The 72,089-nt window shown below is 37.2% G+C and overlaps 4 protein-coding genes across 4 annotated transcripts; all 4 read left to right on the plus strand.

Moving 5' to 3' along the window:
* The first annotated feature begins 14,728 nt into the window (after window positions 1-14,728).
* LOC149051797 (polycystin-1-like protein 2) lies at window positions 14,729-16,378 on the plus strand. Its single transcript, XM_089214801.1, has 3 exons — window positions 14,729-14,839; window positions 15,160-15,393; window positions 15,791-16,378. The coding sequence occupies exons 1-3, from the start codon at window positions 14,729-14,731 to the stop codon at window positions 16,130-16,132; spliced, it is 687 nt and encodes a 228-aa protein (XP_089070927.1). The 3' UTR covers window positions 16,133-16,378.
* Window positions 16,379-21,320: 4,942 nt separating this feature from the next.
* On the plus strand, window positions 21,321-43,256 carry LOC113676095 (sperm receptor for egg jelly). The gene is made up of 9 exons (XM_089214806.1): window positions 21,321-21,456; window positions 29,233-29,268; window positions 29,718-30,089; window positions 40,813-41,168; window positions 41,291-41,446; window positions 42,115-42,240; window positions 42,546-42,731; window positions 42,922-43,170; window positions 43,230-43,256. The coding sequence occupies exons 1-9, from the start codon at window positions 21,423-21,425 to the stop codon at window positions 43,254-43,256; spliced, it is 1,542 nt and encodes a 513-aa protein (XP_089070932.1). The 5' UTR covers window positions 21,321-21,422.
* Window positions 42,578-48,844, plus strand: LOC149051798 (uncharacterized). The gene is made up of 7 exons (XM_089214818.1): window positions 42,578-42,731; window positions 42,922-44,275; window positions 44,598-44,694; window positions 47,202-47,512; window positions 47,635-47,790; window positions 48,459-48,584; window positions 48,821-48,844. Exons 2-7 carry the CDS (start codon window positions 43,541-43,543, stop codon window positions 48,842-48,844), a joined length of 1,449 nt encoding a protein of 482 aa, XP_089070944.1. The 5' UTR covers window positions 42,578-42,731; window positions 42,922-43,540.
* Window positions 48,845-48,900: 56 nt separating this feature from the next.
* LOC149051799 (polycystin-1-like protein 2) lies at window positions 48,901-57,188 on the plus strand. Its single transcript, XM_089187403.1, has 7 exons — window positions 48,901-49,075; window positions 49,266-49,514; window positions 49,857-50,591; window positions 50,907-51,140; window positions 51,670-52,926; window positions 54,391-54,559; window positions 55,016-57,188. Exons 1-7 carry the CDS (start codon window positions 48,917-48,919, stop codon window positions 56,722-56,724), a joined length of 4,512 nt encoding a protein of 1,503 aa, XP_089043529.1. The 5' UTR covers window positions 48,901-48,916; the 3' UTR covers window positions 56,725-57,188.
* The last annotated feature ends 14,901 nt before the right edge of the window (window positions 57,189-72,089 follow it).

Below are 72,089 nucleotides of genomic sequence, written 5' to 3' on the forward strand. Positions count from 1 at the left end.
AAAAGGTGATTTAAAAGGCTTCCAAACAAACTTTGAAAATTTTTTTTTCACAAGTATCTGTCTCAACCTGACACCTGTAAAGTAGAGAGCGTGTAAGAAACAAAAGTGCATGCACGTTTTAAAAAAAGAAAACAACAACAACATCAACGGCACTGGTTTGGCAAACAAACTTAAGTTCAATGTCTGTCACGGGAATTTTTTCTTTAAAAAAAGTCAATGATCTTACAGAAAGTATTACTCACTTCCATCAACTATTGATGAACGAAGTATAGCTCTGTTCAGTCGGTAAATGGAAAGTAATTGTAAGTAAATTTAAATCTGTTTCGAGATTGAGGGAGTTTGCTCGTTTACTTGGTGCAATCGCGTGTGTAAATCTGGTCTTTTGTCAAAAGTGGAATTTTCCTTCATTTTCTGTTGTGAAGTTTACGGTACAAATGTCCATATTGAGCGGACTTGCAAAGACTTACCGAGAGCGTATTTAAAGTATAGAACTGAAGATATCGCTCACTGTTTTTTAATGAACAAATTTTTTGAACGAATTCAGATATAAAATGAATGAAAACCCTATGAATTAATTCAATTTTAAACAAATACGTTACGTTCTAACTTCCTGAGTTACTTCTAGGGAAGGTCTAGGTTAATTACAAACGGTTTTTATGCCGCGTGTCAACCCATTTAATGGTATATTTGCTACCAAAAATCATTTCAAAACCATTATTTTTGCCGGCAGCCACAGTGACTTGAGAAAGAGAAGGAGAGGATTAATAAGTAATTAATTAGCTTGATTTGCTTTAAAGTGATTTACATAAAAATACTTCTCAGCTGGCAAAGCGAAATATGTTTATGAAAAAAGGCAACGAAGCTGAGGTTGTAGCTAGCGACTCGAGCAAGCGTTGCCGTGCCGCTGAGAAGAGATAAGAAAATCCGGACCGCATTAAAAACCACAAAGATTGCAGGACTCGTTACCGTGCCCTCTTAGAAAAACAAATAATAAATACAGCTCTTTTGGGAGAAGTTTTCGGGAAAAAGCGTGTCAGAAGTGCAAGCGATAACCTTGACAGGTATTGTGGGTGGCTTTCAGGTCATGATCAGACGACCTCAGGATTTCAGGGAAATCTGAGAAAATGTCATTTTAAGGACGAGTCATCACGGGGTTTGAACCTGTTTTTAATACGACTGACTTTAAATTCCAAACTGCATGAAAAATGGAAAAAAAGTACAAGCAAACCCTAATTAATTTATCTTTACCTACTTTACATGTCAATGTTGATTACCGCCACCTAGGTAATCTTTTGAGTTTGTCGCATGTACTTTAAATTGTTGTTTTTGTTTTTTCCACAACCTTTCCCATAACAACTGTATGCGGTGAACTGCGTATCTCCAGTTGCACATTTATAAGAACTTACATTCACATTTAATTTTACGTTTTTTAAGTCTGTTCAGATGGGGGAGGAAGAATAGGGGGCGGGTGAGGGTGGTGTCAGCTCAAAAAGGAAATAATTAATTTTCAAAACTCGACTGTCAAAATTACATGAACTCACAGATAATCTTAGCTGATGTGAAGTTAACTAATTCAGAAAAGCAGGTTAGAAATGGCGGACGCCGTAAGGAAGAAAGATGTATAGTATTAATTGACACTTATCAAACATAAACTGGAGGTGTTAAAAAAAACAGGAATCATATAAAAAAATCATAAAACTGTAAAAAAAAAGGAATTATATGAAAAATAAGTCTCGTTTTCTTTCTCATTTATTTTTCTCCTTTATTGTGATTGTGATTTTAATCTTTTTATGTCATCATCATTATTATTATTTATCACTTTGATTATCATTATGATAATAAGTATTTTTTGCTTTTATTTTTATCGTTTTGTAGAATGCCTAAATATAACTTTTAAGAACTCTTGGTACATAATTTCGGTGCAAGAAAGATACTGGCTCCGCTATGGCTGGCTCAGGGCCAGAGAAGCCTGCCAAGACCAAGGAGGGGACCTAGTTTCCATTGAAACCGAAGAAGAATGGAATTTCATCAATGACCAGATTCAAAGGCGAAATACTGCGTACTATAAAAATACGTGGAGTATTGGTTTAACAAAAAAGGCCGGGAATTGGACTTGGGTGAATGGAAGACCGCTGACTATTTGCAAATGGGAACAAGGGGAGCCAAGAGGTGAACACGACGCGGCTTTCATGCACAAGCGGTCCAGTAATGGGGAGCAGGGCGTGTTTGGTGGTTTTAATGACACAATTACAGGATATGGCCACGCTTATATTTGTGAGATTTCCGAGGGTAAGTTGTTATTTTTGTTGTTGTTTTGTTTTGTTTTTTCTGTTTGTTTGCTTTCTTTAATATTATTTTGAGGAAACTAACGGCAACAGAAGCGCTTAGGCATCATAAAAACATTATTTGATATCGTTTGTGGAACTTATGAAAGGATTTACATAAACCATCTGACAGTCAGAATCAAGTTTACACTAACATTTGAATGAATGAAAATATGTTTGAAACGATATCAATTAACGTTTTCACGATACATATGTCTAACTTTTAGCTTTGTGAGCAGAGGAAAATTACATATGGTTCTGTTACCAGTACTAACAGTAAACTTTCAATTATTAGTTATTTTCATGTAGTTAATTTATTGTTTCGATTGAACAAAATGATGGTGAATACCAATTGCGAAGAAATATCAGTCCAATTGCCTTTTTAGTTAACAACGTGTGATGACGTGAAGTGCGTTATCTTTTGCAAAGAACCATGCCAGGGACTCATGTCTGTTGAGATACATGCCAATTATCGTTTTATAAAACGAACACAAAAGACTTGCAAATTTATTTTTTCTTCGCATAGCGGAATCAGTTCTGTGTTTATTCTATTTTATTTTAATATATATGATATATTGCTGTAGTTCGAAAAGAAGGTTTGACATTTGTAATGTATACATCTCATTTTTCGAACTTTTCGAGCTTTAAGTTAATTTTTTCACATAATTTAGCCTGTTTTACCTCTAACCCTCAGAGGTTGGTGCCCAGCATTAGGATAGGGAATACGTTCCCATTTTTCCACTTGGTCTTCTGGGTTTCTTGTCATGCGTCGGCACACAAAATGTTTTTTTGCGCGAGAAGTAATTTAGTTGTAACTAGTTGTTTATCGTACTCTGTACCTTTGTCGGACGGCATGAAGCACTCACGCTCCTAGTTCGATCTGCACACCCCCTCCTTGTGTATGAGTCGTGAATTAAGATAGGAGGTAAGTTGTTAAGCGTGTGCGTTGTGAGAAAAAGAGCGGAAAAGACATATTTAAACTTGAAATGATACAACAAGTTAAATGCGACCCTTTCATATCCCGATAACTCTGGACTCTAATCGACGAGGCTCTTGCAAAAGCCACATACCACTACTCTTATCAGATGAGTCCAAAGTTTCTGGTTAATGTTATTCTTTGTGCACGGCCCCCTGATGCCATAATATCATTTATGAGAAAACAATACCTAAACGCTGTGATATTGTTACAGGTTATCTGAATGTTGTGATTTAATTAGTGCAACATAATACCCTAATGCGGTAATGTGATTATTAGTCTTTTCTTCTCATAGTAGCGTTAACAATGGGGATGTTCGAAGTATTTGTAATGTATTCCAATAGCGTCCGTTCGTTTAGCACACTTCGGGTAAAGTATTTCGTAACAGTGGCGACTTATGGTGTTATAAAACATTTAGTAAAACCTGCGTTGAAAGGAAATCAAAAAAGGCCTCGCTAGCGTCCACTTATTATAAAATATCCGTTTCATTCAAGTTTTGTAAATTGAGTAACGGTGACAAGCTTGAATTACGAACCTTTACGCCCTCTGCGTTTCGTGTCACTCGCTACCCAATATTTTGAAAAATATAAAAAACTTGTGCCAGGAGGAAAACTGTACACAGTAAAAAAAAGCTCGGTTGACATGTCGTTCTAATCGAAGATTAACATTCTCATCCATCTTAAGCAGCAACATCGCCATCGCCGTCGCTGGGGCCATTGCCGTCGCCAGGGCCATGTCCGTCGCCGTCGCTGTCCCCGTCGCTGTCGCCATCGCTGTCGCCATCGCCGTCGCCGTCACCGTCACCGTCAGCAAGGTATGATACTATATACTACACACTATATCCTATGTACTCAGGTATAGCACTCAACTGTCATGGCCTAGCTTGAAGCGCGTGCAGCATTGCCCATACCTAAAAATCATAAATCTGTGAAAAAAAGAAAAAGGAATTATATGAAAAATAAGTCCCGTTTTCTTTCTAATTTATTTTTCTCCTTTATTATGATTGTGATTTTAATCTTTTTATGTCATCATCATTATTATTATAATACTTTTTGCTGCACGCCACCGCTATCAACATCTTTAGTCGTAAACGTTTTTTTTCTGTTTGCTGGTAATGCTCGACTCCACGAAAAACAGAGATTGTTTTGCTTTTTTTTTCTTTTTTTGTCATGCCATGAGCTATTACTCTCTACTCGTCAACCATTACTCTATAGCGAGGTTAGTACGGGTTACCTTAGCTCTCGTATGTCACCAGAGTGCGTACATACATTTTCTTGTTTAAAAAATGGTCAATTCGAATTTTATTGATGTCCCGCTTACCAAAAAGATAAACATAGGAATGCTTAGCATGCAAGACTTATTATTTTGGCTGGGAGGGTTGTGATGGGACTCTGCGTTCTTGACGGTTTCAGTTTTGTAACAGAAAAAGAGCATAACTTTTAAAATAACGAAAATATCGCATTACTTCTCCTTAACAGAAAGGAAAAAAACCCTACTTTATCTGACCTCACACAGGTATTTTGTGGTCCGTTGTCTCTACTGTATAAAAACAAACTTTTGAGCGAAAATAAAATGCACCTTTGGGTCCTTCGCAGCTATTGTTTGGTCTCGTCCCACAACGCCCTCTATTTCCAGTTCGAGAGCGAGCGCGTTGCGGGACGTGACCAAATAACTGTTGTAAAACAGACTACCGGCGTTACTGGCGTTCCTCTGACAGAGAAGAAATTAACATTATTCGTCTACAGTTAGCTGCCTCAAAAATATAATTCCACATAATTTTACTGCGAAAGGCAAAATGAAACTCTTTCGCATCTCCAATAGACCTTAACCAAAGATATATTGGGATCTCGAATAAGTGAAGATATATTGAACAAGAGAAAATGATTATAATATTTCAAAGAGGGCTCCTTGATTGGTTGTTTCCTGTCTGGCCTGATAACACTGGCCCTCGCCCACGCCCTCGCCCTCGCCCCCCTCGCGAGGGAAATTGCATCTAGCTATTACGTACGTAAAAGACAACTGGAGGAGGTTCTGCACATGCGCGGTTGCGTGCCTAACTTGGAGACCCCAATCGGGCGCGCCAAGAAGCTTAGATACAGAGTGATAAAGTTCGCATTTACCAGAGTTCGTGCAGCGTACCGCGGGCGCCTGGTTACTGATTACAGAGGGCTTCACGTGGGCTAGCAGAGTTTAAGCAGCGCAATCAAAGGAATTTGGCGTTTTGAGCGGAAAGTCATACTGATCAGTTCGTAGTTGAAAGCTTCATTGATTCTCGGTAATTACACTGTAAGAGAAACGCCAAAGACGACATGAAAAGACTGATTTGAAGCTGCGACGAAGAGCGACGTGAGAAGGAAAGACAAAGAGCTCCGGAAAAAAAAAAAGACTGAAAAGAGGTCAACAACAAAGAAAAAGCAAACTACAGAGGAGCAGAGAAAGGAGAGACAGGAGGTAAGTTGATGCTTATCTAGTTTTCTTCCTAAGCTAAGTCCCAAAACAGTTTTAACAATCGTTAAACAATTCATTACAGTTTTACAACAGTGACGTATTCAAACAATACTCTACATATTCAAAACTGTTTACATAATGTCTTTCATGATTGTACACATTCAATTTGCCCCTCACACTTCTTGGCATCGGTATTTTAGAGCGATTTTTTTTCAAGGCCGCGTGAAGGGTAGCACATCGACCAAAAAATGACTAACCTCAAAGTTCAGTCAGAGATTCTGTATAGTGAACTTAGAAACGTGGTAAAGTTTCTCGCCCAGATTTGCTTCTTTATTCTAGAAAATTTGCGAAAACTGAAACGAGCGTCGGTAGCCGTAACTTGGCGGAAAGTAATGCCCCGAGTTGAGACAAATGAACTTTGCTCGTGAATAGTGCAAAAGAAAGCAGGCTCTTCTCAATCTGACAGATATTTATTTGAAGGATTGACGAATGTTCTAAGTTTAAAACGAGATCATTTCATTAAATTTGAAGCTCACGGAACGCTATTGGAAATCACCAATATTTCAAAATACAAATATCGCATTTCCTAGCAATTTTCAAATTAATACTTTCCCTTTGTGGTATACCTCAGTATCGGCTCAGATTAAGCCCGTAATAAGTGGAATAAGTATTGTTTTCGAGGATATAAATATTAGTTTAGGGCTTTGCATTTCCGCACGGAAAGACCAGACTAAACTTTTAAAAATCGCAACATCGTCTTTACGTCACGACAGACATTCTCTAACTAAGCACGCCATTGTTAAATCCAAAATTCTTAGCAAATTTTAGCAGTAAGCAACGTGCTCGATCAGTGAAATCAATACAATAAGATTCCCTAACGACAACAGACTGGTTTTTTATAACTTCTTTCGTTTCAAATTGTCATTTATTTCACATGGCGAAATTGTCTGCAATAACACATTTTGTAAAGTAGCAGCAGGCGTCTGTTTTTCTTTCCATGTTCGAACACATTTAAGTTGTAAGAAAGTTTTGAGATAAAATTGAGCTTCCTAGTGGACTTGAAAAAGAACGATTCAATCATTTACAGAAGTAAGTCAACAGTTCTTTTCCAAACTTTGAAGAAGGACAGCAATCTGAAATTAGTGTAGATGTAATACATTCAAACAATCAAGGGTTCTTCACGCAGGGCTGAACGTATTGTAATCTTGCCCACATCTTGCAATCTTACGGCCACAAATAATCGTCAATAACTCAAAGTTTTTTCAAAATTTCGACTGTAAAATTAGGGAAAGTCTAAAGTTAAGTTAAGTTTTCCGAAAGAAAAGAAAATCACAGAATACTGGAGGGAAACTTCAATTGTCACTTATAGATACTAAAAATATATGGTTGCAAGAAAAAGCACACAACACCAAATCAAAGGGCTCTTGGAGCCAGCTCATTCATTTGCATTGATTTCTTGGACTTGCTGAATATAGGTACAGTTAAATTCGGTTTTATATGAACTTTCAAGACTTTTGGAATAAATTTTATTTTATTTTTGCGCAGTTGTGTGTTAAGAAAACTTGTGCATTCGTGGTGATGGGAATTGGAAAAAAGGTTATGTGGGCTGGAGGTGGGATGGGCAGAGGTTATTAGGCAGGCAGTGTCCTTTTTGTTGGTGTGTGTGTTTGTGGGGCGGTTCCTCATGTAAGCCAATAACAATACAAGGCACATATGCGCAAATCAGTGTGTGTATACCCCTGAACGTTAAGGACCACGGAAGCAATATTACATATTTTTGGTAGATTCAATTAGCCAATTTTTCATGAAGGTGGAATGGTCAGAGACAAGCAGGGAGTCTTCCAACCCTAGTTAGGGTTTTTGGAAAGTGTGTCAGTTCAGTTTAGTTGAACTTAGATCTTATGTTTTTCCGTGTTATGTGTTTTTAGGGTTACCGGTATAATATTTTATAGGAAAAAAGTATAAATTCTCATTCTGCATTCTGTACCCAGTCTGCAGTCTGCATTTTGTACCTAGTCTGCATTTCGTACCCGGTCTGCAGTCTGCAGTCTGCATTTTGTACCGACCGGATTTGCATTGCTGTTTTTGTTTGAGGGAGCCTCAAGTCCAAACCGAAATATCGGGGCTCAAATTATATTTTAGTGAGACTATCTTGGCCGTGTGGGCTGTATGTTGAAGAGCTCCCGAGGACAAGCACAATCATGGAGCAATGATTACTTTATACCAACTGAAGACGAACGCTTGCGCGGCTTAACAATATGGCTGCCTCTGATACCCTTCTGCGTGATCACAGCGTGTTGAAATGAGCTCGCTACGGGTCCCCTAGGTGTAGACATTTTGGCTTCTCAATTCAAGTTGCATTTTTAGAAATTCGGAACTTTAATTTGTGCTTATTATCTTTATCAAACACTACAAACATTTTATTTTTTTCCGCGTGAATTTCTGAGCTTCACCGAAATTAATTTAGATTTTTTTAGGATGCGAGACTATTTCCGTTGACAGTCTGCAGTGCAACTTCCGTCCACGGAATACAACTTCCGTCCACGGTCGAGAACTTCCGTCAACATCTGCTTTACCTCAATATCTCATTCATTGCTTTCAGCATGAATGAGCTAAAAAATCAAACAGAAGTGACTATACCTGTACATGAAGATCATAAAATTTTGAAGCATTTGTTTTTATTGGCGATTGACTTGTGATATGTTTGAAGTTTTTCCTACTCATCTGCAGGTTAATTAGATTTTGGATTTTAAATTCAATTAACTATTGGTTCTTACGTCAGCGTGCGTTCATCGATGAAGCACGCGGGAAGTTTGGAGAGCACGAAAGATGCGTAAGAGTTGCTCGACGCGTAGCCGTGAGCAACTCCAGCTTTTTGAGTGTTCACCAAACTTCCTGCGTGCTTCATCGATGAACGCACAGCTGACGTATGAACCAATTGTTTTATAACATTTTCAACCAGATGGAAAATTTTTTTTTTTCTCGAGGGATTTGTTTGCTGACGTCATGAGCGAGCACAATAGGAATACGAAGCACGCTCGCGCAATTGAATTTGATTAGACAAATATACTAGCTATGTTATAAACTTGGTTAGATTTATTCATTGATACTGTTTCATCATGGCTTGTTTGCATGAAATGATAACTGTAATTTAGATTAAGAGATGTTTTTGAGGCAACATCAAGGATGAATTATCTTTTAAAATGGAATACTTCAGTAACTCTCTTCATTTCTCTTCGATGCAACATCATTTAGTATTTCTGGAGGACAATTAAAGGAAGCGGGTTGTAAAAAAGTAATAATTTTTTATTCAGCTCAGTATTTAATCATGAGAGTAACATTTTATGTTTTCACATGTAACAGGATGGTCCAGCTGAAGATGGCCCGGAAAAGTAGTGAAATCTACTCTTCGTAACAAGGATGACTTTTGGGGAAACTTGAGCGCTTATTTGGTAAATACGTCTTGGCTTGTACTTCTGATGATAACAGTTTGCTGACAGAGGAAATTGAAATATCAGTCCCTATACAGGAATGTACCTTTCATCTGACCTGTACAATGAGAACTGAAATGATGTATTTGTGCTTAGCACAACTACTTTATTTATAGTGGAACCCCCCTCACCCCCTGAGAAAAAAAGTTAATGATTTTTTTTGTAAACACGAATGTACGAGAGAAGCTCTGGAGCTATTGACCCTTTTTTTGTTAGAATGCATAAGGTTCAATGATTGTAATGATTATTTGTCAGCTATCAAACTTTTCACTTATATTAATCATAGTTGTAACTGCATGATTGCCATACGCACTTCTTCAAAAGTTGTTGGAGCTGAGTCTGTAGCCTGTCATCCTTTGTTAAGAATTGTGCAATTATTTAATTTTGCAGTATTTACCACGTTGCAACATGTAAATTGGATGGCAATAAATATTCAGGCTCAAGATTTCAAAAGTGGTGTTCTTACAAATGCTGTTACCCATTCTTCAAAGGAAACTTTGATTTAGTCAATTGATGACAAGATATTTGAGTTTAAAAAAAAAAAATCTGGAAAACCAATAATCCTCTTCTAATTAGGACTGAAATTCATGGGCAATCTCCTCTTTGACGTCATGTTTTTATTTTGACCTGCCTCCTTCCCTTTAATGTTTAGTGGTACATAGATTATCCCTCTCACCCCCTGTGGGTGACTAGCATTCTATTTCTCCCTACAGTATCACCCCTGAGTCAAACATTAAGGTCGATAGATGAAACTCTTGATTGCTTAACAAATTCTCTTATTCAGAACATTAGGAAATGCGCAGAGAACAGTGTTGAGAATATACACAATGATCTTAGGGTGTAAAAAGGATGAGTACGTTATTTATATTTTGACACATGGAGATTGAATCAATTCACATCCACATAGTGCAGAAGGCAAGAATATGAGAGCTATAACTTGATAGATTTTAAAAATAATAATTTAGAGAGTTTTGCAAACCATATCCTACTTCTATCTTTCTCTGGATAACAAGTAACAGTCATTAACATTGTCTTATTCACGGTGAATGAGACAGTGATGAGATGATAACCTCGTTATTTGTTTGACAGTTTGCCCTCATATCGCTGACTTTATCCCCCCCCCCTCAAATAATTGATGACTGGTCTGAGGGGAGGGTAGTTCTCATAAATTCTCTTAAATGTAATTGGAACAATGCTCTCACAACTTCAAAAGCATCCGGCTGGACAATTGTCAGCAGATACAATGTAAACCCTTTGCACCTTAACATCTGTATGCATATTTTCCATACTGTTCTCTACACGTTTCCTAAGTTGCTGAATCAAGGAGAACAATCAAAAGCTTCTTAGGGTTGGTGATCATCTCTTTTATTCTCATGGGCTTAATGTGTGACTTAGGGGTGGTACTGTAGGGAGAGATGAAATGTGAGTCATTGTTAGAAGGGTTTTCAGGATTAATGCGTAAACTGTATTTGAAGGTTATCGTTCCAGGTAGGCTAACATTCATAAATTACCGGTAGTTGTACATAAGTCTTGATCGTGTTGTCGCAAGAACGTTTGACTCAATTTGATTTCGATAACCTAAACTGAAAAAGTAGGAATACGAAATTTATTTTTGCATTCTCCTTTAAGTGAGCATCAAAGTTTTGAAGTCATCACATGAGGCTTATACCACAGGTTTATAGGAAATCTGCATAAGTACGAGTTTTGTCAACATTAAAGCTGTTAATGCATGTGTACGAGCACATGTAGATGTTGAAAAAACTGTTAACCCTTTAACTTCCAAGATCTAATTTTTAACTCTCCCTCTAGCTGCCACACATTTCTCAGTTAGTTGGATGTCACAGGGAGATATTACATGTTAATCACTTCTGGGAGTTTAAGGGTTAAATGCGGCGAATATTTTGCTTAGATTTCTCATTAAAGTAACCTGTATGAGTATACTCCTTTTTTTTATAATCTTGCTTTTCCAGCTCACGCTGCATTCTAATTTTTCGACTAAATTCTATTGTCTTTCAATATATCTGGAACTCCTGGTGTTAGATATCACAGGTCTATTTAGAACTTTTCTGTACCGGTAATTGAAAGAAATTTTGCAGCTGTTGGCGCATAATTTTTTCCCCTGACTCTGTTAATGGTCTATTAGGTGTAAGGATTGGGACTGATAGTAATTAACGATTTTTCTACATCAATAACCCCTACAGCAATACCCCCTAGAGGGGGGACTGCTCCATCACTCCGCCAAGCGGCATCTCACTGGAGACTAATTTCAGTCTGAGCTGTAGCAACTGGGAAAATGACAACACCCCTCTGTCCTACCAGTTTCAATACAGGCTAGAGAATGGTTTGTACAATGTGTTATATCGTGGCGTTAACAACAACATAACTACCTCTTGGATACCGCCTGGGATCAGTACAGATAATTTTACTGTCAAAGTTATCGCTACAGTGACCTACAATTGTGGAATTTCTGCCTCCCCAGTCTCTTTGAAAGTTCAGGTAGGTCGCTGACCATTAGTTTAATGTTTAGCGTGAAAGGATGTGAGAATATTTGAATTCTTTTAGTCCCTATTAGTAATAGATTAATTATAGTTATAGATAACTACTTTTGACTTTTGCAGATCAAGCCATCTCCGAATGTAACACCCGAATTTATCGCAAACCTTCGTGAGAAATTCATTAAGATCAAAAACCTGACAGAAGCGGCGCTAATAGCAAACGCTTTACTTCGATCAGTTTCACATGAAACCTCAATGGATTTGCAGGAGAAATACAAGGTACTTTTCAAACTCAATTCGTTAAATAAAAAGTGAAACAAAACTAGTTCATTCTGATAGTATCCGAAAAGCAAAGAGTTTGCCAAGGGCCAAACGTGCAAAAAAATGAGAAGACATTTGTATGAAGAAAATAATAACAATACAAAAAAATCAACTTTCGAAGAACAGACAAGTATAATACATTAAATATATCAACATACTTTTGAGAAAAATGGAGGCTTATGCGTTAAATATCTGATGTTTTTGCAGCACGAGAATTGTTTCGTGCATTTTAAGCGTTGACTTTCCATTATTCTCGCGATTCACCTTCCGTTCTGACGAATGAAGAATGCTGAGGAGAATGCTTTGAATAAATTTCAAAGGAATGCTTACAACGTCTTGAAATTGAGGTTTAAAGATACATTTCATGGGCAGAAATCACCAAATATTCCTTTTTTTTCTGCTTGGACGTTTTCGGTGACTTGATGCATTTAGATCAATCATGCCCTTGCAAATCATTTGATGGGTTTTAACTGGCAATGTCATAGGGAAATCTGATACGTTATGTCTAAATATGTCTTTAGATCAATATCTTTGGAACGAGCCTCACATGGGGGATACAGTCTGGTTGCCTATTTCTTTACTGGTTTCAATAACTTTAAGCTAAAATCTTTATGGTTGTTTAAGGTGATGAACGACATCCTTGATAAAATTTCGCCCTTGGAAACGAAAACTGTTTTCGACCTGCTTCAAAAATCATCAGTTATCGGCTCTGCTCTTCAGGTTGTGGAGAAAGTGCCCCATCAGTTTTTGGTAAGTTAATTACGTAATATTGTTTGGGGCTGGAATAGCGTTGGTGGTTACGTCAAGTTTTCATACCGTGAAACTATTTGACCAGAAAAGCTCAAGAAAAACAGCAATAACAACAACAGCAAAGACGAAGAAAACGGAAATGAACAAGCATAAAAACAAGCAACTATTGCGTTATCAAATGAACCAACCTATAGTTTTGTACATACTTTAACTAATTCGCCACAGATTATCTCTAGGACGGTCATAGGAAAGAAATCTGAAAGCAAGCATTTTTAGCTTCATTTAAATTCATTTGCACTCCACAGAATTTCTCCTTATCTGCTATCAGTTCAATGACGTCACGACTATGGTCTCTTGCCCAGAAACAAGACGTAGCAGACATACCACTGACAAAGCAATCAGCAGAAAACTTGGCTTCATGTCTTAATAGCGTGTTGAAGGCAGCAGCAGTGATTGCATCAGAAAACTTCAAATCAAGTTTTCAACAACTGGTACTGTAATGTACATTAGTCTTTATTCATTGGCGAATGGTCCATTGATGATTGTTGTAAACCTAACCGTTACTCCCTTCTTCATTCATATTTGGGACCTTTTAAGGTTTGTTTGTATGTATGTTTGTTTTAAGCTTGCGAAAATCCGTAGTTTGCTTACATTATATGGTTATTTATGAAATTTCTACAGGGTAAACTACTAGTGAAGATTTCAATGAAGGCCCTCGAGAAAGCTGCAGACTCAGTGTTGGCCTTGACAGTACCTGATGAAAGAATGGTATCATTCACAGCGGGACAACTTTCCATGACACTCGGAAGATACAGCCTTCATAGACTTTCAGGACTGAAAATAAAAGCAGGAAAAGGCCAGTTTATCTTACCGTCTAAAAGCCAAAAGTTACTCTCTGGAGTGAACAAAACAAGTTTTGTAAATGTTCAGGTAAGTATTCCTGCCCTTCAGGCAAATTTAAATCCAAGTTTTTTTTTTTTTTTGCAGATATAGACACCAGTCAAGTTAAAATAGCACTTAAAGGTTGCTTATTACCTCCAGCAATCATATTTCTTGTTTTGCTTTTGACGTGTTCAACTCTGGCACTTGGGCAACAAAAGAGAATCGAGTCATGTGACCGAAGTGGCCACATGAATGTTATTTATTTTTCGTTGTTTTTCAAATATATTTTCAGTTTTATTTTGATCTCAACTTATGATAACTTATGATTAATAGTAAGACGGAGTACCATGTTGATGTGTTCAATTTTAGCAGTCCACAGAACAAACAAGCAAAATTCTTAATTATTTTTCTTTTAGATGCTCTCATTTTCTTTCAACCCTTACACTTGGGACGCCACAAAGGAGAGAGTTGGCACTGATGTTGTAACCCTGCACTTGAAAAACAACGACAGCGAGCTTATTAAAGTATCAAATCTTACGGAAGACATTGTTATCGATACGCCTTTTAAACTTCAGAAAATCTCTGCTTCAGAAAAGTCATGGTATTTCACAAAGGACGATGATCTACGTTTCCACGAGATAAACGTCAAGTATGAAAACACCCTGTTGATGCTGGATATCAAACCTCAAGATCCAACCGTACATCTGTTTGTCTATATGCGTTTTGGTCAGCGACAGACAACTCAAAACTACGACCTCAATGCTACTATCTCTTATGACAAAAAGTGTGTTTGGAGGATAAGCGCACATGACAAAAGTGACGGACAACCGGTCTGCTCCGTGGATCCACGTGCGCCGATACAAGTTCTGGCTGAGCGTCCTGGGAAATACTTTCTCGGCTTAAAAAAATTACAATGCCACAGTGAACTTATCTCACACAAGGGAGAAAAGATCTTGTCTTGGTGGAAGGCGAAGGAAGCGCTCCTGCGTCGAAGTCAAAGATTCACCATCTGCCCCGCCCCAAAGTGAAAATGTCCCTGTGATGCCAGTTTATGATTCCACAACAGACCAGAACTACACTCTGAAGGTGACCTTGGGTAGTTGTGTTTACTGGTCAGAAACGTGTGACAAGTGGATATCATCTGGTTGTCGAGTAAGTAAAAATTAAATAACGCTTTTCAGCGCAATCTTTTTCATCTAATTTGGAATCGTATTCAACACTATTCAGATAATTTGAGCTTTCCCGAGTAATGTTTGCAAAAGTGCTGTGGTATTGTAATAATCTTCACTCATTAAGCTTATCATTTAATCAGGCTAATCTTTGATCAGAGAACATTTTCAGACGACAGTCGAATCGATTTGATAGCCAACTGAGGCATAGAAGCGCCTTAAAACAAAAAAGATACAGTGTGATTTATGATGACAGCCAAAATGATAATTTTTATCAGTAACATCTTGCATTTATAATTTCAGGTTTTAGCAGAATTAGATGGACTTTTAAGCTGTAGCTGTAGCCACTTGACATCATTTGGGGGAAGTCTTTTAGTGGAACCGAATCCCGTTGACTTCGACAAAGTCTTAGTCGAGTTTCAGCAGTTATCAGAAACTGGAAATATCGCAGTAATTGTGGTTATTGCGGCGATTTTATTATGTTATGTGACTGTGCTTGTTATCGTAAGGAAATTCGACGAGGAAGACGCGAAAAATGTGAGTGTCGAGCGTGATTTTGCTTAGGACTGTTGTTTTAACGCAGTATGGTCTCCAGCATGACCATTTCACTCCCATGATTTTGTGCTTAAATCTCCTTCCGGTTGCTATACAATTTGTTTGTAAATAAGTAATGACAATTTGCTAATAGATCAAGATAACAAAATCTACCTGATAATTTTGAGTATTCTCGTTACCTGTTACCTGGATAATGTACGGATATTTTTGGGAGAAGTTGCATGTTGGTCACCCCTGGGAGTTAGAGTGTTGAGAAAATAAAAAGGTTTTAAAAAAAATGAAGTGACAGCCTTTTTTTTTTTGGACTGGAACCAAAACAGCGAATTAAGAATATAAATCAGCTAGCCATGTAATTCATGCTTTGTCATGTTTTTTTTAGAAGGAATTACCGATCCAACTTCCATCATCTTCAAGCAGCACCTATGAATATAATATAATGATTACAACAGGGGTTTGGAAAAACTCAGGCACTACTGCTCATGTTGCTTTGGAAATTTACGGTTCTGATGGAAAGAGTGGCATTCTTCAGCTTAGCCAAGAAGAGCCTGGTGCAGTGAATACTTTATTCTCACGAGGTAATTCAAATGTTTTTGTACTTTATGTTAACAAATCACTTGGTGCGATTCAAGGAGTGCAGATTGGACATGATAATTTTGGAGATAATCCCTCGTGGTACCTAGAATTCGGGACGTACAATCCAAGCAGTCGTGGAAATTCATAGCTAATCAGTGGTTTGCTCTTGAGCGCGGAGATGGGCGCATCGAGCGAGTAATCGACCAGACCTCAAATCATTTGGATTTTGGCAATGAAGTTGCAAGACGTTGGCGAAGAGGACTCGCGGAGTGGCATATTTGGATTTCAGTAGCAGCCAAGCTGAGAAAAAGCCGCTTTACAAGAGTACAGCGGCTTTCTTGCTGCCTCTCAGTGCTTTTGACATCTATGTTTGCTAACGCGATGTTCTACAAGTTAGAGGGGAAATATGAACAGCCTATCCAAGTCGGACCGCTGAAAATGTCGTGGAGACAAGTGGTAACTGGAACTGAAAGCGCGCTTGTTGTGACGCCCATAAACATTGTCATAGTGATTCTGTTTCAGAAAGGAGCTGAAAAGTCTGCGACGAACAATGACTATTGTCTTAAAGGTACCCTGATCTCTGGTATCGCTTGGTGTTTGTTGTTTTTTTTCTTGTAGTGTTTCGGTTGCGTTTTCAATTTTCTACAGTCTAATTTGGGAAAAGAGTGTCAGTGAGCAGTGGCTGTCTTCAATGCATATCTCATTCGCGCAGGATGTAACGATCAAGGAACCAGTAAAGGTGTTCTTCACAGCTTTAACATTTTCGGCCATTTTAAAGGTAAAGGCGAAGAGATCAAAAGTACACGCCTGCGAAAGCCCTCAACAAGTTAAAACTGGGTACTATGAGAAACATTTTTGGACACTGAAATTATCAGATGTGGAAGAGATGAGGAGACGACAAGCTAAGAAACAGAACGTGACACGTTATTTCACAGAGTTGGGTTTATACTTGGTCTTCGTTTTCTTGCTTATGGCAGTGTGTTATGGAAACAGAAATGACCATCGGTACTTGATGACGAAATCAATCCAGGATGGACTACCAAACTTTGGCAAGGTGAGTAAACATTATCTGATTTTGATGAATCCATTGCTGAAATTCGCGTGTTTAATTTATCTTACGACTTTTCGTTCCCACGGAGATCCAAAATCAAATATATGAAGTAAAATTTTACTTTGCCGGCCTCTTCAAGAGCTGACTAAGGCATTTTCTGCTTTTGTAATGGATATTTTGAGTAGGAATATCCCTTTAGAACAGGGTACAAGAGATATGTTAGTGCGCGAGACCCAAATTTAGGACTGGAAAGAAATTCCAAGCAATAGATTTATAATCCCATGAAGACATTGGCATTCAATTCTGCTATAGGAGAAGAGCCAGAAAGCGGCAAACATAATATTTGAGGGGATGGGTGCAATGAAAATAAGCAAGTGAGAATAATAGTCTAAGACACGCCCATAAATAGTAACTCGCTTGTGTGACTCAAACTTCTGCTCGTCTATCTATACAGCTATACTTAAAAAAAATTATATATATATATATAGGAAGTCTATGTTTCGGTTTTTCCGTGTTACAGTGCTTGATACATGGAAGTACAGCGTGATATGAATTGAGCTAGGGAAAAAAAAAACAGAGACCAAGGTTTTTCTCGACAAGCCTGTTTCGTGATTAGATCATTCTTCAGGGGATTTTAATGGAAAGAATATTTGTAACCATCGAAGATATACCATAAAATTTGCATAATAAATGTGGCGGTAAATTTAGGTGCTTTGTAAAGCTGTTGCTTATATATATATATATATATATATATATATATATATATATATAAATATTATGTATGTATTCCAGACAAGCCTGTTTCGTGAATCGCTTCACTCTTCAGGGGTTTAATGAAAGAATATTCATGTGACTATCGTGTATATACTAGGAAAATTTACATAATACGTGGTAAACTTAAAAACTTTAAAGTTCAGTTGTTGCGTAACAACGCTTTGTTTTTGTTTTGGATGGTTCTAGCTTGTAGAAGTTCGTGGTTTTGTCGGCGGCGATAAGCAGCTTCGTTTCGTTTTTAATCTTTATGGCGTCGTCTTTGAGAACACCTAAGAACGAACGTGTTATTTGATTAGATATATTTACGAGGTTTTACTCGATTAGTTCATTTCAGGTGTAGATTCTACTGCGCCAACTTCTACTCGGGATTGGGCCATAGTTTCTCTCCACACTGCTACTCATCTATTCTATCAAGTCAAATTCAGTAGTGGGCAAACCAAATACGTAATCGATTCCTTGTTTTCCAGGCTAAGTTTTCAGGCTTTTTTTTTATCGTTATTCTTTTCAATTAAGTCTTACTTTATCACTTATCAAATGGCCTATATCGTTACTAAATCGGTTAGTTAGTTTTTTTTTGTTTGTTTATTTTGTTTTGTTTGTTTGTTTGTTTTTTTGTATTTTGTATGCTCTGAATCGCGCTTGATTAGGTCCATATCTCCAATATAAGGTTATTTCTCATAAAACTATCATCCGAGTTAATCGCCGTGAAGCTTATTAATCGATCAATAGAAGTGCCGATTTGCCACTTCCATGTTAAGGTCGTTATTGCAATGTTAGCGATAGTTCCTTCATTTGTATTATTTTATCTTCGATACGTTAGTTACGTTAGCTTTTATTGTCGTCTTGTATTTCAGTTCGAGCCGGCATACGGCTGACATCATACGATTCACTACTAAGTTTACATCACACGATTCATTTTAACTGATTTTGCGTGGAACATTGGTCAATTAAAAGCTGTTTATATCGTTGTCAAAAATTCTTGTCGAGTTCGTTTAACACTACTCACTATTCTACGCATGTGATTACTTGGATTTTGTGTACCACATTCTATCCTCTTAATTTACAGGATCCTATATTCATATAAGCTAACTTGACTTTTGCCCCTCCTGATGAGAGCTCAGCACTTGTCTGGCAAATCAATTTCCATTAAGTGAGCAAGCGATATCACCCGAGGGACGAGCGCAGCATCGACCAATGCATTTTCGCTACCTAAAAGCTGTGAAGTTCTTGGCTATAGTTCCCGCCCAAGGTTTGATATCATTAGATATTCTGCTGTCCAACCTGCAGGTGGCAGATGTAGAGACCAGCTCTGTAGTTGCAGAATCTTCTGGTGAAGAAGCAACTGCGGATAAATCCGCGCAAGTAATTACGTTAGTTTCCAGTGCCTTTCCTCATTCCATATAACAGCCTAAACAAAATTGACAACAGCAACATCGAGAATAAAACAAAAGAAAGAGGCAGATTACAATCAGCCATCTTGGCCAAACAGGCTTCAATTGCTTGATGAAATATTCATTTCGTGGGCAATATATTTTTCAGGTAATTTTACCTACACGGGAATAATAATCATTTATGTACGAGATATGTGCATCTTACCCACTCGGTTAGCCAGCCATGTTTTTACTGAAATTTTTCTTTTTTAAAGCTTTTAGAAAGGTTACTAGGTAGGTGTCATGGTACATTTAATAAACTCTTCATATTTTTTTTAGTGTTAGATAAAAAGTCAGTATCTCATTATATATCATTCCCGAGGACAGTCACACTGACTTCCATTAAAAAAGTACAATCCTCTTGGAGAGGAAAACCGCAGGAAACCATCAATGAAACAACAGAAATATTTCCTGGATTATCAATCAATCCGTTTTATATTTTCTCAAGTTTTCTCGGTAGATGAATCTGAGGTCATATTTTCAATTTTTAACCTGTTTCTTCTCTAAATTAAGGAAGAGACAGCATGACCTGTTATAACAGGTGGAGATTATTGTCTCGTGATTCTCAGAAGAAGACTAAGAATCTAAGTTTTTATTTAAAAAGAAATAACTATTAGGCTAAGAGAGAATAAAACGATATGTAAAGGGAAGTAAAACACTTTTTCAAAGATTAAGGTAGAAAACAGATAATTTAGTATCATCAACTGAGATGATACCCTAAAGGGTTCAAAGCTGCAGTTTAAGAATAATGGAGGAGGTGTAGTTTGGGGTATTTCAAGATATTATTTTCATTTCTATATGATTCACAATGTTTTGACAGTCTGCGAAACAGCTTTTAACAGCACTGACAAGGATCACAGGAACACAATACCAGATTAACATTGTCTTAGACTAATTTTAATCGATGCCAAAAGGAAAAAAAATCTCTTCAGATCTTTTGACATTGATAGAAATAAACGTGCTTGTGTGGCGAGTGAGCGGTAATCCTTGATTATTTTGGAACTTAAAATACCGTCACCAGCCAATTCTCTAGGCAGCTGATGCTCAGCTGCACTGAAAAGGTCTTAATCAGAAAAAAGCGTGTTTGCCAACAATTTAGATCCGATGAGTAGTGAGATAAGTAGTTAGAACAATCATCAAAACGTTGACTGGTAAAAGGTCAAAAACTTATTTTCTTTGAAACGATGCTCCGTTGTTTTGAAGTTAGAATTAATGAATAAGTTATTACAACCCCCTCCCCCCCTTCCCCCCTCCCCCTTCTCCAGACCGGTTACGAACATTGAGCCATAAAGAACACTTTTTGTCTCTTTAAAAGGAAATTTTTCACGCATTTGTTTCTTCTGCGAGGCTTTTTTTGAGTACTCGAGCTTTCATGCACATTATCTCCTGTTTCACTCTCCCAATTACTAAATAACCAAATATCGATGTTCTTTTGCTTCTCGCAGACTCAAAGAAATGCTGGATTTCCTTGTGTGTCGTTATAATACAGGTAGCATTGTGGCAAATTCTAATCTGACTCAGATTGAATCCCTGTTCCCATAACATTAACTAATCAGAGAGTTCCTACTTCCCCTGGTTTATTCCCCATACATGTATTACAGGATCAGTCCCGCCGGTGAAGTTATTGCCATACGATATGAATGTTACCACTTACAACGAGCAGCTTCATTTCTTTAATGGATAGATGGTAATTTCTTCCATCCGTGCAGTTGAACACATGGGGTACTCGATAAAGCTTCCGGTGGGAAAAATACTGATTGACATAAAACTTCTAACTTTAAACATGATTCTTGAACTAGTTTTATTGAAAACGTATTTAACAACTTATGATTACTTGCGCCATAAGAAAATGTAAACTAATATAGCTATTTCAATAATAACTTATTGTAGTGAATATCCTGTTTTGCTGAAGCGAAAAATTACTCTGCACCTGGTAGAAAAAGCCTTTAGCTTCATTGGTCCTTCTATAAAGAAAAAAACTAGTGGTGACTTATGTCAGTGAGAAGCGATCACGTATTACCATGTGTCATATCACCTCATTCGAAAGAGTTTTAATACATTACACAATCTGTCGCGTTGGCGTTCAAGTTCCTATTAGGACGCATACTGGCATCTGCTGAAGGCAACTTCTGTATTTCATAAGCTTGAAGAATTGGGCGATAAAAGGGCTTTAATGCGGTAAAATGTTCACAGACCTGTTTTTACACTCTGCGCTGAGTAAGTACAACTGAAGTTCTACTCATGTTGTGGTTATTCTATAGAAATGTTGAGTAAATAGTGACTGGTTAGACCTAAACATTTCGGTATTGGAACATCCTGTGACCCCAAACGAAATCCAACCGGAAAGACAACGATACTACTGAACTCTGGTAACGTGTCGGTTCTTAAGTTTTAAAATACTTGAAAATAATAGAGGTAATGAAAATACACAAATAGATTAAAAAGGGAAGAGATATGTTTTAACTTGTTTACAAATGTAGTTTTAAGCTTTGTTAAGTTGCAAAATGATTTCGAAACAGTTAACCACAGTAAAACAATTTTTGCGGTTTTAAAATTGAAATTGTAGCTATAATTCACGATTGTTGTGTTGACGTTTAGTGCAAAACCTTTCAAAAATATTATGAAGGGTTTCAGGGACATAATAGCATAGTTGCTTACCTTCTGAAGTTGTAGTGACAAGATGTCAACGGAGAAATACACAAAGACCGCGTAAGATCTCTTTCACGAAAAAAAACGAATTAAGTTCGTCGAATAAAACTTATTCAGACGTTTCGCTTGAACAATCTTGCACAAAAAGAAATGGGTGTTGCATTCGTGCTCAGTTTATAAACACGCTACATTTAAAAAAAATAATTGTGGTAAACAGAATTTTGGACAAAGATGTTTTGAAATGATGAGCGACAGTTCAGCTTTTGATGGGTCTATCTTTTATTTCCCTTTTAATTAACTCCCTGCTTCCTCGATTTTTTTTATCGGCCTCAGTTTTAGAATGCTATTCTCTAAACGGACACCAAAACCCTGCAGACAGTTAACTGATGAATTCCATCCCAGTTAGGAAAAGAGAAAATAAAACATAGCAGAGTATTCATGCTTTTCATCGATCCCATGACAAATATGGCATCAGTCATCGATGTCAATAGTTTTGTTTTTCAAAGAACTCGCTGCGCATAGTTTTGAAATTATACATCTACATCATGAAGAACAGATTGATTCAGTTTCACGGTTCCTCGTCGTTTCATTCACTGTCGCAAAATATACCTTTTTATCAATCCACTACTACGCCACTTAAGCCATATTTGGGCAAGGGAATATGCAAAATTTTATATTGCATTGTACAACAGCGCCATAATACGGACGGAAAGCGGAAAAAACAAAATGGTTGCACACAACAAACCGAAATTGTAGCTGTTGTCATTTCTTTTTTGTTCATTTTTTCAAGCAACAAGTCTCTGAGCACACCAGAATTTTTTCTGATGGTCATAAAGAACACTTTAATTGTTTCTCCACGGCACTAACTTGACCTGGAATAATACCGCGCAACTTCCAAAATTCCCAATCGAATCAGGTGTATTTATTTACAGTTATTTATGCCGAGAAGGGACAATTTTAAACTTTTGGAATTTGAATTTAATGTCTAATCCATACGTTTGACCTCCCGATAATGAAAATGACTGAATTATTCTCAAATGTCAGTGGAAGTTAAGGAAATTCAGGGAAAATCAAGGCTATGAGACTCTAGTACTTGCTTTGCTCCAAGCATGTGAAGTCGTTGCTTAAAGCAATCAGAGCTCATCCCGTTTACTTCGAGGCACAGTTACAAACCGAGTCTAAGCCGGATAATTTTTTGGGATTTTCCACCGCAATTTCATATCATTTTTATATTAGTTTTGAACTTCAATTAAACAAAGCTAAAGCAAAGAGATATAGATAACAGATTGAAGCTGTTTGCGTATTACTACCTTCGCTTCGTCGGTATGTGATTCTTGCCTGGTACCCTGGCACCAGCAGCTCGTTCTAAATAATCTAGAAAAAACCAATTTTAGATCATTGACAAGATAGAGTCACCAATACTGTTTCTGTTTCATTATATTTCTTGGGTGTGCGGCCGCGGACGCCTTAGATATTTTATGAGACTCCACGAAGTTGTAAAAGCCTCGCTTGTCGCCGTTTCTTAATTATAAAGTTCCCTCCACCAACTGATGGAAAAGTGCATCGCGGTGGAATCAGTGAAACCTGAGGAACCATTATTTTGAAAAAAGAAAGCAGTTATAGTGAAATAAAAACAATACCATGTTAACATCGCCTTAAGCTAATTTTAATAGATGCTAAAAGGAACAAGGTTCTGAAATCTATTGACATTAACTCAAATAAATGCGCTTTTATGGTGAGTTAGCAATAATCCTTGGTTATTTTGGAGGCTAAGATACCGTCACCAGCCATTTCAATAAATAGTTGATGCTTAGCAGCAGTGAAAAGGTTTTATTCTGAGAATGCGTGTTTGTCAAAAATTTTAACTGATAATAATGGAAATTGTAATTAGGAAGTTAAAATACTTCGGTTAGAATAATCATCAAAACGTTGATTGTTAAAGGTCAAAATTAATTTTCTTTGTAACGATGCTGCATTGTTTTGAAGTCAGAATTAATGACGGAATCGGTTATTATTAATCGCTTGGGAAAGGGGGAGAATCAGGTAAATTTTATCCTAATTCTTCCACCCCCCATTACACCCTCCAGACCGGTCTCTAACATTGACCTACAAAGATCACTTTTGATCTCTTTGAAAGGAAATTTTTCACACATTTGCTTCCATTGCGCACCTTTCTTTGAGCGCTCGAGCTTCTCTCCATATTATTTGCAATTATATTCTTCCAATTACTATATAGACAAATATCGATGTTATTGTGCTTCTCGCAGACTCAAAGAGATGCTGGATTCCCCTGCGTGTCGTTATAATACATGTAACATTGTGGTAAATATTACTCCGACTGATTCCGGTTCCCATGACATTAATTGACCAGAGGACTCCTACTTCTCCTCGTTTATTCCATGCACATGTATTACAGGATCAGTCCCACCGGTGAAGTTAGTAACATACCATGTAAACCTTACCAATTACAACGATTACCTTCATTTCTTTGATGGATAGATGGTAATTTCTTCCATCTGTGCAGCTGAACAGATGAGATACTCGATAAAACTTTCGGTGGGAAAAATACTGATCTACAAAAGCAAACTAACTTAAAACATGATTCCTGCACAAGTTTTCTTAAAAACGTATTTCATTAGTTTATTATTTCTGGGTTGTGAGAAAATGTAAACTAATACAGCTATTTTGATATAGTAAATTTCTTATTTTGATGAGGCGCACCATTACTCCGCACCCGGTAGAAAAAGCCTTAATCTCATTGGTCCTTTTATGAAGGAAAAAAGTAGTGGTGGCTTATTTCAGTGAGAAGCGATCGAGTATTATCATATGTCATTATTACCTCGTTCAAAAGAGTTCTAATACGGTACACAACCTATCGCATTGGCGTTGTTTTCAAGTGAAGAACCATATAACATAAGCATACTGGCATCTGCTAAGGGCAACTTCTGTGTATCATAAGCTTGAAGAATTAGGCGATGAGTGGGCTTCAATCCGGAAAAATGTTCACAGCCCTGTTTTTACACTGTGCCCTGAGTAAGTGCAACTGAAGTTATAATACATCGTGTTGTTCTTCTATAAAAATGTTTAGTAAATAATGACTGGTTAAACATAAATATCTCGTTATTGGAACACCCTGTAACCCCAAGCGAAATCCAAGCGGAAATAGAGTGATATTTCGGTGGCATCTGTTAGGCTCTCTCATTCAAGCAAACTGAACTCTGAGTTCTTAAGTTTAATAATACTTTAAAATAATATTTGGAAACAGTTGATCACGATTAAACAGTTTTGCGGTTTTAAAATTAAAATGATAGTTTTAATTCAAGATTGTTTTGCTCAATTGACGTTTAGTGCAAAACCTTTCAGAAATATTATGAAGGGTTTCAGGAACATATTAGCATAGTTGCCTACCTTCAATTCTGAAGTTGGTGTAACAAGATGTCATCCGAGAAATACACAAAAACCATGTAAGAACTTTTTCGCGAAAAAAACCAATTAAGTTCGTAGACTAAAACTTATTCAGACGTTTTGCTTCAACAATCTTGCACGAAAAGAGATGGGAGTTGCATTTGAGCTTATTATATAAACATGCTACATAGAAAACAATAACTGTGGTAAAAAGAAGGCAAGTTTGGACAAGGGTTTCATACAATGAATGCCGTCAGGGATAGTTCGGCTTCTGACGGGTCTACCTTTTATTTCCCTTTTAATTAACTCCCCGCTTCCTTGAATTTTTATCGGCTTCAGTTGTAGAATGTTATTCTTTAAACGGACGCCAAAACCCTACAGACTATTAATTAATAAATTACACCCCAGTCAGAAAAAGAGAAAATAAAACATAGCACTGTCTTCATGCTTTTCATCGATCTCATGACAAATTAAGCATCAATGTCAAAAGTTTTGTGTTCAAAGAACTCGCTAAGCATAGTTTCAAAGTTATAAATCTAGATATAAAACAGATTGATTCAGTTTAAGAGGTTCTCGTCGTTTAATTCATTGTTGCAAAATATACCTTTTTATCACTCCACTACTACGCCATGCCCAATTTCCCACAGTATTCAATTATACAACAGCGCGAAAATACGAACGGAAAGCGAAACAAGAAAAAGGTTGCACCCAACAAACCGAAATTAATGCTGTTGTCAGGTTTTTTTTTTCCCTTTGGGTTATTTTTCAAGCAAAAAGTCTCTAAGCAGACCAGACTTTTTTCTGATGGTCATAAAGAATACTTAAATGGTTCCTCAACGGCACTCTCTTGACTTGAAATAATGCCACGCCACTTGTAAAACTCCTTCATCGAATAGGGTGTATTTATTTAAAGTTATCTATTCCGAGAAGTGACAATTTTAAACTTTTTGAATTTAAATTAAATGTCTAATGCATACGTTTGACCTCCCGATAATGAGAATGACGGAATTACCTTAAAACGTCAGTGGCAGTTAGGGAAATTCAGGGAATTTGCTTTGCTCCAAGTATGTGAAGTCGTTGCCCAAAGCAATCAGTGCCCATCCCGGTTAATTCGAGGCACAGTTACAAACCGAGTCTTTGTCATTTTTCACCGCAATTTTCTATCATTTTCATATTAGTTTTGAGCTTCAAGTAAGCAAAATCAAAGGAAAAAGATAGATAATAGATTGAATCTGTTTTGCGTATTATTCTTTAAATAATAGTTTTTGCAGCACGCAAGCGCTATCAACATCTTTGGTCGAAAACGTTTTTTTTTCTGTTTGCTGGTAATGCTCGACTCCATGAAAAAAACAGATTGTTTTCTTTTTTCTTCTTCTTCTTCTTTTTTTTTTTTTTTTCTTTTTTTTTTTCTTTTTTGTCGTGCCTTGAATAAGCAGAAGAACATTACGAACAACTGGGAAATTTCACCCGGTATTTTCAAGTGTACCTGGTCACATCGGGCACTTAGACCGATTCCGTATGGACACAGAACGGAAAAATGACATTCCCTTTAATACTGACTGTTGCCATTACTGTCGCGTCGTCGGCATGTGACCTTGCCTGGTACCCTGGCTCCTGTAGTACGTTCTAAATAATCTAGAAAAAAGTTATTTCAGAGCATTGACAAGATAGAGTCACCAGTATCGTTTCCGTTTCACTATACTTCTTGGGTGGCAAACACTCAAAAACATTTTCGCGGAGTTTTAAAAATTTTTTATATAGTTTTTGCCACAACACGACTCAAGATGATTTAAAAACAATTAATCAGTGCGAAACAATCACGAAGTTTTTGAAATGAAGTGCGGTCCGCGCGATTACAAAGATCAAAGGAACTGAAAGCTTTGTTTCTAACCGTGGTAAAACTAAAGCCGGCAGTGCCATTTGTGTTCTAACACTAACCCTTTTTTTTTAACATTTGGATTATCAACGTGTATGTATACCACTTCTGTGGAATTAATTCCACTCCACTAAAGCGAAGTTATAGATTTTTTTGTTTCTTCGAACCAGATGGAGGCTATTTCACAAAGCGCGATTCTGATGGCATGTTCGCTAGCAGTGCTCGACCGTATCAAGGAAAAAGTTCGCTTCTTTTTATGTAACGGCGGAAAACCAATCAAACCCCTTTCAAACCCCTTGAATTAGCGCTAGAATAACAAGAGGGGAATATCAATCTGAATTTCCCATTCTTAGATTTTTATTTCTGCTCGGTCAGTTAACGTTTTACCTCAAGTCTTCACAGAGGCAGAATTGTATTCGAGTCCTTTCCGTATGATAAGAGTCTTTTTTGCAGTCAATAAGCTTCTTCAGGGTGACATGATGCCGACCTGCTGTATGTTTTATGTTTTAAACGTTAGCTTTCTAAGGAAAAAGAAAACGTCAAAACGGGTGCTATAGCGCAACAAATAAAAACCGACTAGATGCTATAAGATATTTTGTCAGTATCATTTCATTGTTTGAAATGAAATCGCACGGAACAGCGAGGTAGTGTAATTCCAATTTCAGCATTTATATACCTAAAATGTTCCGCGAAAAAATAATATCTCACTAGTTTACAACAATAATCAGTCATAGACTTCCCATTAGAAGTACATCCGTCATGTAAACATCTCTTGATCTCGGTTGCATGTTGAGACCTTTGTTATTTGTCTGCGTTTAAAACTAGACTGTGATTGGCCACAGATAAAAAAAAAGGAGAGATTTCTAAGGCGAAACTAAAAAAGAATCCTGGCTGTAAGTACAAGAATTGAGGAAACTCGATGAGGAACGGTTCAAGAAACTCACCGAAACGGATAAGGGCTCGTGGTTGAAGCGACGCGCACACGGTCAGCAAACATTAACGAGTTCTGCCTCAGCGTGCTCAAGCCGCTTTTGAGTTGAAGAAAAAATTCAATCCAAACTGTCGTTCAGCAGATTATTTAACTACGGTCTGGTCCGGGCATCTATTATCCGCAAAATATGTTTTTGCTAAGAGTCTCCCGAGACAACGCGGGACACTTCTGTGTTTCTATTAGTGGTCGACATTGTTGGCAGAGCTTTGTAAGCAAAAGAAAAAAAAACATGCTTTTTACTACGCGATAATGGACAATGTAAACCATGCTGTTTGCCTTGAAATTTGATTTCGGACTCCCCAACATACCAACCGCAAAACCCGGTGGGGGTTCTGGTTTTTTGAAATGGATCTCCCGCAATTGCCCTGATGTAAATAATAATTAAAAACTAAAAATACCTTAACCCTGTTCGAGATTTTTTTTTCGGGTATAAAGAAGATAACGTTCTAAGAGAAATATGTTTGTTAGTTCTTTGTTGTTGTCGTTGTTTTTTTTTTATCGATCTACCTTGACGTCCAACCACAGGAGACCCAAGCTCTAACAGTAAGCATCTGCGAATTTGCAAATATGTTCTCGTTAAACAATGGGTTGATGAAATATAAGGATTCGCATGGTAATAAACAATCGTGCTCTCAGCATTAAAAGATTTGGATTAGTTTTGAATAGGGACAAACATAACCCCCCCAATTGTTTGTTCTTTTACATCTTGCGAATTTCTTGTGGCTTGTTCAGGGCAATTTAGCTCGGGGTTAGTTCATCTCCTTTTCCCTTTAAATAATACTTTCTTAGTTACACCTGCGAGTAACGTCAACCAAACGAATCCCTTGAACATTCGCGAAGATCAACCGTATCCTTAAAAATGTTTTCGATATGTAACAAGTTTTGTTTAGCTGGTTGCGGAGATGCTGCACTTCTTTCTTTCAATTTCTTAGACAGCTCTTTAGGGAAGATAAAAAAGTCATGGGTAGATTGTGGCGAATAGTCTAACTTGAAATGTAAGAAACTCTTTTGTTGTTTCAAATGTTATTTTCGACATAACAATAAAATACTTTTCCCATTTTCTCTTCTACAGTCATCCTTCATTTCATGGTGGAATTGCCAGGAACAGGTGAGGCAGTGTAATTACAATTTAATATTTAAGTATCTTAAAATCAACTGAAAAAAAAGGATCTGACTGAATTATTAAAGTAATTACTCAGACTTCCTGCTGGAATGACATCGTTTTGCGATTAAAACCTTTAGTTGGAAAACAAAACAAAAAAAGTCAGAGACTGACGGTGCTATTACCCTGATTCCCCAATTTCCACTTTTAAAACCTTTCCTAATTCTAATTTTTCCTTCGGTGAGGTAGAGGGTTTTGATGCCCATTGTTTTTTTATCATTAATGGTATTTTTTTTTCTCTACTCCATCTTTATCGTTATTACTATTGTTATCATCAGTATACATTTTTTCGTTTATTTATTTATTCCTTTGTCTCCATCATCAGAATTATCACTATTGTTACAATCAATATACATTTTTTTCGTTTATTTATTCCTTTTATTTTTTTCCCATAGAGTGCCAAGCAACCTGTTTTAAAAAGTCATCCTACATATTTTCGAAAAGCGGAAGACATTGGCGTCAAAACTGGTTTGTCTGTGACAAACAGGGAGGTTACTTAGTCTCCATCGAAACTCAAGAAGAATGGCAGTTTATCAGTCATGAGATTCAAAAACGTGGTACTTCGAATACTAGTGCGTGGCACATTGGTTTAAGGAAGAGAGACGGGGATTGGATTTGGGAGAGTGGAGAAAATCTAAGTATTTCGAAATGGCGAGATTCTCAGCCAGATGGTAACGACTCTTGCGCGGAAATATCTAAGAATGGAGGCCTCTTTAATGGTATCTCTTGTCACGATAAAAACGCCTTCATTTGCGAGATGCCCGGAGGTAAGATCACATTCCAACCATAAAGTATATTATGTGCTGAAATATTGCAGTCTTGCACTTGTGTCAGGAAAATTTCTCTTGCTTCTTAAAAGTAAAAATGTTGTTCACATAATATGCTCGGCTCACCTAACTTGTACGTGTGAGCGACGAATGAACTTTTAAGCGTGTATCAGTAGTTGAACATAATGGGCATGACAAAAACGGGGACACATGTTTCAAAAAAAAAATGATCACCCAGGGATTTTCCCTTTTTTGCATCGCCTGCAGCTGGAAAAACAGCGATGGAAACTATACATTTCACAACTTTTGTCGAGCGCGTTGAGATTGGGATAATCTAACCAACGGAATTTTCCCTTGCCACAAGTTACAAGGCGTGATCACTGACGTCAGTGAGTGAATCCCTGTTCTTTTAAACATCACGCATCGAAGTATGTCTGCCTAAGGTCTTGAGTACCGGTACTGAAGACAGAGTGCACAGTTTTTCCCGACCTTAGCTTGTGAATAACAGTTTTTTCTTTTAAACTCAACGAAATATTTTCCAAAAGAACCCTAATGATTTAGGGCTTTAATTACGGCAAGATCCTCCATGAACTGAACAATTTTTGAACGAGTAAATGGTAGTTGAAACAGATTGAGGTAATGCAAATTAAATAGAGGCTTTACCGAAATATTTTTATTTGTGTGATGGAAAAGGTGATTTAAAAGGCTTCCAAACAAACTTTGAAACTTGTTTTTTAACAAGTATCTGTCACAACCTGACACCTGTAAAGTAGAGAGCGTGTAAGAAACAAAAGCGCATGCACGTTTTAAAAAAAGAGAACAACAACATCATCAACGGCACTGGTTTGGCAAACAAACTTAAGTTCAATGTCTGTAACGGGAATTTTTTCTTTAAAAACAGTAAATGATCGTACAGAAAGTATTACTCACTTCCATCAACTATTGATGAACGAAGTATAGCTCTGTTCAGTCGGTAAATGGAAATTGATTGCAAGTAAATTTAAATCTGTTTCGAGATTGAGGGAGTTTGCTCGTTTACTTGGTGCAATCGCGTGTGTAAATCTGGTCTTTTGTCAAAAGTGGAATTTTAATGCCGCTTTTTCTCGTTGAATTCCTTCATTTTCTGTTGTGAAGTTTACGGTACAAATGTCCATACTGAGCGGACTTGGAAAGACTTACCGAAAGCGTATTTAAAGTATAGAACTGAAGATATCGCTCACTGTTTTTTAATGAACAAATTTTTTGAATGAATTCAGATATAAAATGAATGAAAACCCCATCAATTAATTCAATTTTAAACAAATACGTTACGTTCTAACTTCCTGAGTTACTTCTAGTGAAGGTCTAGGTTAATTACAAACGGTTTTTATGCCGCGTGTCAATCCATTAAATGGCATATTTGCTACCAAAAATCATTTCAAAACCATTATTTTTGCCGGCAGCCACAGTGACTTGAGAAAGAGAAGGAGAGGATTAATAAGTAATTAATCAGCTTGATTTGCTTTAAAGTGATTTACGTAAAAATACTTCTCAGCTGGCAAAGCAAAATATATTTATGAAAAAAGGCAACGAAGCTGAGGTTGTAGCTAGCGACTCGAGCAAGCGTTGCATTTTAAGGACGAGTCATCACGGGGTTTGAACCTGTTTTTAATACGACTGACTTTAAATTCCAAACTGCATGAAAAATGGAAAAAAAGTACAAGCAAACCCTAATTAATTTATCTTTACTTACTTTACATGTCAATGTTGATTACCGCCACCTAGATAATCTTTTGATTTTGTCCCATGTACTTTAAATTGTTGTTTTTGTTTTTTCCACAACCTTTCCCATAACAACTGTATGCGGTGAACTGCGTATCTCCAGTTACACATTTATAAGAACTTACATTCACATTTAATTTTACGTTTTTTAAGTCTGTTCAGATGGGGGAGAAAGAATAGGGGGCGGGGTGAGGGTGGTGTCAGCTCAACAAGGAAATAATTAATTTTCAAAAACTCGACTACCAAAATTACATGAACTCACAGATAATCTTAGCTGATGTGAGGTTAACTAATTCAGAAAAGCAGGTTAGAGATGGCGGACGCCGTAAGGAAGAAAGATGTATAATATTAATTAACACTGATCAAACATAAACTGGAGGTTTTGAAAAAAAAAAAAAACAAGAATTATATAAAAAAAATCATAAAACTGTAAAAAAAAAAAAAGGAATTATATGAAAAATAAGTCCCGTTTTCTCTCTCATTTATTTTTCTCCTTTATTATGATTGTGATTTTAATCTTTTTATGTCATCATTATTATTATTATTTATCACTTTGATTATCATTATGATAATTAGTATTTTTGCTTTTATTTTTATCATTTTGTAGAATGCCTAAATATAACTTTTAAAAACTCTTGGTACATAATTTCGTTGCGCGAAACTGAATGGCTCCATAGCTGGCTCTTGGTCAGAGAAGCCTGCGAAAACCAAGGAGGGGACCTAGTTTCCATTGAAACCGAAGACGAATGGAATTTCATCAATGACCAGATTCAAAGGCGAAATACTACGCAGTATGAAAATAAGTGGAGTATTGGTTTGACAAAAAAGGCCGGGAATTGGATTTGGGTGAATGGAAGACCGCTGACTATTTGCAAATGGGAACAAGGGGAGCCAAGAGGTGAACACGACGCGGCTTTCATGTACAAGCGGTCCAGTAATGGGGAACAGGGCGTGTTTGGTGGTGTTAATGTCACAAGTATAGGATCTGGCCACGCTTATATTTGTGAGATTTCCGAGGGTAAGTTGTTATTTTTGTTGTTGTTTTGTTTTGTTTTTTCTGTTTGTTTGCTTTCTTTAATATTATTTTGAGGACACTAACGGCAGCAGAAGCGCTTAGGCATCATAAAAACATTATTTGATATCGTTTGTGGAACTTATGAAAGGATTTACATAAACCCTCTGACAGTCAGAATCAAGTTTACACTAACATTTGAATGAATGAAATATGTTTGAAACGATATCAATTAACGTTTTCACGATACAGATGTCTAACTTTTAGCTTTGTGAGCAGAGGAAAATTACAGATGGTTCTGTTACCAGTAATAACAGTAAACTTTCAATCATCAGTTATTTTCATGTAGTTAATATATTGTTTCGATTGAACAAAATGATGGTGAATACCAATTGCGAAGAAATATCAATCCAATTGCTTTTTTAGATAACAACGTGTGATGACGTGAAGAGCGTTATCTTTTGCAAAGAGCCATGCCAGGGACTCATGTCTGTTGAGATACATGCCAATTATCGTTTTATAAAACGAATACAAAAGACTTGCAAATTTATTTCTTCTTCGCATAGCGGAATCAGTTCTGTGTTTATTCTATTTTATTTTAATATCCGCTTGTTTGAGCTATAAAGTTGTAGGTTCTAATTTAAACTAATTAGAATATGGCGGACATTTCGGTCAACCAAGCAACCATTACTCTATAGCGAGGTTAGTACGGGTTACCTTAGCTCTCGTATGTCACCAGAGTGCGTATATACATTTTCTTGTTTAAAAAATGCTCAAAACCGAATTCGAATTTTATTGATGTCCCGCTTACCAAAAAGATAAACGTAGGAATGCTTAGCATGCAAGACTTATTATTTTGGCTGGGAGGGTTGTGATGGGACTCTGCGTTCTTAACGGTTTCAGTTTTGTTACAGAAAAAGAGGATAACTTTTAAATTAACGAAAATATTGAATTACTTCTCCTTAGCAGAAAGGAAAAAAAAACCTAATTTATCTGACCTCATACAGGTTTTTTGTGGTCTGTTGCCTCTACTGTATAAAAAAAAACTTTTGAGCGAAAATAAAATGCATCGGTACCACGCTTACCTTTGAGTCCTTCGGAGCTGTTGTTTGGTCTCGCTTTATTCCCAGTTCGAGAGCGAGCGCGTTGCGGGACGTGACCAAATAACTGTTGTAAAACAGACTACCCTTACTGGCGTTCCATCTAGCTATTACGTAAGTAAAAGAAAAATGGAGGAGGTTATGCACATGTGCGGTTGCGTGCCTAACTTGGAGACCCCAATCGGGCGCACCAAGAAGCTTAGATACAGAGTGATAAAGTACGCATTTACAAGAGTTCGTGCAGCGTACCGCGGGCACCTGGTTACTGATTACAAAGGGCTTCACGTGGGCTGGCAGAGTTTAAGCAGCGCAAACAAAGGAATTTGGCGTTTTGAGCAGAAAGTCATAGTGATCAGTTCGTAGTTGAAAGCTTCATTGATTCTCGGTAATTACACTGCAAGAGAAACGCTAAAGACGACATGAAAAGACTGATTTGAAACTGCGAATATCTATCGAAGAGCGACGTGAGAAGGAAAGACAAAGAGCTCCGGAAAAAAAAAGACTGAAAAGAGATCAACAACAAAGAAAAAGCAAACTAGAGAGGAGCCCAGAAAGGAGAGACAGGAGGTAAGTTGATGCTTATCTAGTTTTCTCCTACGCTAAGTCCCAAAACTATTTTAACAGTCGTTAAACAATTCATTACGGTTTTACTACAGTGAAGTATTCAAACAATACTCTACATATTCAAAACTGTTTACATAATGTCTTTCATAATTGTACACATTCTAATTGTACACATTCTATTTGCATAATGTCTTTCATAATTGTACACATACTATTTGCCCCTCACACTTCTTGGCATCGGTATTTTAGAGCGATTTTTTTTTCAAGGCCGCGTGAAGGGTAGCACATCGACCGAAAAATGACTACCCTCAAAGTTAAGTCAGAGATTCTCTATAGTGAACTTAGAAACGTGGTAAAGTTTCTCGCCAAAATTTGCTTCTTTATTCTGGAAAATTTGCGAAAACTGAAACGAGCTTCGGTAGCCGTAACTTGGCGTAAAGTAATGCCCCGAGTTGAGACAACTGAATTTTGCTCGTGAAAAGTGCAAAAGAAAGCAAGCTCTTCTCAATTTGACAGATATTTATTTGAAGGATTGACGAATGTTTTAAGTTTAAAACGGGACCATTTCATTAAATTTGAAGCTCGCGAAACGCTATTGGAAATCACCAATATTTCAAAATACAAATACCGCATTTCCTAGCAATTTTCAAATTAGTACTTTCCCTGTGTGGTATACCTCAGTATCGGCTCAGAGTAAGCTCGTAATAAGTGGACTAAGTATTGTTTTCGAGGATATAAAAATTAGTTTAAGGCTTTTCATTTCCGCACGGAAAGACCAGGCTAAACTTTTTAAAAATCGCAACATCGTCTTTACGTCACGACGGACATTCTCTAACTAAGCACGCCTTTGTTAATTCCAAAATTCTTAACAAATTTTAGCAGCAAGCAACGTGCTCGATCAGTGAAATCAATACAATAAGCTACCCTAACGACGACAGACTGGTTTTTATAACTTCTTTCGTTTCAAATTGTCATTTATTTCCCATGGCGAAATTGTCTACAATAACACATTTTGTAAAGTAGCATCAGGCGTCTGTTTTTCTTTCTTTGTTCGAACACATTTAAGTTGTAAGATAGTTTTGAGATAAAATTGAGCTTCCTAGTGGACCTGAAAAAGAACGATTCACTCATTTACAGAAGTAAGTCAACAGTTCTTTTCCAAACTTTGAAGAAGGACAGCAATCTGAAATTAGTTTAGATGTAACACATTCCAACACTCAAGGGTTCTTCACGCAAGGCTGAACGTATTGCAATCTTGCTCACATCTTGCAATCTTACGGCCACAAATAATCGTCAATAACTCAAAGTTTTTTTCCAAATTTCGACTAATTAGGAAATTCTAAAATTAAACTTTATCATCCGAAAGAAAACACAAAAATCACAGAATACAGAAGGGAAACTTCAATTGTGCTAGCTAATTTCCTCCATTGCCTTTCATATTTTTGATCACATAAACTTCAATCAGTTGTAAAGGGTTTCCTTGAATTGTATTGTAAATTGCATTGTAAATTACCCAGGTAGACTTCTTCTCAAATGGTCAGCTTGTAAAATATTGCTTCTCAAATTTTACTCACTTATAGATACTAAAAATATATGGTTGCAAGAAAAAGCACACAGCACCAAATCAAAGGGCTCTTGGAGCCAGCTCATTCATTTGCATTGATTTCTTGGACTTGCTGAATATAGGTACAGTTAAATTCGTTTTATACGAACTTTCAAGACTTTTGTATTAAATTTTATTTTATTTTTGCGCAGTTGCGTGTTAAGAAAACTTGTGCATTCGTCGTGATGGGAATTGGAAAAAAGGTTATGTTGGCTGGAGGTGAGATGGGCAGAAGTAATTAGGCAGGCAGTGTCCTTTTTGTTGGTGTGTGTGTGTGTTTGTGGGGCGGTTCCTCATGTAAGCCAATGACAATATAAGGCACATATGCGCAAATCAGTGTGTGCATACCCCTGAACGTTGAGGACCAAGAAAAAGTATACATTCTCAGTCTGCATTTTGTACCCGGTCTGCAGTCTGTAGTCTGCATTTTGAACCGACCGGATTTGTATTGCTGTTTTTTGTTCGAGCGAGCCTCAAGTCCGGATCGAAATATCGGGGCTCGAAAAATTATTTTAGTGAGACTATCTTGGCCGCTATGATTGATGTTTGAACTGTATGTTGAAGAGCTCCCGAGGACAAGCACAATCATGGAGCAATGATTACTTAATATCAACTGAAGACGAACGCTTCCGCGGCTTAACAGGCTGCCTCTGATACCCTTCTGCGTGATCACAGCGTCTTGAAATGAGCTCGCTACGTGTCCCCTAGGTGTGGAAATTTTGGCTTCTCAATTCAAGTTGCATTTTTAGAAATTCGGAACTGTAATTTGTAGTTATTATCTTTATCAAACCCTACAAACATTTTATTTTTTTCCGCGTGAATTTCTGAGCTTCACCGAAATTAATTTAGATGTTTACTAAGTGGAGAGGGGTAGGATGCGAGACTATTTCCGTTGACAGTCTGAAGTGCAACTTCCCTCCACGGAATACAACTTCCGTCCACGGAATACATCTTCCGTCCACGGAATACAACTTCCGTCCACGGAATACAACTTCCGTCCACGGAATACAACTTCCGTCCACGGAATACAACTTCCGTCCACGGAATACAACTTCCGTCCACGGAATACAACTTCCGTCCACGGAATACAACTTCCGTCCACGGAATACAACTTCCGTCCACGGAATACAACTTCCGTCCACGGTCGAGAACTTCCGTCAACATCTGGTTTACCTCAATATCTCATTCATTGCTTTCAGCATAAATGAGCTAAAAAATCAAACTGAAGTGACTATACCTGTACATGAAGATCATAAAATTTTGAAACATTTGTTTTTATTGGTGATTGACTTGTGATATTTTTGAAGTTTTTCCTACTCATCTGCAGGTTAATTAGATTTTGGATTTTACATTCAATTAACAATTGGTTCTTACGTCAGCGTGCGTTCATCGATGAAGCACGCGGGAAGTTTAGAGAGCACGAAAGATGCGTAAGAGTTGCTCGACGCTTAGCCGTGAGCAACTCCAGCTTTTTCAGTGCTCTCCAAACTTTCTGCGTGCTTCATCGATGAACGCACAACTGACGTATGAACCAATTGTTTTAACATTTTCAACCAGATGGAAAAATTTTTTTCTCGAGGGATTTGTTTGCTGACGTCATGAGCGTGCACAATAGGAATATGAAGCACGCTCGCGCAATTGAATTTGATTAGACAAATATACTAGCTATGTTATAAAATTGGTTAGATTTATTCATTGATACTGTTTCATCATGGCTTGTTTGCATGAAATGGTAACTGTAATTTAGATTAAGAGATGTTTTGAGGCAACATCAAGGATGAATGATCTTTTAAAATGGAATACTTTGGTAACTCTCCTCATTTCATGCAACATCATTTAGTATTTCTGGAGGGCAATTAAAGAAAGCGGGTTGTAAAAAAGTAATAATTTTTTATTCAGCTCAGTATTTAAACATGAGAGTAACATTTTATGTTTTCACATGTAACAGGATGGTCCAGCCGAAGATGGCCCGGAAAAGTAGTGAAATCTACTCTTGGTAACAAGGGTGACTTTTGGAGAAATTGGTAAATACGTCTTGGCTTGTACTTCTGATGATAACAGTTTGCTGACAGAGGAAATTGAAATGTCAGTCCCAATACAGGAATGTACCTTTCATCTGACCTGTACAAAGAGAACTGAAATGGTGTATTTGTGCTTGGCACAACTACTTTATTTATAGTGGAACCCCCCTCCCCCCCTGAGAAAAAAAGTTAATGATTTTTTGTAAACACGAATGTATGAGAGAAGCTCTGGAGCCATTGACCTTGTTTTTGTTAGAATGCATAAGGTTCAATGATTGTAATGATTACTTGTCAGCTATCAAACTTTTCACTTATATTAATCATAGTTGTAACTGCATGATTGCCATACGTACTTCTTCAAAAGTTGTTGGAGCTGAGTCTGTAGCCTGTCATCCTTTGTTAAGAATTGTGCAATTATTTAATTTTGCAGTATTTACCACGTTGGCAATAAATATTCAGGCTCAAGATTTCAAAAGTGGTGTTCTTACAAATGCTGTTACCCATTCTTCAATTGATCACAATATATTTGAGTTTAAAAAGAAAAAAATCTGGAAAACCAATAATCCTCTTCCAATTAGGACTGAAATTCATGGGCAATCTCCTCTTTGACGTCATGTTTTTATTTTGACCTCCTCCTTCCCTTTAATGTTTAGGGGTACATAGATTATCCCTCTCACCCCCTGTCAGTGAATCAAGGGGAACAATCAAAAGCTTCTTTAGTTGGTGATAATCTCTTTTATTCTCATGTGCTTAATGTGTGACTTAGGGGTGGTACTGTGGGGAGAAATTAAATGTGAGTCATTGTTAGAAGGGTTTTAAGGATTAATGCGTAAACTGTATTTGAAGGTTATCGTTCCAGGTAGGCAAAACACTCATAAATTACCGGTAGTTGTACATAAGTCTTGATCGTGTTGTCGCAAGGACGTTTGACTCAATTTGATTTAAATAACCTAAACTGAATAAGTAGAAATATGGAATTTATTTATTTATTCTCCTTTAAGTGAGCATCAAAGTGATTAATGTACTCGAGAATGCGATGGTGTTAGTTACGAAAAAACGTGCACAGAAATTAGCGCCGGAGAGTATCGCGATCAAGCCAATAGCTAAGTAATAAAACATTTATCCAACTACCGTATCATTTACCTAAAGCCATTGCTTATTAGTCTTTTCCTCTCATAATAGCGTTAACAATGGGGATGTTCGAGGTATTTGTAATGTATTCCAACAGTGTCCGTTCGTTTAGCACAGTTCGGGTAAAGTACTTCGTAACAGTGGCGACTTATGGTGTTATAACACATTTAGTAAAACCTGTGTTGAAAGAAAACCGAAAAGGTCCTCGTTAACGTCCACTTATTATAAAATATCCGTTTCGTTCAAGTTTTGTAAATTGAGTAATGGTGACAAGCTTAAAATTACCGTTTGCGTTCCCTGTAATTCGCTACCCAATATTTTGAAAAATATACAAACCTGTGCCAGAAGAAAAGCCGTAAACAGCAAAAAAGAGCTCGGTTAACATGTCTTTGTAATCGAAGATTAACATTCTCATCCGTCTTAAGCATTGCCGTCGCCATCGCCGTCGCAGCAAGGTATGATACTTTGTATAGGTAATCACATGAGGCTAAGTACTATTAAGGATTAATTGCACGAGAGTTCTCAAAATTTTCCAATTTTCCAATTTTCTTCGCGACTCGGGCAATTTGGAAAATTTTGAAAACTCAAGTGCAATTAATCCTTAATAGTACGAGGTCTCATGGGATTACTTGTTTATCAATAAAGGGCAAAATTTATACGAAGGAAAATCACGCGCGCAGTCTATTTTTATCTGGGAAGCAACGGATTAGCAATGCAACGGATTAGCCAATCATTAACAGGTAATCATGCCCTCTCTTGATTACTAAAAATGCCCTCGATTAAGAAAAAAATGCCCTCTCTCTCAACCAATCAGCGCTCAGTAATTTTGCCCTTTATTGATAAATACAGTAAACAGTAAAAAATAGCTCGGTTAACATCTCGTTCTAATCGAAGATTAACATTTTCATCCATCTTAAGCATCGCCTTCGCCGTCGCCGTCGCCGTCGCCGTCGCAGCAAGGTATAATAGTATCTACAGTAAATAGTAAAAAAAAAACACGGTTAACATGTCGCTCTAATCGAAGATTGAAGTGATAAACAAAGTTTTGAAGTCATGACATGAGTTTATATGAAATCTGCATAAGTACGAGTTTTGTCAACATTAAAGCTGTTAATGAATGTGTACGAGCACATGTAGATGTTGAAAAAACTGTTAACCCTTTAACTTCCAAGATCTAATTGTTAACTCTCCCTCTAGCTGCCACACATTTCTCAGTTAGTTGGATGTCACAGGGAGATGCTACATGTTAATCACTTCTGGGAGTTAAAGGGTTAAATGCGGCGAATATTTTGCTTAGATTTCTCATTAAAGTAACCTGTATGAGTAAACTCCTTTTTTTTATAATCTTGCTTTTCCAGCTCACGCTGCATTCTAATTTTTCGACTAAATTCTATTTTCTTTCAATATATCTGGAACTCCTGGTGTTAGGTATCACAGGTCTATTTAGAACTTTTCTGCACCGGTAATTGAAAGAAATTTTGCAGCTGTTGGCGCATAATTTTTTCCCCTGACTCTGTTAATGGTCTATTAGGTGTAAGGATTGGGACTGATAGTAATACTTACGATTTTTCTACATCAATAACCCCTACAGCAATACCCCCTAGAGGGGGGGACTGCTCCATCACTCCGCCAAGCGGCATCTCACTGGAGACTAATTTCAGTCTGAGCTGTAGCAACTGGGAAAATGACAACACCCCTCTGTCCTACCAGTTTCAATACAGGCTAGAGAATGGTTTGTACAATGTGTTATATCGTGGCGTTAACAACAACATAACTACCTCTTGGATACCGCCTGGGATCAGTACAGATAATTTTACTGTCAAAGTTATCGCTACAGTGACCTACAATTGTGGAATTTCTGCCTCCCCAGTCTCTTTGAAAGTTCAGGTAGGTCGCTGACCATTAGTTTAATGTTTAGCGTGAAAGGATGTGAGAATATTTGAATTCTTTTAGTCCCTATTAGTAATAGATTAATTATAGTTATAGATAACTACTTTTGACTTTTGCAGATCAAGCCATCTCCGAATGTAACACCCGAATTTATCGCAAACCTTCGTGAGAAATTCATTAAGATCAAAAACCTGACAGAAGCGGCGCTAATAGCAAACGCTTTACTTCGATCAGTTTCACATGAAACCTCAATGGATTTGCAGGAGAAATACAAGGTACTTTTCAAACTCAATTCGTTACTTAAAAAGTGAAACAAAACTAGTTCATTCTGATAGTATCCGAAAAGCAAAGAGTTTACCAAGGGCCAAACGTGCAAAAAAATGAGAAGACATTTGTATGAAGAAAATAATAACAATACAAAAAAATCAACTTTCGAAGAACAGACAAGTATAATACATTAAATATATCAACATACTTTTGAGAAAAATGGAGGCTTATGCGTTAAATATCTGATGTTTTTGCAGCACGAGAATTGTTTCGTGCATTTTAAGCGTTGACTTTCCATTATTCTCGCGATTCACCTTCCGTTCTGACGAATGAAGAATGCTGAGGAGAATGCTTTGAATAAATTTCAAAGGAATGCTTACAACGTCTTGAAATTGAGGTTTAAAAATACATTTCATGGGCAGAAATCACCAAATATTCCTTTTTTTTTTCTGCTTGGACGTTTTTGGTGATTTGATGCATTTAGATCAATCATGCCCTTGCAAATCATTTGATGGGTTTTAACTGGCAATGTCATAGGGAAATCTGATACGTTATGTCTAAATATGTCTTTAGATCAATATCTTTGGAACGAGCCTCACATGGGGGATACAGTCTGGTTGCCTATTTCTTTACTGGTTTTAATAACTTTAAGCTAAAATCTTTATGGTTGTTTAAGGTGATGAACGACATCCTTGATAAAATTTCGCCCTTGGAAACGAAAACTGTTTTCGACCTGCTTCAAAAATCATCAGTTATCGGCTCTGCTCTTCAGGTTGTGGAGAAAGTGCCCCATCAGTTTTTGGTAAGTTAATTACGTAATATTGTTTGGGGCTGGAATAGCGTTGGTGGTTACGTCAAGTTTTCATACCGTGAAACTATTTGACCAGAAAAGCTCAAGAAAAACAGCAATAACAACAACAGCAAAGACGAAGAAAACGGAAATGAACAAGCATAAAAACAAGCAACTATTGCGTTATCAAATGAACCAACCTATAGTTTTGTACATACTTTAACTAATTCGCCACAGATTATCTCTAGGACGGTCATAGGAAAGAAATCTGAAAGCAAGCATTTTTAGCTTCATTTAAATTCATTTGCACTCCACAGAATTTCTCCTTATCTGCTATCAGTTCAATGACGTCACGACTATGGTCTCTTGCCCAGAAACAAGACGTAGCAGACATATCACTGACAAAGCAATCAGCAGAAAACTTGGCTTCATGTCTTAATAGCGTGTTGAAGGCAGCAGCAGTGATTGCATCAGAAAACTTCAAATCAAGTTTTCAACAACTGGTACTGTAATGTACATTAGTCTTTATTCATTGGCGAATGGTCCATTGATGATTGTTGTAAACCTAACCGTTACTCCCTTCTTCATTCATATTTGGGACCTTTTAAGGTTTGTTTGTATGTATGTTTGTTTTAAGCTTGCGAAAATCCATAGTTTGCTTACATTATATGGTTATTTATGAAATTCCTACAGGGTAAACTACTAGTGAAGATTTCAATGAAGGCCCTCGAGAAAGTTGCAGACTCAGTGTTGGCCTTGACAGTACCTGATGAAAGAACGGTATCATTCACAGCGGGACAACTATCCATGACACTCGGAAGATACAGCCTTGATAGACTTTCAGGACTGAAAATAAAAGCAGGAAAAGGCCAGTTTATCTTACCGTCTAAAAGCCAAAAGTTACTCTCTGGAGTGAACAAAACAAGTTTTGTAAGTGTTCAGGTAAGTATTCCTGCCCTTCAGGCAAATTTAAATCCAAGTTTTTTTTTTTTTTTTTGCAGATACCGACACCAGTCAAGTTAAAATAGCACTTAAAGGTTGCTTATTACCTCCAGCAATCATATTTCTTGTTTTGCTTTTGACGTGTTCAACTCTGGCACTTGGGCAACAAAAAAGAATCGAGTCATGTGACCGAAGTGGCCACATGAATGTTATTTATTTTTCGTTGTTTTTCAAATATATTTTCAGTTTTATTTTGATCTCAACTTATGATAACTTATGATTAATAGTAAGACGGAGTACCATGTTTATGTGTTCAATTATAGCAGTCCACAGAACAAACAAGCAAAATTCTTAATTATTCTTCTTTTAGATGCTCTCATTTTCTTTCAACCCTTACACTTGGGACGCCACAAAGGAGCGAGTTGGCTCTGATGTTGTGACCCTGCACTTGAAAAACAACGACAGCGAGCTTATTAAAGTATCAAATCTTACGGAAGAGATTGTTATCGTTACGCCTCTAAAACTTCAGAAAATCTCTGCTTCAGAAAAGTCATGGTATTTCACAAAGAACGATGATCTACGTTTCCACGAGGTAAACGTCAAGTATGAAAACACCCTGTTGATGTTGGATATCGAACCTCAAGATCCAACCGTACATCTGTTTGTCTATATGCGTTTTGGTCAGCGACCGACAACTCAAAACTACGACCTCAATGCTACTATCTCTTATGACAAAAAGTGTGTTTGGATGATAAGCGCACATGACAAAAGTGACGGGCAACCGGTCTGCTCCGTGAATCCACGTGCGCCGATACAAGTTCTGGCTGAGCGTCCTGGGAAATACTTTCTCGGCTTAAAAAATTACAATGCCACAGTGAACTTGTCTCACACAAGGGAGAAAAGATCTTGTCTTGGTGGAAGGCGAAGGAAGCGCTCCTGCTTCGAAGTCAAAGATCCACCACCTGCCCCGCCCCAGAGTGAAAATGTCCCTCTGATGCCAGTTTATGATTCCACAACAGACCAGAACTACACTCTGAAGGTGATCTTGGGTAGTTGTGTTTACTGGTCAGAAACATGTGACAAGTGGATATCATCTGGTTGTCGGGTAAGTGAAAATTAAATAACGCTTTTCAGCGCAATCTTTTTTATCTAATTTGGAATCGTATTCAACACTATTCAGATAATTTGAGCTTTCCCGAGTAATGTTTGCAAAAGTGCTGTGGTATTGTAATAATCTTCACTCATTAAGCTTATCATTTAATTCAGGGTAATCTTTGATTAGAGAACATTTTCAGACGACAGTCGAATCGATTTGATAGCCAACTGAGGCATAGAAGCGCCTTAAAACAAAAAAGATACAGTGTGATTTATGGTGACAACCAAAATGATAATTTTTTATCATTAACATCTTGCATATATGATTTCAGGTTTTAGCAGAATTAGATGGATTTTTAAGCTGTAGCTGTAGCCACTTGACATCATTTGGGGGAAGTCTTTCAGTGGAACCGAATCCCATTGAAAAAGGTGATTTAAAAGGCTTCCAAACAAACTTTGAAATTTTTTTTTAACAGGTATCTGTCACAGCCTGACACCTGTAAAGTAGAGAGCGTGTAAGAAACAAAAGCGCATGCACGTTTTAAAAAAAACAACAACAACAACAACAACATCAACGGCACTGGTTTGGCAAACAAACTTAAGTTCAATGTCTGTCACGGGAATTTTTTCTTTAAAATCAGTCAATGATCTTACAGAAAGTATTACTCACTTCCATCGACTATTGATGAACGAAGTATAGCTCTTTTCAGTCAGTAAATGGAAAGTAATTGTAAGCAAATTTAAATCTGTTTCGAGATTTTGGGAGTTTGCTCGTTTACTTGGTGCAATCGCGTGTGTAAATCTGGTCTTTTGTCAAAAGTGGAATTTTAATACCGCTTTTTCTCGTTGAATTCCTTCGTTTTCTGTTGTGAAGTTTACGGTACAAATGTCCATATTGGGCGGACTTGCAAAGACTTACCGAAAGCCTATTTAAAGTATAGAACTGAAGATATCGCTCACTGTTTTTTTAATAAACAAATTGTTTGAACGATTCCAGATATAAAATAAATGAAAACCCCATCAATTAATTCAATTTTAAACAAATACGTTACGTTCTAACTTCCTGAGTTACTTCTAGTGAAGGTCTAGGTTAATAACAAACGGTTTTTATGCCGCGTGTCAACCCATTTAATGGCATATTTGCTACCAAAAATCATTTCAAAACCATTATTTTTGCCGGCAGCCACAGTGACTTGAGAAAGAGAAGGAGAGGATTAATAAGTAATTAATCAGCTTGATATGCTTTAAAGTGATTTACGTAAAAATACTTCTCAGCTGGCAAAGCGAAATATATTTTTGAAAAAAAGCAACGAAGCTAAGGTTGTAGCTAGCGACTCGAGCACGCGTTGCAGTGCCGCTGAGCAGACAAAAGAAAATCCGGACCGCATTAAGAGCCACAAAGATTGCAGGACTCGTTACCGTGCCCTCTTAGAAAAACAAATAATAAATACAGCTCTTTTGGGAGACGTTTTCGGGAAAAAGCGTGTCAGAAGTGCAAGCGATAACCTTGACAGGTATTGTGGGTGGCTTTCAGGTCATGGTCAGACGACCTCAGGATTTCAGGGAAATCTAAGAAAATGTCATTTTAAGGAGGAGTCATCACGGGTTTGAACCTGTTTTTAATTCGACTGACTTTAAATTCCAAACTTCAGGAAAAACGGAAAAAAGTACAGGCAAACCCTAAATAATTTATCTTTACTTACTTTAAGTTAATGTTAATGTTAATGTTTAGGGGTACATAGATTATCCCTCTCACCCCCTGTGGGTGAATCAAGGAGAACAATCAAAAGCTTCTTTAGTTGGTGATCATCTCTTTTATTCTCATGGGCTTAATGTGTGACTTAGGGGTGGTAATGTAGGGAGAAATTAAATGTGAGTCATTTTTAGAAGGGTTTTAAGGATTAATGCGTAAACTGTATTTGAAGGTTATCGTTCAGTAGTATAAGTGGGTCGGTATAGCGTGTAGCCAACCAGAATCGAGCATTTTGGTCACGTGGTACAAATGGACCAATCAGAATCGAATATTATCACATTCCATTCTAATGACGTCACAAATACCGAGTGGGCGCCTGTGCACTAGTTTCATCGCGGGCGTGGTTGTTAGGCACGCGGTCAACTCACTCATCAAAACACATTCATGTAAAATGCATACAATAACAACTTTTATTTATAATTCACATGTCAACTTGTTTTGGTTTTGTACATGTTTGTCCTTGCAACTTGTTTTGCTTATACTACTTCGTTCCAGGTAGACTAACATTCATAAATTACCGGTAGTTGTACATAAGTCTTGATCGTGTTGTTGCAAGAATGTTTGACTCAATTTGATTTAAATAACCTAAACTAAATAAGTAGAAATATGGAATTTATTTTTCATTCTCCTTCAAAGTTTTGAAGTCATCGCATGAGGCTTGTACCACAGGTTTATAGGAAATCTGCATAAGTACGAGTTTTGTCAACATTAAAGCTGTTAATGCATGCGTGAGAGCACATGTAGATGTTGAAAACACTGTTAACCCTTTAACTTCCAAGATCTAATTGTTAACTCTCCCTCTAGCTGCCACACATTTCTCGGTTAGTTGGATGTCACAGGGAGATGTTACATGTTCATCACTTCTGGGAGTTAAAGGGTTACATGCGGCGAATATTTTGCTTAGATTTCTCATTAAAGTAACCTGTATGAGTATACTCCTTTTTTATAATCTTGCTTTTCCAGCTCACGCTCCATTCTAATTTTTCGACTAAAATTTTATTTTCTTTCAATATATCTGGAACTCCTGGTGTTATATATCACAGGTCTATTTAGAACTTTTCTGTACCGGTAATTGCAAGAAATTGTGCAGCTGTATGGCGCATGAATTTTTCCCCTGACTCTGTTAATGTTCTATTAGGTGTAAGGATTGGGACTGATAGTAATACTTACGATTTTTCTACAGCAATAACCCCTACAGCAATACCCCCTAGAGGGGGGGACTGCTCCATCACTCCGCCAAGCGGCATCTCACTAAAGACTAATTTCAGTCTGAGCTGTAGCAACTGGGAAAGTGACAACACCCCTCTGTCCTACCAGTTTCAATACAGGCTAAAGAATGGTTTGTACAATGTGTTATATCGTGGCGTTAACAACAACATAACTACCTCTTGGATACCACCTGGGAATAGTACAGATAATTTTACTGTCAAAGTTAACGCTACAGTGACCGACAATTTTGGAATTTCTGCCTCCCCAGTCTCTTTGAAAGTTCAGGTAGGTCGCTAACCATTAGTTTCATGTCTAGCGTGAAAGGATGTGAGAATATTTGATTTCTTTTAGTCCCTATTAGTAATAGATTAATTATAGTTATAGATAACTACTTTTGACTTTTGCAGATCAAGCCATCTCAGAATGTAACACCCGATTTTATCGCAAACCTTCGTGAGAAATTCATTAAGATCAAAAACCTGACAGAAGCGGCGCTAATAGCAAATGTTTTACTTCTATCACTTTCACATGAAACCTCAATGGAATGGCAGGAGAAATACAAGGTACTTTTCAAACCCAATGCGTTATTTAAAAAGTGAAACAAAACTAGTTCATTCTGATAGTATCCGAAAAGCAAAGAGTTTACCAAGGGCCAAACGTGCAAAAAAATGAGAAGACATTTATATGAAGAAAATAATAACAATAACAAAAAAGTCAACTTTCGACGAACAGACAAGTATAATACATTAAATTTATCAACATACTTTTGAGAAAATTGAAGGCTTATGCGTTAAATATCTGATGTTTTTGCAGCACGAGAATCGTTTCGTGCATTTTAAGCGCAGACTTTCCATTATTCTCGCGTTTCACCTTCCGTTCTAACGAATGAAGACTGCTGAGGAGAATGCTTTGAATAAATTTCAAAGGAATACTTACAACGTCTTGAAATTGAGGTTTGAAAATACATTTCATGGGCTAAAATCACCAAATATTCCTTTTTTTTCCTGCTTAGACGTTTTCGGTGATTTGATGCATTTAGATCAATCATGCCCTTGCAAATCATTTGATGGGTTTTAACTGGCAATTTCATAGGGAAACCTGATAGGTTGAGTCTAAATATGCCTTTAGATCTATATCTTTGTAACGAGCCTCACATGGGGGATACAGTCTGGTTGCCTATTTCTTCACTGGTTTAAATAACTTTAAGCTAATATCTTTATCGTTGTTTAAGGTGATGAACGACATCCTAGATAAAATTTGGCCCTTGGAAGCGAAAACTGTCTTCGACCTGCTTCAAAAATCATCAGTTATCGGCTCTGCTCTTCAGGTTCTGAAGAAAGTGCCCCATCAGTTTTTGGTAAGTTAATTACATAATATTGTTTGGGGCTGGAATAGCGTTGGTGGTTACGTCAAGTTTTCATACCGTGAAACTATTTGACCAGAAAAGCTCAAGAAAAACAGCAATAACAACAACAGCAAAGACGAAAAAAACGGAAATGAACAAGCGTAAAAACAAGCAACTATTTCGTTATCAAATGAACCAACCTATAGTTTTGTACATACTTTAACTAATTCGCCACAAATTATCTCTAGTATGGTCATAGGAAAGAAATCTGAAAGCAAGCATTTTTAGCTTCATTTAAATTCATTTGCACTCCACAGAATTTCTCCTTGTCTGCTATCAGTTCAATGACGTCACGACTATGGTCTCTTGCCCAGAAACAAGACGTAGCAGACATAACACTGACAAAGCAATCAGCAGAAAACTTGGCTTCATGTCTTAATAGCGTGTTGAAGGCAGCAGCAGTGATTGCATCAGAAAACTTCAAATCAAGTTTTCAACAACTGGTACTGTAATGTACATTAGTCTATATTCATTGGCGAATGGTCCATTGATGATTGTTGTAAATTTAACCGTTACTCCCTTCTTCATGCATATTTGGGACCTTTTAAGGTTTGTTTGTATGTATGTTTGTTTTAAGCTTGCGAAAATCCATAGTTTGTTTACATCATATGGTTATTTATGAAATTTGTACAGGGTAAACTACTGGTGAAGAGTTCAATGAAGACCCTCGAGAAAGTTGCAGACTCAGTGTTGGCCTTGACAGTACCTGATGAAAGAACGATATCATTCACGGCAGGAGAACTATCCATGACACTCGGAAGATATAGCATCCAAAGACTTTTAGGACTGGAAATAAAAGCAAGAAAAGGCCGGTTTATCTTACCGTCTAAAATCCAATTGTTACTCTCTGGAGTAAACAAAACAAGTTTTGTAAATGTTCAGGTAAGTATTCCTGCCCTTCAGGCAAATTTCAATCCAAGTTTTTTTTTTGCAGATACCGACACCAGTCAAGTTAAAATAGCACTTAAAGTTGCTTATTACCTCCAGCAATCATATTTCTTGTTTTGCTTTTGACGTGTTGAACTCTGGCACTTGGGCAGCAAAAAAGAATTGAGTCATGTGATCGAAGAGGCCACAAATTTTTCAAATACATTTTCAGTTTTATTTTGATCTCAACTTATGATAACTTATGATTAATAGTAAGAAAGATTACCATGTTTACATGTTCAATTATAGCAGTCCACAAAAACGAACAAGCAAAATTCTTAATTATTCTTCTTTTAGATGCTCTCATTTTCTTTCAATCCTTACACTTGGGACGCCACAAAGGAGCGAGTTGGCTCTGATGTTGTAACCCTGCTCTTGAAAAACAACGATAGCGAGCTTATTAAAGTATCAAATCTTACGGAAGGCATTATTATCGTCACGCCTTTAAAACTTCAGAAAATCTCTGCTTCAGAAAAGTCATGGTATTTCACAAAGAACGATGATCTACATTTCCACGAGATAAAAGTCAAGTATGAAAACACCTTGCTGATAATGGAAATCAAACCTCAAGATCCAACCGTACATCTGTTTGTCTATATGCGTTTTAGTCAGCGACCGACAACTCAAAACTACGACTTCAATGCTACTATCTCTTATGACAAAAAGTGTGTTTGGATGATAAGTGCTCATAACAAAAGTGAAGGGCAAAAAGTTTGCTCCTTGAATCCACATGCACCGATACAAGTTCTGGCTGAGCGTCCTGGGAAGTACTTTCTCGGCTTAAAAAATTACAATGCCACAGTGAACTTACCTCATAAAAGGGAGAAAAGATCTTGTCTTGGTGCAAAGCGAAGGAAGCGCTCCTGCGTCGGAGTCAAAGATCCACCACCCACCCCACCCCAGACTGAAAAGGTCTCTGTGATACCAGTCTATGATTCCAAAACAGACCAGAACTTCACTCTAAAAGTGGCCTTAGCTAGTTGTGTTTACTGGTCAGAAAATTTTGACAAGTGGATATCATCTGGCTGTCGGGTAAGTGAAAAGTTAAGGGACGATTTTCAGGACAATCTTTTTTTTTATAATTTGACATTGTATTCGACAAAGTTCAGATGATTTGAGCTTTACCGAGTATTGTTTGCAAAAGCACTGTCGTCTTGTGGTAGTCTTAACTCATTAAACTTAGCACTGAATTCAGGCTAATCTTTGTCTAGACAAAAGTCGTATCGATTTGATAACCAGCCGGGGCCTAGCAGTGCCTTTAAACAGAAAAGATACAGTGTGATCAGTGTTGACAGCCAAAATGATAATTTTTATTTTTAACATCTTCCTTGTATTTTATAATTTCAGGTTTTAGCAGAATTAAATGGAGTTTTAAACTGTAGCTGTAGCCATTTGACATCATTTGGGGGAAGTCTCTTAGTCGAACCGAATCCTATTGACTTCGACAAGGTTCTAGTCGAGTTTCAGCAGTTATCAGAAACTGGAAATATTGCAGTAATCGTGGCTATTGCGGTGGTTTTATTGTGTTATATGACTGTGCTTGTTGTCGTAAGGAAATTCGACAAGGAAGACGCGAAAAATGTAAGTGTCGAACTAGATTTTTCTTAGGACCATTGTTTTAACAGAGCATGCTCTCCAGTATAACCCTTTCACTTTCATGATCTGGTCATCAGTTCTCCGCTCCGGTTGCCATACATCTTTTTTTTTTGTAAAAAAGTCATGAAAAGTTGCTAATAGATCGAGATAACAACTTCTCCCTGATAAATTTGAATATTCTCATAACCTTGTACCTGGATAATGCGCGGACATTTTTGGGAGAAGTTACATGTTGATAATCTCTGGGAGTTAAAGGTTTAAATAAGAAAGGTTTTAATGTTGACAACATAATTAGTTTTCAAGGTTTTTTGAGACTGAAATTTTAACTTGAAACTGCGTTGAGCATATCCTTGAAAAAAAATGATGTTTAAAAGTGAAGTGACAGCCAATTAAATTAAACTGTTTACAAAGTTTCCTTGTTTTTTTTCTCTTTTTGGAATGGGAAAAAAAGGCGAATTAAGAATACAAATTAGCTAGCTGTGTTAAGAACTCATGGTTTATCATGTTTTTCTAGAGGGAATTATCGATCCAACTTCCATCATCTTCAAGCAGCAGCTATGAATACGTTATAGTGATTACCACAGGGGCTTGGAAAAACTCCAGCACGACTGCTCATGTTGCTTTGGAGATCTACGGTTCTGAAGGAAAGAGTGGTATTCTTCAGCTTAGCCAAGAAGAGCCTGGTGCAGTTCATACGTTATTCTCTCGAGGTAATTCAGATGTTTTTGTACTTTATGTTAACAAATCACTTGGTTCGATTCAAGAATTACAGATTGGACATGATAATTTTGGAGATAATCCCTCGTGGTACCTGGAGGAAATTGTCATTCGGGACGTACAATCCAAGCAGTCGTGGAAATTCATGGCCAATCAGTGGTTTGCTCTTGAGCGCGGAGACGGGCGCATCGAGCGAATAATCGACAAGACCTCAAATCATCTGGATTTTGGCGATGAAGTCGCAAAACGTTGGCGAAGAGGCCTCGCGGAGTGGCACATTTGGATTTCGGTGGCAGCCAAGCTAAGAAAAAGCCGCTTTACAAGAGTGCAGCGGCTTTCTTGCTGCCTTTCAGTACTTTTGACATCCATGTTTGCTAACGCGATGTTCTATAAGTTAGAAGGCAAATATGAACAGCCTATCCAAGTCGGACCGCTGAAAATGTCGTGGAGACAAGTAGTGACTGGAATTGAAAGCGCGCTCCTTGTTACGCCCATAAACATTGTCATAGTGCTTCTGTTTCAGAAAGGAGCTGAAAAGTCTGCGACGAACAATGACCATTGTCTCAAGGGTGCCCGGATCTCTGGTGTCGCTTGGTGTTTGTTATGTTTTTCTTGTACTGTTTCGGCTGCGTTTTCAATTTTCTACAGTCTAATTTGGGAAAAGAGTGTCAGTGAGCAGTGGCTGTCTTCCATGCTTATTTCATTCGCACAGGATGTAACAATCAAGGAACCAGTAAAAGTGTTCTTCACAGCTTTAACATTCGCGGCCATTTTAAAGATAAAGGCGAAGAGATCAAAAGTACACGCCTGCGAAGGCCCTCAGCAAGTTAAAACTGGGTACTATAAGAAACATTTTTGGGCACTGAAATTATCAGAGGTGGAAGAGATGAGGAGACGACAAGTTAAGAAACACAACCTGGTACGTTATAGCACAGAGTTGGGTTTATACTTGGTCTTCGTTTTCTTGCTTTTGGCAGTGTGCTATGGAAACAGAAATGACCATCGGTACTTGATGACTAAATCAATCCAGGATGGACTACCAAACTTTGGCAAGGTGAGTAAACATTATTTCATTATGATAAATCCATTGCTGAAATTCGCGTGTTTAATTTATCTTATGACTTTTCGTTCCCATGGAGATCCAAAATCAAATATATGAAGTAAAATTTTACTTTGCCGGCCTCCTCAAGAACTGACTAAGGCATTTTCTGCTTTTTTAATGGATATTTTGAGTAGGAATATCCCTTTAGAACAGGGTACAAGAGATATTTTAGTGCACGAGACCCAAATTTAGGACTGGAAAGAAATCCCAAGCAATAGATGTGTAATCCCATGAAGACATTGGCATTCAATTCTGCTATAGGAAAAGAGCCAGAAAGCGGCAAACATAATATTTGAGGGGATGGGTGCAATGAAAATAAGCAAGTGAGAATAATAGTCTAAGACACGCCCATAAATAGTAAATCGCTTTTGTGACTCAAACTTCTGCTCGTTTATCCATACAGCTATACTTAAAAAAAACTATATATATATATATATATATATATATATATATATATATATATATATATATAAATATTATGAGAGGAAAAAAGGACGTAACTACATTTCCCGACAAGCCTGTTTCGTGAATCGCTTCACTCTTCAGGGGTTTAATTAGGGGTTTTAATTTTAATTTAGGGGTTTAATTTAGGGGTTTAAACCCCTGAAGAGTGAAGCGATTCACGAAACAGGCTTGTCGGGAAATGTAGTTACGTCCTTTTTTCCTCTCATAATATTTATTCTGCTCTGCTTCAACGTATTGAGCACTGTTCCACGCGAAAATCGACTCGCAAACTTCCTATATATATATATATATATATATATATATATATATATATATATATATATATATATCCAAGGTTTTTCTCGACAAGCCTGTTTCGTGATTAAATCATTCTTCAGGGGATCTTAATGGAAAGAATATTTGTAACCATCGAAGACATACCATAAAATTTGCATAATAAATGTGGCGGTAAATTTAGGTGCTTTGTTCAGCTGTTGCGCAGTAACGCTTTGTTTCTGTGAAGGTATGAAGACACGAGTTCATTACCCTTGTTAACTAATGACAATTCAATTAACAATTCATTTATATATATATATATATATATATATATATGTATATATATATATATATATATATATATATATATATATGTATAGGAAGTCTGCAAGTCGATTTTCGCGTGGAACAGTGCTCAATACGTTGAAGCAGAGCAGAATAAATATTATGAGAGGGAAAAAAGGACGCAACTACATTTCCCGACAAGCCTGTTTCGTGAATCGTTTCACTCTTCAGGGGTTTAAACCCCTGAAGAGTGAAACGATTCACGAAACAGGCTTGTCGGGAAATGTAGTTGCGTCCCTTTTTCCCTCTCATAATATTTATATATATATATATATATATATATATATATATATATATATTTATTTATTTATTTATTTATTTATTTAACCCAAAGATCTTGTACTAATTCAGGTGACAAACAATACAAGGTACTGGAGCTGGTTACAGCGTGTTTTCATCCCAGGTGTGTTTTCCGGCAGATGGTACAACGGTCAAAGGGATGAAAAAACAATTTTTAGTGGTAATAAATACTCTCTTCTCGTCGGAATGGCTCGAGTAAGGCAACTCAGAGTTAAAGCGAGTAAGTTTTTTTCAATTTTTATCCCTCTTTGCATTTCAGTGAAAGGCTATTTACCCACACACGTCATTTCACATATTATAGTTATACATATATAATTTTCACTGATAGAGAAGCAATCGGTGCACAAACTTAATTGTAGAGTTAAACAATAGCTTATTGAAATTCTTAAAGAAAAAATATTGAACATGCACTGGTTACAATTTTCTCGACTCCTGACCACTCTGACAATTATCTAGACGAGTGTTTAGGTAGCTGCGTTTTATTATGAACGTTGATTAAATTTAGGTTTTGATGACGGCGCTCCTTTCCTCCGAAAGCAAATGCTACTTTGAAGGCTTCTAATAATTCTCTATAACAAGATGTCCATATTTGTTAAAAGTACGAAATGTGTCATCCCTGAGTAAAATGAATACCAAAAGAAACTTCCTAATGATGATATTTTGTTCCAACTTTCAGCGCAATGTAAAGTCCTAAACTATATGGAAACATCGTTCAAAGAATGTTTCAAAGGATACTCGACAAAGAACGAAGACAAGACCGCCTACAACAAACCAGGCTGGAGGCCTGTCGACGATTCTGCGAGGAATGACGAGTTATTACAACTTTGCCCAAAGCCATGGCGATATCAACATGCCGAGGAAACCGACACTACACCCAGGTGGGGACATTTCTCCTTTTATAATGGAGGAGGATTTGTAGCAGACCTCGGTTATAATAACCATACGGGGTTCAGCATAGTAACAAATTTACAAAACAACGGTTGGCTTGACAGGCAAACCAGAGTTGTCCTGGCAGAGTTTTCCACATTCAATCCGTCGGTGAATATTTTAAGTGTTGCCACATACTTCTATGAAGTTCATGCATCTGGACTGAGAGCAGCCTCCGTGCAAATTCGTGTTCTTTCACTTGATTTTACGGGCACACCCTCGCATCAGTTTTATTTGATTTGCTTGTTCCTGTACATTGTATTCGTTTTCCTGTATTTCGGAAGGGAAATTTTCAGACTTTACAGTCATCGTTCTCGATATTTCAAGTCTATCTGGAATTGGGTCGAGATATTTCAAATTGTTTTTTCTCTGATTTCCGTGGTGATGTACATAATGCGACAAAGTAAAACCATTTCAACCATGGGCAAACTGCATAAAAACATTTACGGAAATCTAAGTTTCCAAGAAGCTATCACTTGCCAAGAAGTGGAAAATGTGGTACTTGGAATTCTTACTTTCATCGTTACCACCAAGCTATTGCGAATCATTCGCTTCAACAACTATGTTGCTCTATTCTCCGCAACATTGAAGATATCTGCACGATCTTTGTTATCCTTTAGCATCGTTTTATACATTTTCTTTGTGGCATTTTTGCACTTTGGTGTCTTAGTATTTGGCTGTGTATCTGAGCGCTACTCTTCGGTGCTAAAAGGAGCCTATTTCCAACTCGAGCTAACTCTTGGTCGAGTGAAAGCTAGACCAATCAATGAATTAGCACAGGCCGACACCACATACGCCAAAATATTCGCCTTCTTAATTCTCTTCACTCTCACTATTCTCTGTATGAACTTCTTTATTGGCATAATCAACGATGCTCTTTTGGATGCTAAGAACTTTGTGAGCGAAAGGGAGCTGTATGATCTTATCGATGAGAACCGTTGCTCGAGCTCAAAAGAAAGAAAAGAGTTTTTCGATGCAATCAGTAACAAGTTGAAACAGTCGAGAACCTCTAAAACGTCAGCAGAAGTGAAGGACAAAGAATCTGGAAACATTGGCCTTGACCCCATGAACAATTCCAATCTTAACTTTGATTTAATAAGTCAAGCTATCATAGCTTGGAGGAAGAAAAGATCCAGAGAAACAATAGATAAACAGCAATGCAGTACAAGGAAACAAGCAATGTTCGACAGGATAAGCCACATGTTAAAATCTCTGAAAGGTGAAAGCAATGACGACTGCAGCAAACGTAGAGAAAAAAAGAAAGTAAGATTTCAAGAGGATGTCGTCGAGTCTTCCCTCCGTAAATTACGTAAGAGAGAACATGACCTGTTACAGCGGCTGGAGAGTATTGTTTCAGGGTTCACAGCAGAAGACGAAGAATTCGATTATTTATCAATAACAGCAGAGGTCTATCTCTACTTAGTAGAGAGAGTAAAAAGAAAAGGTGAAAGGAAGTAAAGTACTTCATCGAAATCATTGTAAAAAAACCTGGCAAAAAATATGAACTGCTTCATATCATTTAAAATAGAGTAACACGAAGGAAGTTAAGTATTGTTATGTTATATAATCCGTCAGTTATATACATTCTACTACAAAAAGATGGAACGATTTAGTCGACTATGTTCGAGCCTCAATGACTTTACAGATTTTAAAATTGTATTTGAGACTATTGATCATTTTATTGTTTAGCAACAAGTAGCCTTAACTTATCTTATTTAATATATTTGATTGGTTTCATTTATTGAAATATAATTATGAAATTGAATTAGTGTTTTCCATGAATAAGACTCACCCATTTACTCACTTAGACAGTTTCTTTGTTCGGAGAAATTAGCATCACTATGCTACTCTAAAAATTTTGAACGGAAGTAAAGTTATGTATGTATGAATGTATGTAGGATTAAAATTCTGCTTGTATCGAGCATATTGACCCACTCCATTGGTGACGACTGATCCCCCACCTGTGCCCCCTTAAAAACCATGGGATCCCCCCTCCCGCCAGACGATTGATAATGACCGATCTCAATAAGGAGCAGTTCACGCGAGCTCCAAAAATTAATTGATTTCATTGATGTCAACAAAGGGCTTAAACGCAGTGGGCCGCGACCATGGCCAAACCCTTCACGTCCGTGGTAAGCTAGATGGCGCTTCCTGCGTAAGTGATAGATTCTCAGTCACATTTTCCCCAATTAACTTTTGCAAGCACGTTATTGGTTGTCAGGTACGCGTAAAACCAACTGAAACTTGTTTATTCGGGGGGTTTGCTGGTTAAACCACGTAGTGATGTCTAAAACTGCCCCTTATAAATGTTGCGTACAGAGGGGACGCTAAAAGCAATGCTATGTTCGACAAGCATCGGGGAAAGATGTATATAGCCACGCTTTAATATCAACAATCAAAGCGTAAGGATTATATTCAAATATATTTATTAAATAAGTATTCTACATTGTATATAAGTTCGCAGCAAATACATGTTCAATGTTGTTCCAGTGCTGATCATTTTGGCTGCATATTACTTCCAGTGCACAGAGTTGAATGATTCCACCGGTTCAAAACTTCGCCAAAAAAAGGGCCATAAAAGTTACATGAAACCTAAAGGGTATTTAAACTTTCGGTGGCTTTAAAAAGCAAGCTGAATGCTTGTTGACCTCCTGCGATATGGAAATTAATTAAAAAGGTCTAAATTACTGAAGTAAACATTCATCAGAAGCCCCGCATGTCCTTTCCGTTGAACACGTAAGAGTGCTTTGTTGGTACAACATTTTTTGTAGCTAATACGAGCTCTCTCAACGCTGGAATAAAAATTAATTTAGGAAAGAGAAGGTAATTGAACTGGAACTTCGTAGCACTGATCGCAATGTTCACTGCACAAAAAACATCGTGTAAGGGTGCGCTATTTACCCAGAAAACGACCTTTCATTATTTGAATTTAAAGAAGTTTCGGCATGCAAAACGCGAAGACAGTAAAATTTTACGAGAAAGCGATCACTAGGTATCATCAACGTTTTTTGTGCATAACTTTTTTCGTTATTGTTGTTGTCACGAGGCCCGTATTTAAAAAGTGCAATATCAGTTTCCTCTACTTGCAATCCAAGTCGCCACTCTCAATGACCAGCGGTTGCATGCATATCAAAGAACATTTAGGTTAGAGGTTACACTAATGCCATTATGGTTTGAAGTGACCATCAATCTTCTCAACTGTAGCTTCTTAATCTACCGCCGATTCTCAAGGCTGCTGAACATTTTGAAGTCTTTTCTGGACCGTTAGTCGATGCAAAGTCTCATCGACGGTTAGTGCGTAAATAGACACAAAGGTCGGGTGACGGGTACAAGGTACGTTGTCATAGTTAGGAGCCTGCATTGCTTAGTATTTTGGCATCGGGGTTCTGTATCGTGTCTGTGTAGATAACAAAACAAAACACACAGTAAGAAATTGCAAAAAATAAGGTGTGATTGGGGAACATTCATCATCTTTAGCCAGGGGAGGTGAGTATTTTTGGGAGTTCACATGATTTTCAAGGGGAAAGGAGAATCAATTGTTGCCAACAGAGTATAAAGAGGGGCTATATATATAAGTTTGACTGCCAATTAACTGCCAACGAGGGAAGGGTCACCCAACCAAAACATCCCCTTCACCATTTTTTTTTCGGTTTTTTTCTTTTTCTGTCGTTATTCGTTTCAGTTAAGTCTCACTTTATCACCTATGAAATGGCCTATATCGTTGTTAAATCGGTTACTTAGCTTTTTTTTTTGTTGTTGTTTTGTTTTTTGTATGCTCTGAATCGCGCTTAATTAGGTTCATATCTCCAATATAAAGTTACTTGGTTAAACGCCGTGAAGCTTATTAATCGATTTACCGTTTTCCAGCTTTCCTTACGATCAATATAAGTGCGGCTTTGCCACTTCCATGTTAAGGTCGTTATTGCAATGTTAGCGATAGTTCCTTCATTTGTACTATTTTATCTTCGATACGTTAGTTACGTTAGCTTTTATTGTCGTCTTGTATTTCAGTTCGAGCCGGCATACGGTTGACAACATACGATTCACTACTAAGCTTACATCACACGATTCATTTTAACTGTTTTTGTGTGGAACATTGGTCAATTAAATGCTGTTTGTATCAGTGTCAGAAATTCTTGTCGAGTTCGTTTAACACCACGCACTATTCTACGATTGTGATTACTTGGATTTATGTGCCACATTCTACCTTCGTAATTTATACGATCCTCTATTCATGTAAGCTAACTTGATGTTTGCCCCTCCTGATGAGGGCTCAGTACTTGTCTGGCAAATCAATTCCCATTAAGCGAACAAGCAATATCACACGAGGGAGAGTGCAGCATCGACCAATGCATTTGCGCTACCTAAAAGCTGTGAAGTTCTTGGCCTTAGTTCCCGCCCAAGGTTTGATATCATCAGATGTTCTGCTGTTCAACCTGCAGGTGGCAGATAGTAGTTGCAGAATCTTCTGGTGAAGAAGCAACTGCGGATAAATCTGCGCAAGTAATTAAGTTAGTTTTAAGTGCCTTTCCACGTTCCATACAACAGCCTAAACAAAAGTGACAACAGCAACGTTGAGAACAAAAGCAAAAGAAAGAGGCCGATTACAATCAGCCATCTTGGCCAAACAAGCTTCAAAGGTCGATGAAATATTCATTACGTGGGCAATATGTTTTTCAGGTAATCATACCTACACGGGAATAATAATTATTTATGTACGAGATATGTGCATCTTATCTACTCGGTTACCCAGCCGTGTTTTTACTGAATTTTTTCTTTTTTTAAAGCTTTTTAGAAAGGTTACTAGGTAGGTGTCATAGTACATTTAATAACCTCTTCATATATTTTTTTTTAGTTTTAGGTAAAAAGTGAGTATCTTATTATATCATTCCCGAGGAGAGTCATACTGAGGTCATATTTTCAATTTTTTACCTGATTCTTCTCTAACTTAAGTAGGAGACAGCATGACCTGATACAACAGCTGGAGATTATTGTCTCGTGATTCTCAGAAGAAGAATCAAAAAGAAATAACTATTAGGCTAAGAGAGAATAAAACGATATGTAAAGGGAAGTAAAGCACTTTTTCAAAGATTACAGGAGAAAACAGATAATTTGGTATTATTAACTGACTTGATACCGTAAAGGGTTTCAAAGCTGCAGTTTCGAGCGTTAGTCCTTCGTCATCCCTGCTTAATTACTGACTTACAAAGTTGCTTTCCACGGATAAACTAACACCACCATGCTATCCGGAAATCCTAACGGACATAAAGTTATGTATACAGTACTTAGCCATATTGCTGGTCTCACTCTACCCACTCCCCTCCCCTCTTATGCCTGTCCCGTCAAACTTTCCATGAGATAGACACTGGAAGAGACGATAAGAATAATAGAGGAGGTGTAGTTTGGGGTATTTCAAGATATTATTTTCATTTCTATATGATTCAAATTTTTTGACCGTCTGCGAAACAGCTTTTAACAGCATTGACAAGGATCACAGGAACACAATACCATATGAACATTGTTTTAGACTAATTTTAATCGATGCCAAAAGGAAAAAAAAAGTCTCTTCAGATCTATTGACATTGATAGAAATAAACGTGCTTGTGTGGCGAGTTAGTGGTAATCCTTGATTATTTTGGAACTTAAAATACTGTCGCCAGCCAATTCTCTAGACAGCTGATGCTCAGCTGCAGTGAAAAGGTCTTAATCAGAAAAAGCGTGTTTGCCAACAATTTAGATCCGATGAGTAGTGAGATAAGTAGTTAGAACAATCATCAAAACGTTGACTGGTAAAAGGTCAAAAACTTATTTTCTTTGTAACGATGGTGCGTTCTTTTGAAGTCAGAATTAATGAATAAGTTATTACAACCCCCCCCCCTCACCCCTCCCCCCCCCTTCTCCAGACCGGTTACTAACATTGAGCCATAAAGAACACTTTTTGTCTCTTTAAAAGGAAATTTTTCACGCATTTGTTTCCTCTGGGAGGCTTTTTTTGAGCACTCGAGCTTTCATGCACATTATCTCCTGTTTCACTCTCCCAATTACTAAATAACCAAATATCGATGTTCTTGTGCTTCTCGCAGACTCAAAGAAATGCTGGATTTCCTTGTGTGTCGTTATAATGCAGGTAGCATTGTGGCAAACTCTAATCTGACTAATCCCTGTTCCCATAACATTAATTAATCAGAGAATTCCTACTTCACCTGGTTTATTCCCCATACATGTATTACAGGATCAGTCCCGCCGGTGAAGTTATTGCCATACGATATCAATGTTACCAATTACAACGAGCAGCTTCATTTCCTTAATGGATAGATGGTAATTTCTTCCATCCGTGCAGTTGAACACATGGGGTACTCGATAAAGCTTCCGGTGGGAAAAATACTGATTGACATAAAACTTCTAACTTTAAACATGACTCTTAAACTAGTTTTATTAAAAACGTATTTATCAACTTATGATAACTTGCGCCATAAGAAAATGTGAACTAATATACTTATTTTAATAATAACTTATTGTAGTGAATGTCCTGTTTTGCTGAAATGAAAAATTGCTCTGCACCTGGTAGAAAAAGCCTTTAGCTTTATTGGTCCTTCAATAAAGACAAAAAAAACCATTGGTGACCTATGTCATTGGGAAGCGATCAAGTATTATCATGTGTCATATCACCTACTTCAAAAGAGTTTTAATACGTTGCACAATTTGTCGCGTTGGCGTTCTTATTAAGTCAAGAACTATATATAACATACGCATACTGGCATCTGCTGAGGGCAACTTCTGTATATCATAAGTTTGAAGAATTGGGCGATAAAAGGGCTTTAATGCGATAAAATGTTCACAGCCCTGTTTTTACACTCTGTGCTGTGTAAGTACAACTGAAGTTCTTCTATAAGTTGTGGTTATTCTATAGAACTGTTAAGTAAATAGTGACTGGTTAGACACAAATATTTCGGTATTGGACCATCCTGTGACCCCAAGCGAAATCCAACCGGAAAGAAAATGATATTATCGGTGGCTTCTATTGGTCTCTCTCATTCAAACTGACCTCTGGTAACGTGTCGGTTCTTAAGTTTTATAATACTTGAAAATAATAGAGGTAATGAAAACATACAAATAGATTGAAAAAGCAAGAGATATGTTTTAACTTGTTTACAAATGTAGTTTTAAGTTTTGTTAAGTCGCAAAATGATTTGGAAACAGTTAACCACTGTAAAACACTTTTTGCGGTTTTTTTTAGTGCAAAACCTTTCAAAAATATTATGAAAGGTTTCAGGGACATAATAGCATAGTTGCTTACCTTCTGAAGTTGTTGTGACAAGATGTCAACGGAGAAATACACAAAGACCACTTAAGATCTCTTTCACAAAAAAAAAACCTATTAAGTTTGTCGACTAAAACTTTTTCAAACGTTTCGCTTGAACAATCTTGCACAAAAAGAAATGGGTGTTGCATTCGTGCTCAGTTTATAAACACGCTACATTGAAAACAATAATTGTGGTAAACAGAAGTTTAGACAAAGATGTTTTGAAATGATGCCATCAGCGACAGTTCAGCTTTTGACGGGTCCATCTTTTATTTCCCTTTTAATTAACTCCCTTCTTCCTCGACATTTTTATCGGCTGCAGTTGTAGAATGTTATTCTCTAAACCGACGCCAAAACACTGCAGACTGTTGATTAATGAATTCCACCCCAGTTAGGAAAAGAGAAAATAAAACATAGCAGAGTATTCATGCTTTTTATCGATCCCATGACACATATGGCATCAGTCATCGATGTCAATAGTTTTGTTTTTCAAAGACCTCGCTGCGCATAGTTTTAAAATTATACATCTACATCATGAAGAACAGATTGATTCAGTTTCACAGTTCCTCGTCGTTTCATTCATTGTCGCAAAATATACCTTTTTATCAATCCACTATTACGCCACTTAAGCCATATTTGGGCAAGGGAATATGCAAAATTTCCCACAGTATTGCATTGTACAACAGCGCAAAAATACGGACGGAAAGCGGAAAAACAAAAAGGTTGTACAAAACCAACCGAAATTGTTGTTGCTGTCGTTTTTTTTTTTTTTTTTGTTCGTTTTTCAAGCAACAGGTCTCTGAGCACACCAGACTTTTTTCTAATTGTCATAAAGAACACTTTAATGGTTTCTCAACGGCACTCTCTTGACTTGAAATAATACTACGCTACTTGCAAAACTTCCTCATCGGATAAGGTGTATTTATTTACAGTTATCTATTCTGAGATGGGACAATTTTGAACTTTTTGAATTTAAATTAAATGTCTAATCCATAGGTTTGACCTCTTGATAATGACAATGACTGAATTATCCTCAAATTTCAGTAGCAGTTGGGGAAATTCAGGGAAAAACATGGCTGGGAGACCCTGGTATTTTCTTTGTTCCAAGCATGTGAAGTCGTTGCTCAAAGCAATCAGCGCCCATGCCGGTTAATTCTAGGCACAGTTACAAACCGAGTCTTTGTCATTTTTCAAGCCGGATAATTTTTTGGCATTTTCCAGCGCAGTTTCATATCATTTTTATATTAGTTTTGATCTTCAATTAGACAAAAAAGGAAAGAGATAGATAACAGATTGAAGCTGTTTTGCGTATTACTACCTTCGCTTCATGATGTGACTCTTGCCTGGTACCCTGGCTCGAGTAGTCCGTCTTAAATAATCTAGAAAAAAGCTATGTTAGAACATTGACAAGATAGAGTCACCAGTATCGTTTCTGTTTCACCATACTTATTGGGTGTGCGGCCGCGGTGCCTTGGATATTTTATGAGACTCTACAAGTTTGAAAAGGCCTCGCTTGTTGCCGATTTTTAATTAATAAGTTCCTTCCGCCAATTGATGGAAAAGTGCATCGCAGTGGATCCAGCGAAACCTGCGGAATCATTATGTTGCAAAAAGAAAATTATAGAGAAATAAATACAATACCATGTTAAAATCGTCTTAAGAGAGGATGTCAGCATCCATCGAACAAATTTGAAATATTGTGGCAAGTCGCCCAAAATTCGTTTTCTCTCCTACTTTCATATTTTGTAGCCTAATATGTTCTAATAATTGTGGTGAAGTTTTTTTGTGAAAATATATTTTAGTTTTCGAGAAAAGACTTTTTTCGTTCGACCACTTAAATATGCAAATTTTCACCCTGAATATTACCTGAGTTGTGTGACCTCATGTAACGAATGTACTGGACCTACGGTGTTTCTGTTAACATAATCCTTTGTTTATCATCTAAACTTAATCCCCTGTAATTATTGAAGCTGGAAAAGAAATATGTATTTTTTTGGTGAATGTTTTTGTCCGACATACTTTTCCTATGTCGAAAAGTAGCATCAAAACAAAGACCGTTTTAACAATGACCGATATGACACAATCTACTGAGCTTCAAGCTTTTAAAAGACCAACGGATGGTCATACAGTTACTGTAAAAATTTCCTCGTGTATTTGTGTTGTTCTATCTTGAGACGAACTAGGTAGCCTACTTACCAAAGCCAGATGGTACGAATTTTCCAGACATCTTGAGTGCTATCTGTGATAAACGCTTGCTAATTTCCCTATCAGCTTTTGGAATCGACTTAACCCTACCTTTACCACGGTCGGACATTTCTTTTGGCACCCTTCATCTGCTATTGGAACCACGATTCCACCCAACACCGAGATTTGATCTGTAAGTAATTGTAAAATCATCTTTTGGCGTCTCGAGTGCCGGCACGCGGCAAAACAAGATCAACTTCATTTTCTGGATCTGAAAACTTGCAACTCCGCAAGTGACTTGAAATGTCTTTTAAACAATCACGCAAGGGAATGACTTGGTCTTCTCGATAACTAAACCCACAAGTTCCACCAGCGAACGATTTAACTAACTAGCAAATCTCCATGTTAGCGTGTAAAATGAGACGCTTACAAAACAGATCAGTTAGCTAAATCAGTATGTAGCTTGTCCATCAAATTGACTACTGTAACCATACTTTGACTTCAGCCGGTAAAGGAATTATTGATGGATCTGGAAATTTTAGTTTTCTGAATGCAGTTATTCCTGAAAGTTTTTTCTAGATCTCATGCAAAGAGGAAAAAAAACCATCTCTTGGTATTTCGGAGGTTGATTCATCTTTGAATTTCTGTGTCACGCTTGTCACGCAACTGATAAAACTAGTTATAGTTCTCACTAGAGCTGCCCCCGCCCTACAGTACCATTTTCTATTGTTTTTTTTTTTTTTGAGTTGGGCTTGTTGTTTACAGTTGTGTAATTTTTCTGTTATGTTGTTACGGAATTGCGGCTCAGTACTTTGCTTTTAGTAATATTGGATCTCAAAATACTACAAGTGTACAAAATGTAGTTTTGGGAAGTGCTTGGGATGTTTTTTTTTTGCTGTGTGGTTTAACTTAGGATTTGTTTGTTCTTCACGATCAAGAAGAAGCAGAATGTAGGGACTTGCGTGAGTTTTGAAATTGGAATGTTATAGGTGGCAGACTTGCCTCTGAAAAATCCAGAAATTGCCGAGTCTTTCGGCTTTGTGCAATAAGCTTGATTTGCGGCTGACAAATCGGAGTTAACCGAGTCTTTCGGTCAAAATGCTAAACTTACACCGTCTTCTGAGCATCAGTGAAATTATTTCTGTATTAACTTCTGTATAACACAAATGAAACTCTATAACTCTAAGAATAATCCAACATCAAAGCAAACGAGTTAGAAGCTCAACTTTTTCATGTATTTGATATCTGGTTATACTTTAATTATGCTGCAAGTTCTTCGCTTTAAGTTCTCACGTTAGCTGACTGAGCTGCGGACCCTCCGCCGCCTTCGATCGAGACTTCACACAACTGTTTCTCTTTTGACGGATTTTGATCACCTTTTAAACTCAAAACTACCTTTAATTGTTAGAAAGATGCTATACACACTTACCGTTGGACTTGGAAACGCTTCTCGACGCTTTTCAGGGACGCTTAACTCGCAATCTCGACAAGGACAAAGCTTGTATCAAAGACACCGATCCCAATAGTACTCGCGCGCGTTTTTGCTGGCCGCCCATGACCATTTGCGGGAAAAACGTTGATACTTTGCGGCCGTGCAAGCGATCAAATCGAGATTTTTTCTGGTTATGATCTACCGAAAATACCTACATTCTCTCTTCTCCAGTCTTCCCCTATATTACGCGGGGAGTCCTAAGGTGCCTCCTCGGGTTTTTGGCCCTCTGGGGCCAAAAACCCTGCGGGGGCAATAAGTTAGAGAAGATATATAAACTGGAACTCAAATCTGGCTAGAATGTGGTAGAGCATAATAAACGTGATCGTCGAAACAGCTATTAAAATCATAAATGAACAGGGTAAGAGTGTCATGTTAGATTTTTTTGCAAATTGTAGTAATTTGTGCCAGTTAACGGTGGCGACAAGTAGGCGCACCATCTACATTTCATAGTCGCTATCAAGTAAATTTTTCTGGACTTTGAGTTCGTCTCAAGATGAAACAACACAAATACACAAGGAAATATTTACAGCAACTTTATAACCATCCTTTTGTCTTATAAAACCTTGAAGCTCAGTAGATTGTGTCATATCGGTCATTGTTAAAACTGCCTTTGTTTTTATGCTACTTTTCGACATAGGAAAAGTATGTCGGACAAAAATATTCACCAAAAAATATATATTTCTTTGCCAGCTTCAATAACGACAGGGGATTAAGTTTAGATGATAAAACAAAGGATTATGTTAACAGAAATACCGTGGGTCTAATACGTTCGTTGCATGAGGCCACACAATTCGGGTAATATTCACGGTGAAAATTTGCATATTTGAGCGGTCGAACGAAAAAAATTATTTCTCGAAAACAAATATGAAAGTAGGAGGGAAAACAAATTTGGGTGACTTGCCGCTGTTTGTTTGATGCATGCTGACATTAGCTCTTAAGCTAATTTTAATAGATGCCAAAAGGAACAAAGTTCTCAGATCTATTGACATTAACACAAATAAACTCGCTTGTATGGTGAGTTAGCAGTAATCCTTGGTTATTTTGGAAGCTAAGATACCGTCACCAGCCATTTCACTAAACATTTGATGCTTAGCAGCAGTGAAAAGGTTTTATTCTAGTAATGCGTGTTTGTCAAAAATGTTAACAGATCATGAGTGAAATTGCAATTAGGAAATTTCAATACTTCGGTTAGAATAATCATCAAAACGTTGATTGGTAAAAGTCAAAATTCATTTTCTTTGTGACGATGCTGTATTGTTTTGAAGTCTTGAAGTCAGAATTAACGACGGGATCGGTTATCATTAATCGCTTGGGAAAGGGGGAGAATAAGGTAAATTTTATCCTAATTCTTCCCCCCCCCTCCCCCCCCTTTACACCCTCCAGACGGGTCTCTAACATTGACCTACAAAGATCACTTTTTGTCTCTTTGAAAGGAAATTTTTCACACATTTGCTTCCATTGCGCACCTTTCTTTGAGCGCTCGAGCTTCTCTACATATTATTTGCTATTATATTCTTCCAATTACCATATAGACAAATATCGATGTTATTGTGCTTCTCGCAGACTCAAAGAGATGCTGGATTCCCCTGCGTGTCGTTATAATACATGTAACATTGTGGTAAATATTACTCCGGCTGATTCCGGTTCCCATGACATTAATTGACCAGAGGACTCCTATTTCTCCTCGTTTATTCCACGCACATGTATTACAGGATCAGTCCCACAGGTGAAGTTAGTAACATACCATGTAAACGTTACCAATTACAACGATCAGCTACATTTCTTTGATGGATAGATGGTAATTTCTTCCATCTGTGCAGCTGAACAGATGAGATACTCGATAAAACTTTCGGTGGGCAAAATACTGATCTTCAAAAGCAAACTAACTTAAAACATGATTCCTGCACTAGTTTTTTTAAAAACGTATTTCATTAGTTTATTATTTCTGGGTTATGAGAAAATGTAAACTAATACAGCTATTTTGATATAGTAAATTTCTTATTTTGATGAGGCGCACCATTACTCCGCACCTGGCAGAAAAAGCCTTTAGTCTCATTGGTCCTTTTATGAAGGAAAACAAATAGTGGTGGCTTCTTTCAGTGAGAAGCGATCGAGTATTATCATATGTCATATTACATCCTTTTGAAGAGTTTTAGTACGGTACACAATCTATCGCATTGGCGTTGTTTTCAAGCGAAGAACTGTAAAACATAAGCATACTGGCATTTGCTGAGGGCAACTCCTGTGTATCATTAGATTGAAGAATTGGGCGATGAGTGGGCTTCAATCCGGAAAAAAGCTCACAGCCCTGTTTTTACACTCTGCCCTGAGTAAGTACAACTGAAGTTCTAATACATCGTGTGGTTATTCTATAAAAATGTTGAGTAAATATTGATTGGTTAGACATAAACATCTCGTTATTGGAAGACCCTGTAACCCCAAGCGAAATCCAACCGGAAATAGGATGATATTTTCGGTGGCCTCTATTGGGCTCTCTCATTCAAACAAACTGAACTCTGGTAACGTGTGTTCTCAAGTTTTATAATACTTGAAAATAACAAAGGTGATCAAAATAAACAAATACATTAAAAAAGGAAGAGATATGTTTTAACTTTTTTTACAAATGTAGTTATTAGTTTTTTTCAGACGCAAAATGATTTGGAAACAGTTGACCACAATAAAACAGTTTTTTTTTAATTAGAATGGTAGTTGTAAGGCACGATTCTTGTCCTTAATTGACGTTTAGTGCAAAACCTTTCAGAAATATTATGAAGGGTTTCAGGAACATAATAGCATAGTTGCCTACCTTCAATTCTGAAGTTGGTGTGACAAGATGTCACTCGAAAAATACACAAAAAAACTATGTAAGATCTCTTTCGCGAGAAACGAATTAAGTTCGTCGACTAAAACTTATTCGGACGTTTTGCTTGAACAATCTTGCACCAAAAGAAATGAGAGTTGCATTTGAGCTTATTATATAAACACGCTACATAAAAGACAATAACTGTGGTAAGCTGAAGGCAAGTTTGGACAAAGGTTTTTTTAAAATGAATGCCGTCAGCGACAGTTCAGCTTTTGACGGGTCTACCTTTTATTTTCCTTTAAATTAACTCCCTGCTTCCTCGACTTTTTTATCGGCTTCAATTGTAGAATGTTATTCTCTAAACGGATGCCAAAACCCTGCAGACAGTTAATTAATAAATTCCACCCCAGTTAGAAAAAGAGAAAATGAAACATAGTGCTGTATTCATGTATATATATCTTCATTATATATTTTTCAACCTGAGAAATTCCGTACTTTCTTTCCATTCTTACACTTACACGAACATATTACTGAATCATTACAGCCGGCGAAGTCAAAATTTTACGGGCCTAAAACACGCACTTTTATCTTTTGATAGATCGATGACAGTTATTTATGTTCGGGTGCACGTAGAGGAACAGACAGTATATTTACGCTAGTTTCCGGTGGACATAATATTTAATCCCAAATAACAACTACCTATAAAAGTGGATCCTGATTAGTTTTGAGTTGTTTAAAATTTTTTTAAACACCCATTTTCATATCCACGTTAAGAAGACTTTAGCTTGATGAAGCTATTTTGGTGTCGTGAATCACTTGTATTTGTTAAGTAAAACAGCATTCTACATCTGGTACAAAGAGCTTTTAGTCTCATTGGTCCGTTTACGAGTGGAAAAATAGAACTTTCGCGGCTTATGTCAGCAAAGAGTGGTCGATAGTGATGTTTATTACACTAACGTCCTATAAAATAGTTTAAAAAACGTTGTCTAAAATCTGCCGCTCTTGTGATTTTATTAAGTCGCGGACCATTACAAGGGTGTCCACATATACTAACGGCAACTTCTGATTGAGTAAGTTGATGGGTGGTGCGATGAGAGGGATTCAATCCAGCAAAATGTCCACAGCCCTGTCTTTACGTTGTGCGCTGAGTAAGTACAAGCTTTACTACTTCTCTTCATTATGCTTTAGAAATAAAGAAGATTATGAATTAAGAAAATGAATGATGGGATATCAATATGTCGGTATCGGGGCATCCTGCCACCCTCGGCCGCTTCAAACCAGAGAGACGTAAGTCACGTGGCAAGTATTCATTTCTCTTATGATAACAAAACAATGGGACTTGACAACGTCTGCTCTTGAGTTTTATCATATAAAACAACTGGCTAAATGCTGAGTTTGTAACTTTTTATATAGTTTTTGCACCGTCCACTATATCTTCTGGTCATTCCATGGAAATGTTAAGTAAATAGTGACTGGTTAGATATAAATATTTCGGTATTGAAACATCCTGTAACCCCAAGCGAAATTCAACCGGAAATAAGATGATATTATCGGTGGCTTCTACTGGGCTTTCTCCCTCAAACTGAACTCTGGTAACACGTGTTCTTAAGTTTTATAATACTTGAAAGTAATAAAGGTAATGAAAATAAACATATAGATTAAAAAAGGAGGAGAGATGTTTTAACTTGTTTACAAGTGTAGTTTTTAGTTTTGTTCAGACGGAAAATGATTTGGATACAATTGACCACGATAAAACAGTTTTCCGGTTTTAAAATTGAAATGGTAGTTATAATTCACGATTGTTGTGCTTAATTAATGTTTAATAAAAAACCTGTCAGAAATATTACGAAGTATTGCAGGAACATAATAGCATAGTTGCCTACCTTCAATTCTGAAGTTGATGTGACAAGATGTCACCCGAGAAATACACAAAAACCATGTACGATCTCTTTCGCGAAAAAACGAATTAAATTCGTCGACTAAAACTTATTCAGACGTTTTCCTGGAGCAATCTTGCATGTATAGAAATGGGAGTTGCATTTGAGCTTATTTTATGAACACGCTACATAGAAAACGATCACTGTGGTAAACAGAAGGCAAGTTTGGACAAAGTTTTTTTAAAATGAAGCCGTCAGCGACAGTTCAGCTTTTGACGGGTCTACCTTTTATGCCCCTTTTACTTAACTCCCTGCTTGCTCGACATTTTTATCGGCTTCAGTTGTAGAATATTATTCTCTAAACGGACGCAAAAAACCCGCAGACAGTTAATTAATAAATTCCACTCCAGTTAGAAAAAGAGAAAATGAAACATAGTACCGTCTTCATGCTTTTCATCGATCTCATAAATTTGGCATTAAACACCGGTGTCAAAAGTTTTTGTTTTTTTTTTCAAAGAATTCGGTACGCATAGTTTCAATTTTATAAATCTAGATAAAGATTCATTCAGATTCATTCAATTACACAGTTCCTCGTCGTTTAATTCATTGTTGCAAAATACACCTTTTTGTAACTCCACTACTGCGCCACTTGCCGTATTTGGGCAATGAACATGTACAATTTCCCACAGTATTCCGTTATACAACAGCGCAAAAATACGGACGGAAAGCGGAACAACAAAAAGGTTGCATCCAACAAACTGGAATTAACGCTGTTGTTGGTTTTTTTTTTTTTTTTTTCTTTTTTCAAGTAGCAAGTCTCTGAGCATACCAGACTTTTTTCTGACGGTCATAAAGAACACTTCAATGGTTTCTCAACAGCACTCTTGACTTGGAATAATACCGCGCGACTTGAGTAGGGTGCATTTATTTAAAGTTATCTATTCCGAATTTTGAACTTTTTGAATTTAAATTAAATGTCTAATCCATATGTTTGACCTCCCGATAAAGAGAATGACGGAATTATCTTCAGCTGTCAGTGGCAGTTAGGTAAATTCATGGAAAACAAGGCTATGAGACGCTAGTATTTGCTTTGCTCCGAGCATGTGAAGTCTTTGCCCAATGCAATCAGCGCCCATCCCGGTTAATTCGAGGCACAGTTACAAA

The sequence above is a fragment of the Pocillopora damicornis genome, chromosome 1 (genome assembly GCF_964200805.1).
Source record: "Pocillopora damicornis chromosome 1, jaPocDami1.2, whole genome shotgun sequence".
In the NCBI taxonomy this organism is placed as follows: domain Eukaryota; kingdom Metazoa; phylum Cnidaria; class Anthozoa; order Scleractinia; family Pocilloporidae; genus Pocillopora; species Pocillopora damicornis.

Coding starts and splice junctions, on each gene's coding strand:
- LOC149051797 (XM_089214801.1), top strand. CDS start 14,729: ATGCCAGTTTATGATTCCACAACAGACCAGAACTACACTCTGAAGGTG. Junction 14,840..15,159: donor GGATATCATCTGGTTGTCGA/GTAAGTAAAAAT, acceptor TTATAATTTCAG/GTTTTAGCAGAATTAGATGG. Junction 15,394..15,790: donor ACGAGGAAGACGCGAAAAAT/GTGAGTGTCGAG, acceptor TGTTTTTTTTAG/AAGGAATTACCGATCCAACT.
- LOC113676095 (XM_089214806.1), top strand. CDS start 21,423: ATGTTCACAGACCTGTTTTTACACTCTGCGCTGA. Junction 29,269..29,717: donor GGTGGAATTGCCAGGAACAG/GTGAGGCAGTGT, acceptor TTTTTCCCATAG/AGTGCCAAGCAACCTGTTTT. Junction 43,171..43,229: donor CAAGTTTTGTAAGTGTTCAG/GTAAGTATTCCT, acceptor TTTTTTTTGCAG/ATACCGACACCAGTCAAGTT.
- LOC149051798 (XM_089214818.1), top strand. CDS start 43,541: ATGCTCTCATTTTCTTTCAACCCTTACACTTGGGACGCCACAAAGGAG. Junction 44,276..44,597: donor GGATATCATCTGGTTGTCGG/GTAAGTGAAAAT, acceptor ATATGATTTCAG/GTTTTAGCAGAATTAGATGG. Junction 47,513..47,634: donor CAGTCTCTTTGAAAGTTCAG/GTAGGTCGCTAA, acceptor TGACTTTTGCAG/ATCAAGCCATCTCAGAATGT.
- LOC149051799 (XM_089187403.1), top strand. CDS start 48,917: ATGACGTCACGACTATGGTCTCTTGCCCAGAAACAAGACGTAGCAGAC. Junction 51,141..51,669: donor ACAAGGAAGACGCGAAAAAT/GTAAGTGTCGAA, acceptor ATGTTTTTCTAG/AGGGAATTATCGATCCAACT. Junction 54,560..55,015: donor GCAACTCAGAGTTAAAGCGA/GTAAGTTTTTTT, acceptor TCCAACTTTCAG/CGCAATGTAAAGTCCTAAAC.